At 45.1% G+C, this 72,089-nt stretch overlaps 1 protein-coding gene across 1 annotated transcript; it reads left to right on the top strand.

Moving 5' to 3' along the window:
* The first annotated feature begins 24,222 nt into the window (after positions 1-24,222).
* Positions 24,223-70,742, top strand: GPX7 (glutathione peroxidase 7). The gene is made up of 3 exons (XM_031969110.1): positions 24,223-24,460; positions 67,114-67,375; positions 68,270-70,742. Exons 1-3 carry the CDS (start codon positions 24,290-24,292, stop codon positions 68,431-68,433), a joined length of 597 nt encoding a protein of 198 aa, XP_031824970.1. The 5' UTR covers positions 24,223-24,289; the 3' UTR covers positions 68,434-70,742.
* The last annotated feature ends 1,347 nt before the right edge of the window (positions 70,743-72,089 follow it).

Below are 72,089 nucleotides of genomic sequence, written 5' to 3'. Positions count from 1 at the left end.
AGGTTCAGCTCATGTGACATCTACTCAAAATCTTTCCTGATCTCCCTAGCTACTAGTGGTTTTCTTCCCTTCTCAAACAATCTTGGTTAACCAACGGCCAGGGTCATCTTGCCACCTTTTCTGCCACCATTTTATTCCTCCTGAATGGAAGCCTATCTGTTATGGGTAAGAACTTGAAACAAGGTACCAAGTGGAATTGAGGAGATAATGGTTAAATCTAGTTTAGCATTGATTTAATCCTACAACAAATAATGGTTCCCTAGTGATATAATGACTGGTTTGTACTCATTGTAGAGCATATAAGCTAGGAGCCTTAGCCAGGATTTATTTGGAGAGAAGGCAAAGGATTGGTGGCAGGAGCTCAAGCTCTCGGAACCAAGGAGAGAGACAGGCCTCTAAGAAAGCTAACCAGCCCCAGGAAAGGAGACAAGACTTTGAAAGAGATAATAAGGGATTTGGACTTTAACACCTGGCTCTACTCGTGCAGAACTCGTATCCTCTGAATGTGACCTCCAAAGCCCATGCCTCTAGTCCCTGGGTAGTCTATTCAGCTTTGGAATACTCTCTTAAACCTCAGCTGTTCTGACTCTTGATTGATTCACTGAAAACTCACCTAACCCACTCTAGCCATCCAAGGCCACACACATCCCATCTAGTCCACCAAGGCCATCTTGTACTTTCCTTGCTGCCATATGTCCTACCCAACCCTCTTGATCACTCAATTGTCCTGTGACTCCATTTATCATCTTTTGGACTCTCCAAACTGATATTCTTCCCCAGTCACTAATTTCTTTGTAATCTTGTAGGTAATCAATCAATCAATCAATTAACATTTATTAATTGTCTATCATGTGCCAAGAACCATTCCTCTTTTTTTTTTTTATCCCCTACACTTACCACATATTAAGAACATAATAAAGTCTTTTCATTCACTCATCTATTAAGTGTTGTATCTCCCTAATAGAACATAAGCTTCTTGTGGGTAGGGACTATTTTTTCATTTTATCTTTGTATCCCCAATGCTTAGCGCAGTCCCTGCTATGTCACAGATAGTGAAAATTGATGTAGAATTGAATTAAATTACAAATTCATACCTGTTTGACCAAACTGTATTATTTAAACCTTATCAATAGGTATCATCTGACTCTCTGCATAACTTTCTCTCCCACTTCCTGGGGTGCACCACACATCAGCCTGGTCAGCGGCTGAGTAGTATTGACACTCTTGAAGTGACTCACTGCTGATGTTATCTTTATAGTCCCTGAAGGCCTCCTCAAGCCCACTGGAAATCTGGCTCACGTTCTAGTCCCTAGTGAGTAAGTTCTATAGTTCCCTAGGGCCTTTATTGTGGAAACATTAGGCAAGCCCTGGTAAGCCTCTCTGTCTTTCTACAATTTGGAAGAAGTTCTGGTCAGTATAAGTCTTAAGAAGCTTTACCAACCCCCAAGAGGGTACCAGCCTGCAGTTTCCTCTGCATCTGGATCCTTTCCATGTGGACCCAACGCCACCTGTCTATCTGCGACTGGTGAATAAGCTCATTTTTGGACACAATTTCTCCAACTCTCTGTTGCTCCTATACTACTGATCTCCAGAGAATCCAATAAATCCCCTCTGGGCAACAGGTGGCTCTGAGTATTTCGTAACGTGACAGATGACCCAATCTTTTAATGATTTGGGCAGGGGACACTCCTCACTAATTTGCCATCTTGCATTTTCCCCAAGCATCAGGATTTTTTGACAAGCCATTCTTCTCGGACTGGAGTTGGTAGGATCATAGGATCAGAGGTTTAGCCAGTGGGCAAACATTTATAAAGTGAGACTCTGTGCTAAGCAATGGAGATGCAAAAAAAGAGACAAAAACAAAACCTGCCCTCAGGAAGCTCACAGTTTAATGAGGGAGACATCACATAAACAAGTAGGAATAGGAAATCTGAGAGGGCAGGACATTCAGAGCTGAGGGACAGTTAGACCTCAGAGAACAGTGAGTTTTACAGATGAGGAAACTGAGGATACAAAGTGGTTTGCACATGTAGTAAATGGCAGGGTCAGAATTTGAATCATGGACTTTCGCTACCACTTCTAGCATCCCTTCTACTGTGGGATGGAGTTCTAAGCTCCTCAATTCCTGCTAAGGCAAATATCCCCTATGATCCTACCCCAAAGACAACATCCCCTGCCACATTGGGCCAGTGGAATCTGTTTGTCTCACACTTTCTTTGTGCCAAAGGGTAAATAAATTCATCATGGAGGGCTTTCCAGATAGCCTTGAGAACCCCAAGCATGTCCTCCTTCCTCTTGGAGATGGGGCCACAGCCTGGTTCAGGATCCCATTTGCAATTACTAGTACTCCAAGCTGCCACCTTTGTTGATCCCTTATTAGCAAGAAGGGAACCTTCTGGGGATGGGGCTCAAGCTCCCACCCACCCAAGGGTGACGTCCCTCAAGGGTCTGCCATTTACTATCTTTAGGACCTTGGGTCTATTACCTCACTTCTGTGGACCTCAGTTTTCCCACTGCAAAATTATGGGGTTGACTAGATGATCTCTGAGATAGATTTTTCCAGTTTTATATCTCTGATCCTAATCCCTTATTTACAGGTTGCATGATCGTGGGCAAGTCCCTTCTTTGGGAGTCTCGGTTTCCTTCTCTGTAAAACAATCATGTTGAACTTCATGACCACTAAGTTTCCCTCAGTTCAGTATCTGAGATCTTGTGCCCCCTCTTCTTGGCAAGTATCACTTTTAGTCATTTACCCTGCAGCTGCGCTCACTGCCAATCACCCAAGGACAACTGGGGCAGGGGGCCCTGGTAGAGGGCTAAAGATCTACCCCCACCAATGGCACTCTCATTGGCAGGAGGCCCAGGCCCTCAGCTGTACTTTCTTGGGTGAGTGGCCCAGCTGGCTCAACTTTGGCCCTTACATGGTCATCACGAAGCCTTCCTATGCGTGCGCACAGGGCGTCTACAAGGTATAGGGCTTCTGCACGAGTGCTTGACCTCTCTGGACAGTAATATACACTGAACTCATAGTTGGCTGGTACCGCTACCCAGCTCTGATTGGCGGCTTGAAACAGCACATGTCAAAAAATAAATCAGGAGAGGAGCGCCCAGCCATATTTGGAAATGAGCTTTATGCCGAGCTTTGGAACTTAGGTGACAATGTCCACCAAGGCTAAGATCTCCAATTGGAGGATAGAATAACTCAACTAGAAGCTTGAGTCCCTGTCAGTAGGAACAAGCGATAGCCCCCGACTGGCTGCCCATCACCCCTTGCTCCTGCCAGCCTGCCAGCAGCAGGCAACACAAAGGGCTTACATGGACCTGCCCCTGGTGCCCAAGTGAGACCAACCGGGTCCTCACAGACCTCCTCCTATTTCTTATCCCAACAATTTCCAAATGGTGCCAGAGGGTCTGGGCTGGATCTCCCTTTCGTGACTCTGCTCAATTACATGCTCACGGGGAAGAGGAATTGTTCGTAGATTGCCAAGAGGAGCCATTGCATGGCATGGTAGGGAGGCACTATAGAGAGTGTGCTGGTTTTGCATCCTGCCTCTGTGACCCTGGCCAAACCCTTTCACCTTTCCTTCCTTCCCCCACTCCGTGGGCCTCAGCTTCCTAATCTGCAAAATGAGATGGGGTTGGGTTCAATAGCCTCCAGGGCTCTTTCCAGGTCTAGCTCTTGGATCCTGCCTCAGACATGGCGGAGGGATGAGAGCGAGCTGGATCTTGCAGAGCCAGAGCTTGCTCTCTGCTGCTCTCTGTTCCAGGTACCAGACAGAGCCTGTGCAGACCTGGTACTTGTCAGTTGACAGCAGGAGACCAGAGGCTGTGGACTGATCTAATTCCTTCAGCCGTCTTTCTCTGTGTTCTTCCAGCATCTTTCCAAACACAGTGAGATCACCATGAAACCGTTCCCATCACCAGCCGTTTTTTCCATGAGTGGCTGGACAGTGGAGGGTTGTGGGGGAGGGGATCCCATGTGGCCCATGAAGGCTGCCTTCCCCCTTTTTTCCTTTGCCACCAGGATTCAAGAATGTCCACTGAAAGGCCTTGGTCCTGAAAAACAGTGGCTGGTCGGGGGAAGTGCAGGGCATTTCGGACTCCTGACCTGGGCTACGTCCCCTGCAGTTCTCTGATTCAAAGTCTGATACCCCATAAATATCTGGGTCTCCCCAGCCTTCTTCTGGACCCTTCATCCATCTTCCTCATGTAGGGAGAGCACGGGGGCTCCCACTCAGTTGTTTCCCTGGCTGATCCCTTTAGGGCTGAGCCTCTTGATTCATACTCGGGTCCTTTTGGGAGGCCCTTTGGCAACCCAACACTGGCCATCATCTTCCCACGAGCTAGAAGATGGAGGTGTAGTTGAAGTCCCTTTCAGCTCTGAGATTCCTTCATTCTATGAAGCACTACGTAGGAGGTCCAGCTTGACAGAAACTGGGTTCCTCTCTCCCTTCTCCTAACTCCATGGCTCTGCGTGGGTCATTCCTCATGCCTGGAAGGCTCTCTCAGCCTTTCAGCCCAAGCATAGGCTCAATAAGAGGCATTTCCTGATCAGGCCAGAGGTTAGTGCCCTCCTTCCCCAAACCACCCGCCATTAATTTAGCAAATGCTTTGTGTAGACCTCCATTGGTACATGTTGTTGTCTCTATGCCCCCAGCACCTAAAGAACATCAAGAGGAAGGACAGCATCAGTTTTGTCCCTAGAGCCTAATGCAATGACTGGCCGATCAGTGCCAATAATTGCTTGAATCAATCACAGCACTCTGACACACTTTGAGGAGGCCAGAGCTGACCCTGACCAGCGTTGGAACTCCAGAGATGTCTGCTGGGTCTGGGTGGGCCAAAGCCAGAGTACCCTCCTTCTTTCTGATACCCCCAACTTAGACCCACTCTACCATGACACATTATGGGGAATCTCTCATTCAGTCCATGGAGGCCAACACCCATTCAGGCTCTAAAGGTAAAGTCAAGTCATATCTAGCCTAGACGACTAGGTGGATCCAGAGCACCAGCTCTTGAGGCAGAAAGATTGGAATTCAAAACTGGCCTCAGACATTTACTAGTCGGGTGATCCTGGGCAAGGCCCTTAATCCCTATCTGCCTCAGTTCCTCATCTTTAAAATAGGGACACAGTGGAGAAGGAAATGGCAAATCATTGCAGTATCTTTGTCAAGAAAATCAAATGTACTTTTCCATGGAGCCCTGTAGAGTCAGACATGACTGAACAACAACAGTGTGCCAAACCCTATGATAACTGCCAGGGATAGAGAGGAAAAAAAGTAGTTCTTGCTCTCAATAAGCTGACATTCTATTGGGAAAACATTTGTGCAACTATAAGATGTACACATTCTGTGTGACTACAAGATGTACACATTGTAAATGGTAAATGATCTCAGTGGTGGAGAGAAGAGAAGGAAAGATCTCCTCTGGAAGGTGGGGATTAAGTCGTGAAGAAAGCCTTGAAAGCCAAGAGGGAGAGACCTGGAGAACCATTAGCACAGAGCAGGGAAATCCACTGATAGAAGGTCATGTGTGACAAGGTCAGTCGTAGAGAGCACGGAGAGGAATAAAGGGGAGGAGTGCTGGAAAGGTAGCAGAGAGCCAGGTAACAAGGGGCTTTAAAGGCCCCCAAAGCATTTTACACTTGACTCTGGAAGTAAAGGGGAGTCTCCAGAATTTGTTGAGTAGATCTGTGCTTTATAAAGGAAGCTGACTGCTGCCAAGTGAAAGATGGACCAGAGTCCATCCAGGGGAGAGATACAAGACAGGAAGACCAATTAGGACAGTGGCCCAGGTAACTGGGGCCTGTCCCCGGGTGCTGGCTCCCAGAATGCAGAGAAGGGGTTGCCTTTGGAAGACGTTATGAATGTAGTAACTATGAGATTTGATGATCTGGATGTGTGGGGTGAGACCAGAGAGGAATCCAGGATGGTACAGAGCTTGTGAACAAGCTTCCTTCACGAATGGACTGGAATACAGCCATCCCTTGGAATTCAGTGGACACACTAAGTCTTTCATCCATACTTTCCCAGCTAATCTGAATCCTATAATCCAATGGATCAATAAATCATCAAGAAATTATTAATCACCTACTACGTTCCAGGCTCTGGGCTAAGACTGGGGATAGAAGGAAGAGTCAAAATACTGATTTGTGCTCTCAAGTTCCTCACAATGCCCCTAATGGGGCATGTAAGTTAAAAAATGTACAAACAAGATAATAGCATATACAGTTATCCAATACAGGATGGGTTGGAAGCAACCTCAGGAAACAAAAAGATCACTTATGACTGTTGCCATAGTCTAGATGAGAGGTGAATATGGCCAAATGAAGGCTGTGGCTCCATGAATGGAGACAAGAGACACTGGATCTAGAAAAACAAGACTGAGCTAGTGATTAGACATATGAATATTAATATTAGATATAGACATGATATAGATATTAGACACCATCTCATACTAGCTATATGATCCAGAGTCAGAAGTCAAGGATGACATTGAGGGTGTGAGCCTGAGTGATTGGGGAGGAGGAGTTTCTTCAACAGAATAGGAAGAAATAGAAAATTGAGGAGAAAAATAACACAATCTGTTTTGGACACCAAAAAATTCGGAAAGCACGCTAGACAAGAGCCCTACCCTAATCCCTTCTCTGTTTCCTGAAACAAGTCCAGGGAAATTCAGCTTTTGGCAATGCCATCCTGAATTCTTCTGTCAAGCGCTTTCAGAATGTATATGTTTATGTCAACCCCACTTGTTAGAGAATACAGCTCGGACTCTTTCTGTTATTGTTTGCTTGCATTTTTGTTTTTCTTCCCAGGTTATTTTTACCTTCTTTCTAAACCCGATTTTTCTTGTGCAACAAGATAACTGTGAAAATATGTACGCATATATTGTATTTAACATATACTTTAACATGTTTACCATGTATTGGACTACTTGCCATCTGAGAAAAGGGGTGGGGGAAGGAGGGAAAAGTTGGAACAGAAGTGTTTGCAAGGGTCAATGTTGAAAAATTACCAAATATTTTGTCAATAAAAAGCGATAATAATAATAAAAAAGAAAACTCCTACCAATATAAATAAAAGAGAGAGAGAGAGAGAGAGAGAGAGAGAGAGAGAAAGAGAGAGAGAGAGAGAGAGAGAGAGAGAGAGAGAATACAGCTCAGGCCACTTTGCACTTCTGGAGAGAATTCATCTTGGTCTCTCTCTCCCAGTCCTTTCCACCCGAGATGACGCTCCACTTAGGTATCTTATAGGAAGTGCCTGGTTCTTTACATGTTGTGTCTCCCATAGAATGTCAACTCCCTGTAGGGAGAAACTGCTTTTATCTTTCATTGCATATTCTGGGAAGAGGGGATTGCCGGGAGCAAAGCACAAAAATGGGAGATGCTAGGCCATGTGTGAGGAAAGAGAGGAGGTGAACTTAACTGGATCATAGATGACAGGAGGGGGAATAATATACGACAAGGCTGGGAAAATAGAAAGAGGCCAGGTTGTGAAGAGCTTTAAAAAGTCAAACAGAGGAGACGGTGTTTTATACTAGAGCAACAGGGCATTATGGGAATTTATTGAGTCAGGGAATGGTACGGCAGACCTGCACTTCAGGAAAATCACTTTGGTAGCTGAGTCAGGATGGATGGGAGCCAAGAAAGACTTGAGGCAAAGACACCAATTAGGAGGCTCTTTGAAAAGTCCAGATGAAAAGGGATGTGGACAGGAATCAGAATCGTGGCTGTGGGAGTGGAGGGGATGGCTTGAATTTGAGAGGGGCCATAAAAACAATGAGTGTCGGCAACTGAGTCAACATAGTGTGAGGGAGACTTCTTAAGGATAATAGCAGACCTATGAACCTAGGAGGCTGAATGAACAGTCATGTCCCTTATAGAAACAGGAGTTTGGTAGAAAGGAAGATTCCAGGGTAGGGGTGAGATAAGAGAATGAATTCTGGTTTTGATATGGCTTCTGGAATCAAAAATGTCCAATGAGGACTTGATGAGGAGCTCGAGAAAAGGCCAGGGGTAGATATACAGAATCAATGATTTAGAGCTAGAGGAACTTTGAAGGCCATTGATTCTAATCCCCTTATTTTCCAAAGGTAGCTGGGTATTGGATAGAGCATATATTGGATAGAGAATATATTGGATAGAGCATTAAGCTTGGAAATCAGGAAGATTCACCTTCCTGAGCTTAAATCCAGGCTCAGATGCTTTCTAGCTGTGGGATTTACCTGTTTACCTCAGTTTCCTTATTTGTAAAATGGACTGGAGAAGGAAATGGCAAACCACTCCAGTACTTTGCCAAGAAAACCCCAAATGGGGTCACAAAGAATCTGAAATAACTAACCTGTCTTTACACACGAGGAAATTGAAGTTTCTTCCTGATTCAGAGCCATGACGCTAATAAGTTTCTATAGTCTCTATTCTATAACCCAGTTACCTACAGTTTGAGGGTCAGTCGCATGATGATGGTAGTTGAACTGGTGGGAGTTGAGGAAATCATTCAATGAGAGTCAGAAGAAAGCCCATGGCAGATTGTAGGGGGAGGCTCACGGCATGGGGACATCACCTGGAGAATCGGCAGAAGATATGGAAAAGCAGCAGCTAGACAAAAAGGAGAAGTGAGCGAAGCATTATGGAAACCAAGAAAGAAGGAGAGACCCTGGGAGGAGAGAATGGCTAAATTAGGGCCACTCATTACAGCAACTGAAATGAAGTCTCCTTGAGTTCAAGGAGTTTAAAAATGAGGAGGAGACTTAATCGGTTCCTCCAACCCATTTCTATTCTTTCATTTGGCAGCTTATACGAGCCTCTCCAAATGAGTGATTATGTGGTAACCTTGTGTCTGCATTCAGGAGGGGAAAAGGAAACCCACACATAAGACTTAAGTGTCCAAAGGAGATTTATTAAAGGATATTCTTTACAGCCGACTGGAGACGGGAATGGAATGCTACAGGCTCCAAATCTTCATCCAGATTGGGGTGGTGGTGTGGCAGGTCCCCAGATGGGGTCACGTGGAGGCTCCCTCTCAGAGGCCTTCCCAGCTTTTGCTCTCTCTACAGGAAGGCCCATCTCGTATGTATTAGAGATGCTCCTTCCTTTTCCGGGGTTCTAGGAGGCTGTCTGGTAGGGAGCAAGACATTATCTAACTAACTTTGTTTCTAGATAGAGATTTTGAAATCGTTGAGCACAGTAAATGGTCGAAGGGAATGAGAATATGGGTCTCAATGTTCTCATGGTGAACTAATAAAGGGGACATGGAGGGTCTTAGGCTTGACACCATGTGCAAAAGGGTTTTCCGAGCTCTATTCCGAGCTCTATGAATATTTTATCTGTGGGTTATTATTGGGAAAAGAGGGAGAGACTTTCTCAGCCAGTTTTAGGATGAAATTTTTAAAAAAGAAGCAAAGGGATATTTAAGACAAGATGCATCTCAATTAACTGGCAACAGCCGCTAGGAGAACGGCTTTTGGTTGTTCTTTCAAGTGAAGAATCAAAGGCCTCCTAGAGATGCCAATATTTCCCCCACTTTGGCTTCTTCATATGAATGATTAAGTGGCTTCTGTGGGGTGGGAGTGGGAAATGGCCTTCCACTATACAAAGATCTTAACAGGAATGAAAGCCTTACTTTTTAATATAGCTGGATATAAATGTGTGCTCACATTATTGATTCATTTGTATTCCTCAGAGTGAAGAGGAAGAGCACTTATTGTGACAAAATTCTAAGAAGACAAACCAAATCCTCAGGCACACAGAGCGCAAACATCGTTGAAAACATGGAAACAGGTAAAGCTTCTTGGCCCAGCCAGTGTCAGATGCAGAGGAAAGCCTGAGAAGCATAAGGATGGAGAGAAGACCATCAAGTACCAAGAACTTTGAGGAGAAGGGAGAATGCTAAGGCCTGGAAGATCAGAACGAGGCTTCCTGGAGGAGCTGGAGAGTTCAGAAGGCAGCGATGGAGTCTTCAAGGAGGAGGGAGGATATTCCAGGCTATATAAAAGCTGGGCACAAAATGCTATGTACAGTGTGCAGGTCAGGGTGCATGGGTGCAGACTTGTTGAGTATCCCCAATATGTAATTGGAATGGGTCTAAAAGGAGAGGCTGGAACCAGTAGAAGGGTTTGAATTTTGTGCCACATAATTGCTTTCTAAATTGTCAGGGCCACCACACTGGGTGTCCAGCCTCTGCAAACACTTCTAGAAACCACGGCTGTGAGGTATCTTTAAGAAGCACATAAGGTTATAGGCTAGTTTCTGAAAGGTCTCCATTGGCCTTTTGTACTTCTCTGCCCTCAGATTCCTGTTATTCCTACTCCCTTTATTCTGTGTTCCAGCTAGGACCCAAAGAGTTCTTCTCTGACAAACTCAGGGATCATCTCTCTGAAAAATACTGTACTAAGACCCTTGTAACTGGACTGGTTGTCGGACAGCGTGTCCCGCTCCTCTGGAACTAAGCTCTGCCACCATTTGCTTTAATCAGCCTGTGTTTATTGAGTGCCTACTATGTGTCAAGTATTGTGCTAAGCCTAAGGGTACAAAGAAGGACCAGAAAACAGTCCTTATTCTCAAGGAGTGAGTAATTCTCAAGGAGTAATAGGGGGAGGCCATTAGATACAAATGAAATATAACAAGAATAAATTGGAGATGATCAACAGAGAGAATTCCCTAAGAACGGGAAAGGTGTTTTGGCAGAAGCCCTTAGTCCTTGGCTGTGGAGAATGATTTCCTTGTCCAAAATCATTGGTGTCATCTTTGGTCTAGTCTGTTCTCCCCATGAAGGAATCAAGCTCTTTCATAGGCTCTTCGTCAACTGGACCACATGGTAGGACAGAAGGAAGTAGTCAGTTTCATAGAATCACAAATGGCCCCTTTGGGACCATTGATAGAAGTTCTTCCCAATTGTAAGCCTGAATTGGCTTCGTGGTTGCTTCCCTTCATTCATCCCAGTCCTAACCTCCGTTTAATTCCTTTCCCATAGAACAGATCTTGGGATACTTGAAGACATCCCCTGTTCCTCCTGAATTTTCTTGTTCATAACAGATCCTCCTGGTTGTCAAGTGGTCTTCATATGGCATAGACTCCTATCCTTCTGCAGGCTCTCCTGAATACTCTCCAGATGATCTAAGCTGTTGTACCTAGAACCAGACAGATTCCATATGCGATCTAAGAAATTACTTATTCCTGGAGACTGTACCCCTCTTAATGAAGCTCGAGATCTTATTAGCATTTTTTTTAGTTGTCACATCACGCTGCTGACTCATCTAGAGCTTGCAGGCCACAAAAAGCCAAGGATCTATTTCAGAACATCCAATATCTAACTATACCTCCCCCATCTTGTCTTTGGGGAGTTCATTTTTCTTATCTAAGTAAAAGACTTTACATTTATTCCTACTGAATTATATCCTTTGGGATCTTGGTTCTGTCATTCAATAGGTTAGTTCTCCATTCCAGCTTGGTGCCGTCTTTAGATTTGGCGATAATTCCATCTATGTCTTTTTGTATCATGTTCCTGATTAAAATATGTACATATATTTTTACTGAAATGTCTATTTATTTATTTTATTGGAGTTTTTTAATTTCTAAAACATATGTATGGATAATTTTTCAACAATCACCCTTGCAAAACCTTGTGTTCCAATTTCCCTCCCTTCCCACTCCTTCCCCTAGATGGCAAGTAATCCAATATATATTAAACATGGTAAAAATATATGTTAAATCCAATATATGCATACATATTTATACAATTATTATGCTGCACAAGAAAAATCAAATCAAAAAAATGAGAAAGAAAATAAAATGCAAACAACAACAAAAAGAGTGAAAATGCTATGTTGTGATCCACGCTCAGTTTCCACTGGCCTTTCTCTGGGTACAGATGGTTTTCTCCATCACAAGATCATTGGAACTGGCCTAGATCATCTCACTGTTGAAAAGAGCCAAATCCATCAGAATTGATCATTGCTCCTCATATAGTATTGTTGTTGAAGTATATGATGACCTCCTGGTTCTGCTCATTTCACTCAGCATCATTTCATGTAAGTCTCTCCAGGCCTCTCTGGAATCATCCTGCTGATCATTTCTTATAGAACAATATCCCATAACATTCATATACCATAACTTATTTAGCTATTCTCCAATTGATGGGCATCCACTCAGTTTCCAGTTTCCTGCCACTACAAAAAGGGCTGCCACAAACATTTTTGTGGGTCCCTTTCCCTCCTTTGAGATCTCTTTGGGATATAAGCCCAGTAGAAATACTGCTGGATCATCAAAAGGTATGCACATTTTGATAGTCCTTTGGATATAGATCCAAATTGCTCTCCAGAATGGTTGAATCAATTCACAACTCCACCAACAATGTATCAGTGTCCCAGTTTTCCCACTTCCTCTCCGACATTTGTCATGATCTTTTCCTGTCATCTTAGCCAACCTGAGAGGTGTGTAGTGGTATCTCAGAATTGTCTTAATTTGCATTTCTTTGATCAATAGTGATACCTTCTCATATGACTCAGCCAGTTTTAGGATGAAATTTTAAAAAAAGAAGCAAAGGGATATTTAAGACAAGATGCATCTCAATTAACTGGCAACAGCCGCTAGGAGAACGGCTTTTGGTTGTTCTTTCAAGTGAAGAATCAAAGGCCTCCTAGAGATGCCAATATTTCCCCCACTTTGGCTTCTTCATATGAATGATTAAGTGGCTTCTGTGGGGTGGGAGTGGGAAATGGCCTTCCACTATACAAAGATCTTAACTGATATTCATCTGAAATATTCATCTGAAAATTGTCTGTTCATAACCTTTGACCATTCCCTGATAAAAATATGTAGCTCATGACTATGCAAAGATCCCTGGGACATTTCCCTAGAGACCTCCCATCAAATGGACATAGAGCAGTTAACAATGGCTTTTTGAATCCAGCCATCTAACCATCTCTGAATCCATTGGATTGTCTTATTGTCTAATCTATATGTCTCCATCTTCTCCTCGAGAATAGCAAGAGATTTCATCAAAAGTTTTGCAAATCTAGGTAAACTATGTACACAGGATACCCTTCATTTACTAAGAAATGAAGTTGATAAAGTTCTTGATGAAATCACATGGGTACTTTGTAATCACTCTTTCTCTTTTTAGATGAAATAGACCAACTATCTCTTTAATGATGTTTTCTAAAAAATTTCCCAGAAATCAAAGTCAATGACTTAAAGTTTTCAGACTTGATCTTTTTCTTTGTTCCTCAAGTCTCCTTCTTGATCTTTGTGGTCTCTCTTCCATTGCCCCTGATCTTTCAAATATTGCTGAGAGTGGCTCAGCAGTCACACCTGGAAGTTTCTTCAGGACCCAAAGACGTCATTTATCTGGGTCATCAATGGCAAACTAGACTCTTACATTTATTTATTTTGGTTATCAACTCCCTGTCATTTTTGTTCTGTTGTTTTTGGCACAAAGATCATCCTCATTAAACAAAGTACTTAGGTCTTCTTTAATTCTCCTATTTCTTCCAATAGAGCTACAAAAAAGGTCATTTTTGGAAAAGCCTTTGCTTCTGTCAGCATTCTTAGATGATTCTGAACTTTTAATTCCTTAAACTATTACAGAATTGTACCATCCTTTTCTATGGATTGCCTATTCCCTAGCCTCACTTCCATTTTCCTTACATTTCTTTTAAAAATTTAGGATGATTGGTGAGTTTCCAGTGCGTTCACACCCATATCTTTAAACAAATCTCATTTTCCTCCTTATTGGAATTATTTCCATTGGTGTCTTCAGAATTTCAACTTTAAGCATCTTTCATTCTTCTTGACTAATAATGTTATTATAGAATTTGAAAATGTGGGATTTTATCTATTTTTTTCTCTGAAATTTTTCCTGGTCCCCCTCATACTCCTTTGCTCTGTTGATTATGTCCAATTTATCTGCTCCATATCTTGTTAGTTCATAGTTTTTTGTATGTTGTCTTCTCCATTAGATTGTGGATTTTTTAAAGATAGGGATGATGCTTTTTGCTTTTTCTTTGTATCCCTGACCTCAAAATGGCATAAATATACACAAGATGCATTTGTAGTGGGGAAGTAGCCAGCTATACCCAGTCTTTCTGAACATGTGCAGAGTACTTGGTTGATGTAATCCTCACATGTACTTTGGAATACGCACAGACCTCCTATAACTGGTTTCAGTGTGCTAGCCATATGAAGAGGAGCCTTTGTGATTGGCCCTGTAGCTGCAATTGGGAGGAAGGGGGGAATTGAGAAGGCGCTAGTCCATCGAAACTGCTCCTTCTTTGGCTTACTCCCTCCTAACTGGAGAAGGGAAAGGCTTCGGGATGGCAGGTGGCCCATGACTAGGGACCTCACTTCTTTGTCTCAGTGTTTATTCTTTCCATTTTAGGTGAAGTTTATTAGAGATGACTATGACCTGATGAGCTTCTAGAGGTTGGGAGAGTGACCTCCTTGCCTAAGGTTCAGGGACACGATGGATTTTGCTGCCAGTCTAGCATAGGACACTAAAATGAGGAATGCCCATGGGGACCCAGCCTATTGATGGCGGACACATGGATTCAGCCAACGGCGATGGATGCCATATTGGTTCATGCTGTTGGAAGGACCAATGCCACGCAAAAACTATTCCCCTCAGAGACTAGGGGTGTCACCCGCTGAGGATGGTAGGCAGAACAAAACTAGAAGCAAGCATTTATTATGTGAAAGGCACTATGCTAAGAACAGAGGATAAACAAAATAGATATAGATGTAAGGCCCCAAGAAGCTTATGCTCTAATGAGGTAAGATTACACACCAAAGGGAGCTTAAAAGGGAGAAGGAGGGGAGTGGGATCAAAGTTCAGAACCAGGAGGGGAATGAGGTTGGTCTAAATGGGGACCCGAGAAAGAAACCACCTGTAGGAGAAGGGGGTCGGTATGGTGGAGGGATGTTCCAGGGTGAGAGAGCAGCTGAAGCACTGGGGTGGCAAGATTCAGAAAGTCAGAAACAGAGCTGGAAGGCGAATCCATCCATCAATCAACTCACATCATCAGGCAGCTGACAGGATTGAAAGATCACACAGGAGAAGCTGGTGGGGTGTGTCTTGCAGATGTTGTGCAGAAGGATGGCACAGGGGGTGGGTAAGTTTCTCTGCAACAAAGATATGGAATACGCCCTGCATGTACTGAATGATTCCAAATTCCATTCTCATGAGGATGAAGCCTCTTTAATCAGAGTTTATGCAGAAAAAAAAAAAAACACCACCAGTTATGGTTATTCCTGCTTTAGGTCAGGATCAAGGGGCCATGATTCTTCATACCGGAGCAGTAGCTCCCCAAACTACAGTTCTCCCTTTACATCCTACTGAAATCACTGGGGATTTGTGTTTTTAACTTGGAATCTATAATCCAAATTGACTTAGTGTTTTAGGAAATTTTAAAAATAACTTTTTAAAAGAAAAAACTACATACCATGAATGATGTAGAGCAGAGTGTGACCTCTCACTCATCTGGGGAGGAAAAATAGTTGTTATTCTATTTTTGTAGAGTAAACATCTTTCTGTAAAAGATAATTGATGTTAATTGGCTAAATGGAATCAGGGAATCAGGGAATCAGTCACTGGTAGCCAAAAATTGGCTGAGGAGGAGAGATACACTAAAATGAGTCCTCAAGTCAATCACATGAGAGAAAAGTATCTACCACCCTCCAGGCAGTACTCTTAGGACCTTGAGGGGAAGATCTAGCTGGTCTCAATCCGAGGCAGAGTAATAGTTACACATATGAGAAATCTTAAAGTTTTTAAATAAATGTTAGATTTTACTGTTATATGTGCCCAAAATACAGGGAGAAGGCAGGTAACCCTAGAGAAGAAGACTCCAGCAGTTGGGGTTATTGTAGCAGAATTCCTATGATATTCTCCTCACCAAAGTACCAGTGGGTGATCCCTCTCTACCCCCAATCCACAGTCCTTGATGAGGGTCCAAGGCCCAGTTCTACGATAGCAGACTAGGCAAAGTGGTTATTCACCCCGACACACTGCGGACCTTCTACAAAATACACCATGACCTCTCCCAAAATCAGCAACAGGACTTCAACAAAATATGCAGGGTCACTTTAAAACAAGCATAGACTGCTTTCCTGAATCAAAGGGCCTGAATTGCCAGTATGATTTACACTGGAAAAAAAAGCTGCTGCCAAATTACTGGAGACTCCGAGGGGAAAAAATTCTCAATGCTACCAGTATAAGGAACTTAAGCAATATAATTTACTGCTACTTGTTTTTTGCAGTAGAAAAAAAAAAGAAAAGAAAACAAAGTGGGTGTTTATTGATTGATGAATGGCTGAGTAAACGGTGGCATTTTACTGTTCTGTCTATCATTCCATAAGAAATGAGGAATTCAGAGAAACATGGGAAGATAGGCATGAACTGATGTAATCTGAGATAAGCAGAACTAGAAGAATAAATCATACTAAAAAGTAGCTAAACTGATGATTTGGTCCGAAGAGACAAATGGTGAAACAGGTTCCCGACTTATTTATGATTACAAAGGAGAATTCAGCGGGGGTCTATCAGGGAAGGATTGGCTTAAAAATAGTCGTTAATTTAAAAAAATAAGGAAAAAAAAAAGATTGCTACTCGTATCAACAATTTACAATTTAAATTTTGTAGCCAAACTCTCATGCCCTTTCCTCTCCTTTTCGGTGCCTCCTGGCATATGCCCTGTGCAATACAACGCGTTGGATCTTCACAAATAACATGAGCTCCCACCGCGAGAAGGAGTCTCCCACTCAACCCTACAATCTCTGCATCACTTTGGTTCCACGTTCTTGCTTCTATTCACCGGGTTCTTTCCCAACCCCCCCTCCCCCCTCCCCGAGCAATCACTTTAACCAGGTGGCAAAACACTTCACAGGAACAGGTTGCACAGTAAATAGCAGACAGAGAAAAGCAAGCGCTTTCAGTCCCTAAATGAGGTCCCGGCTTGGAGGCTCCCTTCGGGCTCTTCTAGAAGCCTGCAGGAAGGAGACAATTGCTCCTGAGGGGGGCGCCCCCGGGGAAATCCCAGCTCTCGGGACCCCGGGACCCTGGCTCCTGCCTCGACGCTGCCAAGGGCGCCTGGCGGAGCCCGTCCCGCCTCGTCCTGGACCTCCCCAGGCCGCGCTGGGGCTGGGAACGCCACGGCAGGCTCGCTCCACGTGGTCCCACCGCGCAAACTTTGCCCGGGACTCCCGGGGCCCTCCTGCGGTTGGCTGGCCCACCTTTTAAACCTCCCATTTCCCCCTGAGCCTTCCCTCCAATCAGAGTATGGGAGTCAGGGGGAAACCACCTGCACCCAGACGTACGGCCCCCTGGGAAATGGAGTCCCGGGAACCTCTCCCAATGAGAGTTAGGCTCCGGGCCCCTGGCATTGTGGGGGATGTAGTCACATGGGTCTGTCCCATCTGCGACTGAGCCCTGACGGGGGATCCCAGCACCTGGGACGGATAAAGCGGAAACGAGGGGGCTTGGGGGAGGGGCTGGCTACGGGAGGAACGTTCTGCGGCCTGCAGAGGCCTTTGGGGGGGGGGGCTTTACCCCGACTCCTCCCCAGGGGGAGGAAACAGCCGAGTCCCAGTTGGAGCAGATCCAACGAGTGTTCAGGAGTGAGGGGGAAAGAGCCCCTTCCCCTCAGAGAACTTCCAGTCGGGCTCAGATTCAGCGCCTGCCGGGACGGAGGGGAGAGGGGAGCGTTACGGGCGGGGGGCGAGTCTGGAACGGCTGCCTAAGGAATGGGTCAGGGGGCCCAAGAACCAAAGGATGGTCGCTGGGCCGTGGGGAGCCCGCCGAGGTCGGAGAGCCCGGGTTCTCAGGGGACCCCGGCCGGGCGCACGCGCGACTTCCCGCTTTAGTCAGTGTGGAAGCGATGTTCTTTCCCTTCTTACACATCTTCCCCCCGGCTCCCCTCCTCCCTTCCCCTCCCCCACCAAAGAGCTCTGCCGCGGGCAGAGCATCACCAGCAAAATAAATCCACACAATCCCGCCCAGACCAGAAACGCCACACGGCGTCCGAGGGACCGAGGCGCGCTCCCAGTCAGCTCTGCGGGCCGCGCCCGGCCGGGGCCTTGCTCAGCATCCTCCGGGCTGTGCTTCCCCCCGCTTCAGGGCGGTCGCTGTGTAAATCGTCCCGGCTCAGCCTTCCTTGCTCCGGATCAGCCCGGCCAGCTCTTCCCGGGCTTTCGGAACCTTCACGCGAGCCTTTCCTCGCGGCCGGGAGACCCCGTTATGTGCTCGCGCTTCCCAAATCACTTTCCTTCTCGTCTTTGCTGCTACCCAAACCGCCCTGACGTCCGCGGTCGGACTGCAAAGGTTAATTACAGAGCCATAGTCGAGAGGGAAACTGGAATGGAAGAAGAGGAATTGGCCGGTCGATAAATCGACCGAAATCGATTTAAAATCCACCCAAATCACTAGAAAATCAGTCCCTAGTTGGGCGCTAGAAATAGAGAGACAAAGGGAAGCAGTCCGTACCCTCGAGAAGTTTACTTTCTATAGGAGAGTTAATCTACAGCCACACGAGGATAGAATGCACTACAGACAGATGTAGGGGTACTCTAGGGGGTCAAAGGCTCTGGCAAAAAAAGCAAGGTCCAGTGGAATGAGATCGTGCAAGAGAGAAAGAAGGACTGGGGAGATTGGCATCACACCCATGGATTTCAGGACTCAGGACCCTGGAAGCTCCTTCAAGGTGGAAAACGTTTTTATTTTGAGTTTTGTATCTCCCATCACACTGGTGGCACATAGGAGGTGCTTAGGGAATGTTTGGTGGATTAAATCAGTCAGTGATGAAGCAATTTCAGTTGATGGTGAAGTCCAAGATGTGAGCATCCCCGTGGGAAGCTGAGGTGGAGCGGAGAAAGAGGTTCTAGGGTTTAAAGAGGCTGAGGAGCTGAGGGCATGCGGTCAGGGCGGAGAGGCAGCAGGGGACAGCAGAAATGGCGTTGGATTTGGGATCAGAGGACTTGAGTTCAAAATCTGTTTGACCCTAGACCCATTTCATCTCTCTCTGAGTCTGGTTTCTTGTCTATAAAATGAAATCAGATCTAGGATCCTATTCGAGAAGGCTCATCATAGTGTAACATCGTTACAATGATTAGCTCTTTGAAGCCTACTGAGCAATAAAACGACCCCTAAAATCCTCCTGATTTCCTTCTCTTTGCCTTTCCGGAGTCTATTTTAGAAGAAAAACTCTGAGTTCCGCTGCAATCACTCCAAGCCCCTGGTTTGGAAATTTTCTAACACCTAGACAGAGGTTAGATTCTCTGCTTACCCTTATTTTTATCTCTCTATTTAACTCCTGACTACTTTGTAGTTGAAGCAAAACAGAAACTACTGGAAATATCTGGATAACAAAACAGCAGGTTTGTCTGTGGATAACAGGCATCGGGGTGGAATATTGGGGAAAGAACCGAGCTTTTCTCAGGACCGGCTTCAACGTAGATTCCTCTCTTTGGGCTCCCCATAGAGCCAAGAAGTCTCCATATAATCCCTCTCTGACTCAGCCTTTCCTTTGCTCCATGAGATGCTCATAATCTCTTCTTCCCTGATTCGGAAACAGCTTCTCCCTTTAACACAAAGGCTTCTGGGTAGAACCTCGCCATTCACACAGTGGCTTTGATTGATGGAAAAGGCGTACAAGCCAGTTGACACTCTCCTGATTATTTGATTCCATTTTTTAAAAAAATGTTTACAACTGGTCAAGGCACTAAAACCAGAACCGGCAGTTTTGACCCTCCTCTTACAATAAGGCCCCAGATTGAGAGCTGGAAGGAATGTTAGGCACCCTCATAATATAAAGGAGTTAAGTGTTTTGCATAGGGTCACGTGCTCATAAATGACTGAGGAGCAATTGAATCCAGGTCTTCCTGACTCCAGGTTTAGGATTCTATTCCCAGTATGAATACTGAAGTCATCAAGCTGACGGGGTGGAGATCACTTCACTGCCAGATGTGGAAGGCAATGAGCAGCGTGGGAGAGGGACCAGGAGGTCAGCAATACTAGCAACAAGCATTTCCACAGGGCAACACGATCGGAGGCAATTAACTTCAAGGTTAAAAATGGCAGTAAAGAAGAAAATCTGTCAGCCTTTCTCTGCCTACTTCTTCCCCACCCTGACAAATGCGAGATAGTAGGCGAGAAGTCGCAGGGGAGCAGAGGGTAGCAGGAGATGTGCAGTCTCTGGGAGAGAAAACCAGGTTTCCACCCAGGTCGGGATGTGAGGAATGGTGGGAGGGAGGGCTCCAGGATGAAGGAGACAATGGGCACAGTCCGGGCATCTCCCTGACCCAGTGGGAGCCATGTCTGACCATGTCTGATCAGGGCAGAGAGCCTGATGATGAGCCCCACACACACACTAACCATTAGAATCAGATGTCCCCGTGGCCAGAGGAAGAAAAAGACTGGGGCTGAGTCGCTTGGCTTTAGGGAGAATTTATCAGGAAAGGGACTTTTGCCTAGACAGGTGGCTTTTCTGAATGGCAGGGTCAGGATTTGCCAGCTCTCGGGAGGGGGGGGGTACGAAGGAGTTAATGAACTACAAGATACCAGACAGAATACGGACAGGGGGAGGCTTCTGGCCAGAGGGGTCTTCCCCTCCCTTAGGTGAACAGAATGGGAGAGGGTCAGATAAATGGGAGCCCTGTTCTAAACTTTTCAAGAGTTGGGCCTGTCTCAGTCTCTGTAGGTGCATTTGCAGGCCCTAACAAAGCCTGGGACATGGCAAGTTCTTAATAGATGTTTGTCAATTGATTGTATGGATTCAAATATTCTGGCTCTTCTAGCAGGGGGCTCAGTGAACACATCCTGGGCTGGATGAGTTCCAAGAAGGGCCGCAGCTAAGCCATCCTTTGCCCTGTTTCCCCCACCTTGGGAGAAGTCAGAGGAAGGGCGGGAAATGTCCTCTTCACTCTTCCCAGAGACAGAGGAAGCAACGGACCTGCCAATCTGGCCTAATTAAGCAGAGTCCCAGAGACCCCAGAGCCATGCTGAGTTCAGAAACACAACAAAAATTGGAAGGAAACTTCTCTGAAAAGACAGTGCAAAGCAAAGCAGAATAAATACTCTCTATTACAGAAGAGGATGGAGCTCAACTGCCAGGAACAGAGCTTGGCTTTGGGGACAGCAGGACAAAGATACCTCAGCTCCTGTCCTCAGGGAGCTTACATTCTATTGGGGAGGGAGAGAATAGCACGTACACACCCAGGTCGTACAGAAAACAGGATCCATGGCAGTCGAGGGATCAATTGGAATCCAAAAAAGGTCAGCTTAGAAGGGATCCCAGAGATCTCAATTACTCAGATGAGGAAACCGGAACGGAGGAACCGGGGAAATGGCTTGTCCAGGGTCACACAGCAAGTTAATTCTCTTGACTCTCCAGGGGGAGTCTCTTTCTATTAAGGCTTTGACTTAGGTGAAAACTGAAAGGAAAAAGCCTTTGGGACTGAGTGGTGTTAATCAAGAAATGCTTCTGTATGCAATATTTCCTGTGGGATTTGAATCAGGTTCAGTGTCTCAAGGGAGGCAAAGATAAATCAGGCAGTGATGAGTGAATAAGATCTCGAGGGGTTCTGGGATGAGTTGGGGAAATAAGAACCTCTGAGTTCCAGGGCCCTCATAGGTCAGCTAGTACTGTCCCCAGCAATACCTCAATTTCTCCAAGTGCGGCCCTGAAAGACCCCAGTGATGGGGATCCCAGGACCTCTGGAGGCATTCCATTTTGAGACAACTCTCATTGTTGTGGGAAGTTTTTTTCCTTACATTGAGCCAAAATTCTCTTCTCTGTAACTTCCCCCCATTGTTCCCAGTCTGCCCTCTGGGGCCAAGCAGGAGACTGATTCCCCTTCCACATGACCAGCCTTCAGATACTTAAAGAGAGCATGTCCCGCCTACCTCTTTTCCCCAACCCCCAGTCTTCCCATTCCCAGATTAAATTTTCCCAGCTCCTCCAGGCAAATGACAAGGTCTTTGGCTAACCCAGTGGCCCTTTGACCAACCTAGTCACTTTTGTCCCGATATGCTCCATTTTATCACCATCTTTGCAGAAATATAGCACCCTGAACTCGATAGAACACTCCAACCAGGGTCTGATTAGGGTAGAGTACAAGGAAATCACAGCTTCTCTGATTCTGGACACTACAGGCTAGGATTAAATGAGCTGCCTTGTCGCCATATCACACTTGAGCTTGCTGTCCATTAAAACTCCTGGATTGTTTTCCAGGTAGACTGCGATCCAGCTGTGCTTCTGAACTCCAAGTCCATGATAAGAAACCATCCTTTTAACCAGTTGTTTCTTTCTGAAAACTTCCCTTTGCTTTGCATCAGCTTTGGTCACGAAAAGACCAGGTTTTATGGTTCTCACGCATCCTTCCGGATGAGTTCTAGATCACAGAATGTGAGAATCGGAGGAACCTCAGCAGCCACCTAGAACAACCCATACTTTCAAGAAGCATTCAGTGTCCTCCAGAAGTGAGTAGATTATGGCCATCCTTTCAGCAAACATTTATCATTCACGTATATTTATTAGGCACTGAGAAAGAAAGAGAGCTTATATAACACATGGGCCCTGGAGCTTATAACCCTGTGGTCATTGAATGCAGCTAACCCAACTTTTTTTTTTTTTTCTTACAAATGAGTAAACAGAAGCCTGGAAAGGAGAACAATGTTCCCAGATGAAGAAACTGAGGCTGAGCAAAGGGAATTGACTTGGGTGGGTTTGTGGAATGAATGGATGAATGTAATTTGGCTAAAGCACACAGTTATTACGGCAACATCCGTAAAGCAAAGGAAAACCGGAAGACTAGAGAGAGGTCTGATTTCTGATCCTGGACCACTAGCTCTAATCTTTTGTGGCCTTGAGCAAATAATTTCTCTGGGGCTTAAATTCAATTTCCTTTCTCTGTGGTTCAGCTTTCTCCCTTGTAGAATGAAGACATCAAACTGGACCTTTAAGATACCTACTAGTCCCAATATTCTATATTCTATGCTCTGTCAGTTCTGATGTTCCATATTCTATATTCTAGCATTTCATGTTCTAAAGTGTCTGCCAGCTCTGAGGTTCCACATTCTATGTTCTAGTACTTCATGTTCTGAAGTATCTGCCAGCTCTGATGTTCCATATTCTAAAGTCCTGGAGATGTTTGGAAACTGAAGAAACTTAGCCCTGGAATTCTTTTCTAAGGTCCTTTCAAACTCTGACATTCATGTGGAAAAGAAAAAACTCACTATTGTAAACTGGCTCTGTGAAAAACCCAATTCGTGCACACAACCTTGTGGGAACTGCAAAGAGACCGGTAGGAGCAGCCACTACCTTGCAGTCAAAATAGCGGAGCGAATTAATTGATTGATTCTCCTAGACCCGAGGCTTCTTAGCCACAAGACCATAGGCCAGTTAGATCCGGCCTGGGGCTCTTAGGAAGCCCTTCAGAAGACAACTTCACTCTTGCTGGGAGGTTGCTTTGAGTTCTCACAGCTCTCATCATTACAACGCCAACTCCTTCGAATATTTCCACGATGGAAGTCTGAAAGGGACCCAGGGGTCCTCTTGTCCCAGACTTTCCTTTGCCAGTGGAGGGAGGGAACGGAAAACCAGAAAGGGAAAGTGCCCTACCCCGGACCCCACAGGGATAAGCGTCAGAGCCGTTTGTTGGGACTGAGTCCGGTTGTTCCACCACCAGACTCCTTTAGAGTAGACGAGGACCGAAGCCCCTAAGCCACGGCGCCTCGTGGATGGGCAGGGGAGGGGGCGGGGGCTGGCCGGGGCTCCGGCGTGGGGAGGCTCCACAGCTGGAATGGCTGCTTGTGAAGTGTCACGGAGGAAATCCCTTGGAAAGGGACCTAGAGGGACGTGGCAAGCCACCAGCCCCTGATCAGTGGCAGTACTCGGGCTTCGCGGCAGCGGGATGGACGCCTGGGAAAATTCAGGTTTACGGGATTAGAGCTTTGACATTTTTTCTCTTTGTAAACTGGGTCAAGTTAGCTCTCCCGTGTGAGCCTCAGTTTCCTCATTTGTACAGTGGGACGCGGCGGCACCTCCAAGTCTGCGATCAGCCTGGGGCTCTCGGCCCCGTCCCCCACCAGGCCCCGGCCAGCCCAAGCGGCTGCCCCGGGACCCGGACTTGGTGCTGGGGCCCCGCAGGCGGCCCGTTGCCCCGAGCGCTCGGGGGATGGAGGGGGGAGGGGGGCAGCGCCACGCAGCCCAGCCCGAGCCGCCGCCTCCTGCGCTCCTCCTCCTCCTCCCCGGCCCGGCCCGGCCCGCCATGCCTCCCTGCTACAGCGCCCCGAACTGAGCCATGCTCGGCCGCCGGCCTCCCTGCCGCCCCCTCCCCCTCGCCCCCCTCGCCGTCGTCGTCCTCTTCCTGGCCTCCCCCGCCACTCCGGGGCCCAAGGAGAGCGACTTCTACAACTTCAAGGTGGTCAATATTAGGGGCAAGTGGGTGTCCCTGGAGAAGTACCGCGGCTCGGTAAGTGCTCGGGGCACCGGAGCGTTCACCGAGCGCCCCCACCCCCCCCTCCCGCCCACTCCGAGCTGGCCCCGGCCCCCGGCTTCAGGCCCCAATCCGAGGGGCCCAGGCCCGCTCTGCGGCAGGGGCATGACTCCGTAGGACTCGGGCCGGCCCCAGGATCCAGACAGGATGGAGGGGGCTGGAGGAAGGCGGCGGGGCCGTTTGGAGGTGGCGGGGGAGGGGGAGGGGCGCGCCTCTCGAGCCGCTGGAATCCGGCTCGGATTTCCCCCCAAAGCGGTAGAGCTGCTCAGAGCCCTGGCCTCCTGAACTCCTCTCCGCTAACTGCCCGGCCCTCTCCCACCGGCCTCCCTTGGCCGGCCCGCAGCCTGGAGTCTACGTGGCACGCCCCCGCCCCGGGAAGGGACTCGGCCCCGTTCCCACCCCCGGAGTTTCCGAGGGGGTCAGAGGCAGAGGAGGGAAAGGGCCCACAAGCCTCTGCTCGCTCGGCCCCCCAGGCAGGGCTGGATGCTGTCCCCTCTCCCAACCTCGGGCTCTGCATCTGTCAAACGGAGGGGCTGCGGCGTCCCCCCTCTCCTGGGACAGTGCGGAGGGGACCCGTTTGGGCCGAGGCGGCAGCGTCCCGGTTAGTGGGCAGACCACCGGGCGGAAACCCAGGAGCCCGACTTCGGCAGAGTCCCAGCTGCTCCACCGGGTCCGGTCGTTTCCCGTCTCCCAGCCTAAAGTCCTCGTTTGTACAACAGGAAAAACCTCACTGAGCTGTCCTGGGGGCAGATAGACTCCCCTGGGGAGCCACTGGGGAGGCGTGAGGGGGCCTTCTCTGGCTCTCCCAGTGTTCCTGACACTCAGGGCTGCAGGGCCTCTCCAAGCCCAGCTGGTCAGCCCTGCTAGGGAACTCCCACACCCTGGAGAACAACTAGTCATCCAGCCTCTCCTTGAGGGCCTCCCATGAAGGGAAAGGCCCTGGAAGCATGAGGGGCCTGGGCCACATAGGGACAGCTCGCAGTGGAAGGAAGTCTGTCCCCATATCTGTCCCTCGCCAGCTCCCTTCGTGGCTCTGGGGCCCAGCGAACAAGTCCAGTCCCCCAGATATGGGAAAGGAAGGCCGGGCTTGGAGTCAGAAAGAACTTGGCCTTGAAATCCTGGCTTGGATGCTTAATAGGCTGTGTGACCTTCTAACCTGGTCTGGTTTAAATCAATCTAATTTGACAAACAATGTAAGCAGGCGCGCAGCTCGGTGCTGAATGTAGAAAGACAAAACTAATCGTTCCCTGCCCTCACCAAGCTTACATTCTGCTCAGCTCCTGGGATGTGGGGACAGAACATGTAGCCAGACCTTCAACTAGAATGAGCGGGGGCTTGGAGAGGGCCCGGTCAGTCACTGGACTGGGAGCTTGGCAGAAACCACCTGCCTTCAAGGAGCACGCGTGCACAAATAAATATGAAATATAAACAAAGTAAATACATATCATTGGGGAGTAGCAGATGAGATCAGGAGGAGCCTTGCATCAGACGCGGGGTGGAAAGACACAAGTCTAAGAATCTGAGTTCAGATCCCTTCTCTAACATTTCTCTGGGACTCAGGCAAAGCAAGTAACCTCCCTGGGTCTCCATCTGCCAAATGAAGGGGTTGTGTGGGGGGCCATCTGGGGCTTTTTAAAGAAGGGCTCAGCTTCCAGGAATAAGGAGGACAGTGGGAGATCACTTGTCCTTCCCTTAGTCACACACCACGTTGGGAGTATCACGTTCAGTTCTGAACACTATAGTTTTAGGATGTTGATAAGCTTAGGGAGTGGAGAAGTATCCTAAGTCTGTTATATTTAAGTAAAGTGAAGGAACGTGGTGTGCTTAGCTTGGGGGAAAAAAAAAAAAAGACTGGGAAATCATGATGCCTTTTTCCAGAGTTCCCAGGGAGGTTGTCTGGAGGAAGGGTTAGATGTGTTCTAAATAGCCCCAGAAAGCAGAACCTGAAAGCAGAAAGCCTGAGGCAGATAGAACTTCCAAACAGAACTGCCCCAAAGGGCATGTGCTGCCCTCTGCTCAACTCGTAATTCTAAATGGCCACCAAGGTCCCATCTAACTCTCAACTTTTGTGACTCTCTAAGAAGGAGTATTGAGGCCCCAGTGGACCCTGGATACCACCTCTCTCAGCCTTCTCAGGCTGACAGAGTTAGAAGCTGGGGTCCAGAAGGCGATGGACTTTGCTCAGGTCATACAGCAAATTGATGGCAGACTTGAACCTGGGCCAACCAGAATCTGGCTTGGAGGCCAGTGGTCCTTCCAAAATGCTGTGATAGGTTAGTTCAAGGCAACTTAAAACTGGTTTCCAACATCCTTACCAGATCAGTCCTACTTTTGCTACCGGATGGGGTCATCTTGCATCAGGCATCCCATCTTCCACCCCTGTTTCTCTGCAAGGGTTGTTTTCCCCACGCCTTGACTCCATTCCCTCCTCAGCTGGGTCTAGGCTGTGAGTTTCTGGAAGACAGACACTGTTTGGCTTTGAGATTTAGATTCTGAGGGCCCAGCATGGTACCTGACACAGAGTAGGTGCTTAAACAATACTTTTTCTCGCATTCATTCTTTCAAGTGCCTACTGTGTGCTAGGAAGCCCAGGAGGACAGTGAGCAGAGCAGCCACCATCTTGCCCAGCCATCTTGCCCAGCAGTTCCCACCTGGATGCTATAATCCCCTCCTGCCCGTTTAGGTTACTGTCCAGGAGGGCCCTGTGGTCACTGCCCTAGTCCTGGGCAGAAGCCGAAGGGGCAGAGTTGGTCTAGCACCCCACCTGTATTGTTCTCCTTTGCTCTCTCCCCCGTTTCAGAGGCTCAGAGCATCTCAAAGTTAGAAGAGACCCCAGTGATCATCGAGGGAAGCAGGAGAAGGAGGGAAGAAAGGATGCTGGTTTGGGATTCAGGGGACCTGGTTCAAATCTTGACTCTGCCATTATACTTCCTCTGTAACTTTGGCTAAATCCCTTCCTTCAGTGGACCTCAGTTTTTTCATCTGTAAATGAGAGGACTGGAATAGATGGCTTCTGGGCTTCCCTCCAGCTCCAGAACTAGGAACCTAGTCCAACCCCCGCTTTGCTAAAAATCCTCTCCATGACATCTCCAGTCAACTAACAAGCATTTATTAATTAATTAATAATTAAACTAACTATATGAGTGCCAGGCAGTGTGCTAGCACTGGTGATAGAAACAGCAAGAACGAAACAATCCCTGTTCTCAGAGTTACATTTTAATGGGCCAGACGAGGACATTTATAGCTACATGCAGAATAAATGTAGAGAGAATAAATACAGAGTTAGAAAGTAATTAAGTGCAAGATCATTTGGGAGGCAAAGCACTAAAAGTCCATCAACAAACATTTAGCTAAGTGCTGGGGAGGTAGAGAAAAACAACAACATAGCCCCTACAAGTTCACCTAATGGAAGGGATAGTAGGTAACTAGCTGGGTACATAGAAGATACAGTCAGTGTAAATGGAACTTAATCACAGAAGATAACCACTTTGAGTTGAGTTTTGTAGGAAGCTAAATGGGGAAAGTGATGGGGAAGAGCACTAACGGCATAGAGGGCAGCCAGTAAAAAGCTAAGGCTGGAAATGGAGTGTCCTGTGTGAGGAACAGCAAGGAAGTCAGTGTGATTGGATGGCAGAATACAGTAGAGGGGACATGTAAGGGTAAGGAAAATTTTAAATGCCAAACAGAGAGCTGTACATTTTGATCAGGGAGGTAATAGGGAGCCATGAGAGTTTGTTGAGTATGGAGGAGTGATTTTGGCAGCTTCTTGGAGGATGGATTTTAGGAGGGAGAGACTTGGAAACAGGAAATGGGTTGGAAGGCTATTAATAATAATAATTCAGGGAAGAGGAGATAAGGATCTGAGTTAAGGAGGTGGTTGTGGGAGTGGAGACAAGATGTATATGAGAGATGCTGTGAATATAGAAAGGAAAACACTGGGATTGGATCCAAAAGACTGACTGCAAGTAAGGAGATGATGATGGTGGTGAAGATGCAAGCCTGGGTGCCTGGGAAGATGGTGGTATCTTCAATAATAATAAAAAAGCTGGGAGAGAAAGATGGCAATTTGTGTTTTGAATATATTGAATTTGAGATGTCTATATAACATTCAGTTTGAGGAAAACCTTGGGTGAACATGGTCCCCAAGGATGGTTGTCAGCATCAAAAGGCTGTGGAAAAGCCTAGAGTGATAGGAACTGAGAAAAGGCCATGGAATCTGGCAGTTGAGGGATCATTGGTAATCTTGGAGAGGACATTTTCAGCTTGCAGGAGATGTAGAGGAGAGTGAGAGAAGAGGAAGTAGAGGAATCAAGTATAGACCCCTTTCTCCAAGAGTTTCACTTCTGAAGACAGTGATGATGATAAAATAGGCCAGGGCCAGTCTGTGCTGGGCTTTAAAACTAAACAGAGGAGCTTATATTTTATTCTCCAGTCACTAGACTACCTGATGAGAGTACCATGGTCAGATCTGCATGGGAGAGAATTTCTTTATCCACAGTGCATAGGATGTCCTGGAGGGGAGAGACCCGAGGCAGACAAAGCTGTGGCAAAAATCCAGGGGAGAGGTTCTGGGGACCTGAATTAACACGGTAGCTAAAGAAGAGTCTAGATGTGAGAGTGGAAGCTTGAAATGCAGCCCACCACGTGCTCCAAGAGAAGGACCCCAGGCCTCTTGAGGTGGCCTGTTCTATGTTTGGACAGTTCTGTTACGGAGTCTTACTTTACTCTTCTATTCCTCTACTTCCTGCCCAGCCTCCTTCATCTCCCTTATGTATTCTCCTAGGATTCACCTGATCATTTCAGTGTTTGAATTTGACAAGGGGATCCTAGGGGATAGAGAAAAGAATGAATATCTAAAAGTAAACTTTAAGACGTAACAGCATCTGGATCATGGAGATGATCTGGAAGATTAACAGAGCTTCCCAGTGCTTCTCTAATCATACTAGGTTTTTAAAAACTCTATTTAAGTGCTCCTCCTTCCAGATACTCAGTGATTAAAGATAACTCTCTGGGCTAAAGATGGTCATATTTTTGTCTTCTTGAGAACAGGTAGCTTTCAAATTCCAGTCCCAATCAAGGAGATGCATAAATTGGACATTGCAACTCATTGGGACTGGAAATGTAGAGCCTGTGAAACTTCCCAAGCCTTTATAATTGGAAATGGACCTCAGGACTCACTAAATCCAACTCATATCTAAAGCATCTGTAACATCCCCAAGTGGTCATCCAGCTTCTGCTTGAAGACCTTCAATAAGAAGGATCTTCACCTCACAGGGCCCGTTACAGTTTTGAAAGGTTTTCCTGTTATTAAATTTAAATTTAAATTTGATTCTTTGCAATTTCCACCCTCTGTTCCTGTTGTGCTTTTGAGACCACGCAGACTAAATCTCATCTATTCTCCTTTCATACACCAGCCCTTCAAATATTTGAAGAGAGCTATTATATTCCCCCTGAGCCTTCCCCGGGCTAAAGCCCCAATTCCTTCAAGTCATCCCAAAATGGCTGTAGGATCCTACCTATCCTTTCTCTGAACTCTTTGAAATCTGCTCTTCTATGATAAAATCCATGTACATGTCAACTCTACCCAGCTTTCCCCTTCAATTGTATCGCAAATTCTAAGATGAAATAGTCACTTCCCAACATCTCCCACATAGTCCCCATCATTTTTTCTCCTGCAACCAGTTCCCTCTTGTTGAGAATCGGAATTCGAATAGAATTTTCCTTTACTAATTTCTGTGCTTTTGAAGAATGAAATTATTAAAGTCAGGAAATTATTAACTTATTTGCTTTTGTAAAAAAAAAAAAAGAAAAAAAGAGCTCCAGTAGATGTCTAGGAAATGAAGTTGTACATCATATATTATATATATTATGCATTATTATGCATATATACATTATAATGCATTATATATTATTACATTATATATGTATAGCCATATCATGCCTTTATGCCAGATTTATGAACTGTTTCCCAAAGACCTCAGCTATTTTTTTCTGCTGGTGGTCCATAATATAGTCAACTGATCATAGAATCTCTCTTTCTCACTTTGTTGATCTCTCCCAAATATTTTCAACCATGTTTTTCTTTTCTATTCCTAGAGATAAGTACCTCTTCTTAATATATATATATGGATATACATATATGCATTCATGACATATTACTATATAATATTGCATCTTCTTAATATATGTTAGAAAAGGCTTCTTATTTATTCTGTTGGTTTTTAATAAGATATACCCATAGTCTAGTGATGGGTCCCATTTAGCCAAATCTCAATGATACTAGTGATCCTGATCATATGATACTAGTGATACTGATCATTTATGCTGCTTTGTGGCACTTTTGCATATAGATATTGGAGGCTCTTGCTGGCGCTTTTAAAAAAAAACTTAGAACTTGCGGCTGGTGTCTCTACTGCTATTCCTTTAGCTACTTGGCACTGATATCGATTTTGGTGGATGTGCTCTCCTTCCTCTGTCCTTTTCACCTTAAGCAGAATTCTAAGACTCCAGGCAAATAGATTTTTATCAGTCCTTGGTAGATCTACTTCATCCCTGACCAGGAGCCTGCCACTTTTGTGTTTTAAGCTGTGGTCCGGAATTCTAAATCTTTTTCTCAGAGACCAGATTTTGAACCACTTTTTATGTTTCGAAGATGACTTTTTCATCTGAAGCCCTTGCCTTCTATCAGAGCAGGAGTGATGAAGATACCACCTATCCTTCTAAAATCTTGTTTCTTGCCTGGGATTTCATCATTTTTAGCAATGTTTTCAAGGCTCCTTCTGAAAGTATCATTTGTGCCAGCAAAAATCACCAGACACGAAGGATAGTCCTCTGCTTTGACAAGCCTTCTAAAATTCTCTGTCGCATCATACCAAGGAAAGGGAGCAGACCTCTCTATTTTTGTGATTGAGTTTTGTGATTGCCTTTGTACCCCTCAACAGGAAGTCACTAGCCCCCCATTTCTCCTCTGACTGGTGGTAGCTGGGCTATTACATGGACGATGGTCTCCAGTTCAGAAGGTCCCGCTTTTTTTTCTCTTCAGGAAATGCCTCATACCTGTTACTGAACTCCAGTGTCCACTGGTTATTATTCTTCCCTTTCTGCACCCTACCCTCCAACCTCCTGACACAGATCAGGATACTTATCTACCTCTTCAAAGAGACAACAGTCACTTGGCCATGGTAGAAACAGAACTACCAGTCCCTGCAAATTACAACTTGTTCTCCATGCTTGCTGAAAGTGAGCTCCCCAGTTCTTGGTTTTTCTTATTGATAGATCCCCTGAAAGATTTAATTTTTTTTTGCAAAAACAAAAATCTTTGGGGGAATCTTTTGTATTAGCTTCATCTACTCTGTTTATAGCTCTTTTGTACCTCGTTATTTACATGCCATCTCTCCCATTAGAATGTGACTTTCTTGAGGATGGGGACTGTTTCTGTCTTTTTTTGGTATCCGTAACTCTCAGCACATGGCTTGGCATATTGTAAACAAGAAATGCTTGTTGACTGACTGTGTTCAGACTTTTTTACCTCTATAGCATGTTTCTGCCTTGTTACATCTTGAGCCTCCTCTTAACTTTCTTGCCTCATTTAACTAACTTGTCTTCCTTGTTTCTGTAAGCTACTTCTTTGGTCTTAGCTCTTCTCTTCCCTTTCAATTTCATCTTCAGCTTGAGTTCTCAGATTCGCAGAATCTCGGTGTCAGAAAGGACCTCAAAGGCCATTCGATCCAGCTCATACCTGCCCAAGTATCCCCTTTACACCACATGTGACAAATCATCCTTCAATGTTCACTTGACGACCTTCTGTGAGAAATTCACGATCTCCTGAGGCAGCCCACTTCACCGTCCACTCTCATTGATAGTTCCCTGATGTCTAACCTAGCTATGTCTCTACAGTGTATGCGGTTGTTCCTGAATTTGCCCACTGGTGCCAGGGAGAACACATCTGATCCATAGAAACCCTTCAGGTAGCTGAAGTCCTCTTCTACCACATTCCTTTTGAAACTCCTCTTCTCCAATCTAAACATTCTCAGTTCTTTCAGACATTCCTTGAAAGCATATTCTTGATTTTTCTGCCCACTCTGTGTGCCCTAACATACTACAACTTGTCAAATATGGTGTCTAGAACTGAACACGGTGCTCTGTAAGCAGTCTACTCTCTGGTCCTTCTCCTTTAAATTCCATTTATTTTGCTCTTTCTCAGATCTTGTTGCTTGAAGTTTTTTTTTTCCTTTAGCTCAAGGTCAGGTTCTTCCCAGTTTAAGGTCAAGTTCATTTCCTTCAGCTCTTCTCCTCTAGCTCTTATCCTTCTTCAACTCAAGCATCGTCATCTCAGCTTGAGTCGTACCTTCTTCTTATCCTCCTTTGACTTATCACGTCCTCCCAAATCTGCCTTTCCCCTTTTCACAATTCTCACTCAGCCACAAGACAGACTACCCGGGCATTTTGGCATCTGTCCTGTCACTGACCCTCTTCATCCCCCTAGGAACAATTACCTTTGGGCCATGGACTCCTGAGACCGTGCTCTAACTCCGCATCAGGACTCTGTCCCAAGGCTGAGCTGTTCCGATTGTTGAATGACTGACTGAGTGCAAACTCACCAAACTCTATCCAGCTCAAACTGGGCTCCACATTCCACCTGGCCACAGGAAACTAAGACCTGCCCAAGAATCTTGCTATCATCTGCCCAGGAACTAGACTAAACGTAATCCTGTTTCTTGCCCTCACTCCTGGATTTCTATGTCTTCCTCAGAAGATATACTGGCGCAGTAGAAAAGAGCACCGAATTTGCAATCAGAGAATGAAGGTGAAATTCTGCCTTCATGACTTGTTTGATCTTGGGCAAAGAACGTCACCTTTCTGGATCTCAGTTTTCCCATCTATTAAATGAGGTGATTGGACCCGATGGTTTTGAGGCCCCCTTTTAGCCTGAGATCCATGGTCTGATCCTGGGCACAGGAATCAAATCAGTATCCCAACTGCTTAGGGAAGGGGCAGGACAGAGAGTTTCCTAGACTCTCCTGATCATCCAGTGGTCCCCAGACCACAGCTCCTTTCTAGCTATCACTCCCTTAGAGGAATTGTTCCCCACTAATAGATGCTTAATGAGGGCAGGGACTGCCTTGATTTTGTCTCTGCCTTCCCAACATGTAGCTCAGAGCTCATAATAATCACTTAATGAATCCTCATCCATCCATCCATCCATTCATCTAGTCCCTCTTCCCTCCAAGTCTCCTTCTCTCTTTTCTTTCCTTCAGATCAAATCTTTCTTTTGTCCTCTCTCCTATAGAATCTTCTCCCACAAAAGCCAGAAGTGGGAAGCTCTTCTTCACATGGAGCTAAAAATCTGCTTTTCTCTAATTCTCCTCCCCTCCCCCTTGCTCCTAGTTCTGTTCTCTGGGGCCAAGCAGAATAAGTCAAATCCCTTTTCCACGTGACAGCCTTCCAGATACTTGCAAGCAATGACCATGCCCTTCCCCCATCCCCACCCCGTCCAGCCTTAAGACTTCTCCAGGCTAAACATCCCCCCATATTTTCATCTTATTCTGACATGGCAGAGTTTCTAGTCCCCAAACCATGCTGGTTGCCCTCTTCTAGACATTCCAGCTTATTAATGATCCCTTCGAAATTGCAGCTCTCAGAATTGTACACAATATGCCAAATGTGGTCTGACCAGGTCAGGGAATTGAAGGCCTATCAACTCCCTCACTCTAGATACTGTACTTCAATGAATGTAGCCGAAAATCCCCTAAGCTGCCTTGGCTGCTGTGTCTCATCGATGACTCATCTGGAGCTTGCAATCCAGGAAACCTTTAGGTCTTATTCGCATGAATTGCTTTCTAGCCATGTCTTCTCTCTACCCAGGCAGTTGCTTTCTTTAATTCAAGGATAAGATTTTATATTCACTCTGCCCTCTCAGAGTTGGACAGGACCTCCCTTGGACAACCAGTACCAAAACACTGTGTAGATAATTCTTGCCTTTCCCAGCATCTTCTGTCTCTTTGTTTATCTTTTAACTAGAGAATACTTCCAGTGACAAGGAATTCATGAACCGACCTGTCGAGAAGCTTTGATTAAATACCTGTGATGTGCCAGATCCCCTGCTAAGTGCTGGGAACAAAGACAAAAAACATTGTTCCTGCCCTCATAGAGCTTATTTTCTAATGGGGGAAACAACGTGAAGTAATTATGTTTATACAGCACATACGTTTGTATACATATATATTCTGTGAATATGTATATACCCACATGTATGTATGTCTACATACACTGTATCTAGATACATCAATGTAAGATATAGATCAATGTAAATGAAAGGGAATCTCAGAGAAGACACTAGCAATGGATGGGGGGAACTACCAAAGATTTCCTGTCAAAGGTGGACTTTAAGCTGAGTTTTAGAGGAAGTCAGGAAAGTGAAAAGACAGAGTTAAGGAGAGTGAGCATTGCTGAGAGACAAACAGTACAAAGGTACAGAGGCAGGAGACGTTGGGTCTTGTGGGCGTAATGTCAGTTAGATCAGTATGACCGGAGTGAAGTAGAATATTAAGAAAATTGGAAAGTGGGAGAAGATGTGCAGAGCTTTAAATGCCAAATAGACAAGTTGGCTTGGGAGCCACTGGAGTTTCTTGAGTAAGGAGAGAGGATTGACATGGTCACAGCTACAGTTTAGAAAATGACTCTGGCTGCTGAATTGAGGGGGGAAGGGCAGCAATTTGAAGCAGGTGGACAAATAATAAGGTTATTGTAATAGTCTGGTCATGAAGTGATGAAGACCTGACCTTAAATTGGTGGTTGCGTGAGTTGAGAGAAGAGAATATCTTTGAAGAACGTGAAAATAGAAATGCTAAAACCTGGAAACAGGTTGACTGTGTGAATTGAGTATAAGGGGGGAGTTAAGGGTAACACTGAGGTGACTGGATGACTGGTGGTGCCACAGATAGTAACGGGGAAGTTGAGAAGGGGGAAGGGTATTGGGGAAAAGATAATGAATTCTGTTTTAGATGTATTGGATTTCTGACATCCAGAAATGTATCTAGTTGGAGATTTTGGAAACAAAAACACTATTGTTGGTGTGGGGTTATAGCATAGGAGACAGACTAGGATGAAATATTAATTTAAATAAAAATAAATTAAAATTTTAAAAGCTGGTATTTGCACAGAGATGATAATTGAGCCTATGGGACTTGATGAGATCACCCAGAGAGATAATATGGTGGGAGAAGAGAAAATGGCCTAAGACAAATCCATGGATTAACCCATGGTTAGTGGGCATGACCTGCCCAGAGATCTGGCGAGGAAGCTGAGGAATGAGCAGTCTGTCAAGTAGAAGAGCTAGCCCTGATGCAGACAGTTTTCATAAGTAGCACATCTGAGAAAGTGAGGAGGAATATGGGATGATAACTTGTGGGGATGGTTGGATCATGTTAGAGTTTCTTAAAGCTAGGGGCAGCAGGGTGAAGGAGATACATGGACAAATTGAACAAGGAGAGATAGAAGATAAGTGAGAGAGTGAGGGTGAGGAAAAGGACCATCCTCTGGAGAAGATGGAATGGAACAGGATCATCTGTGCATGAAGAGGAATTTGCCTTGGCCAAGAGAAGGGCCGCCTCCTCCTGAGAGAAAAGGTGGAAGAAAGAGTAAATGGCAGAAGGATCTAAGTGATGTGAGATGAGGAGGAGGGGAAAGGGGGGAATTCTCAAGAACAGGCCCCAATTTTTTGAATTTTAATCTTTAGTTGAGATACTGACTCACTGGAGCCCAAGGCTAAATCTGAAGATGGTGAAATCAAATGGGGATAAATGGAAAGTCTTATGCTTGGGTTTAAAATTTTTATTTTACACATACAAGAGGAGGGAGGTATTGTTAGACAACTTTAAAAAAAAAAGATTTAGGGTTTTAGTGGACTACAAGCTCAAAATGAATCAGCAACATGGCGTATGTGTATGTCTATATATATATATATACATATATATGTATGTGTATGTGTGTATATATGTCTATATGTGTGTACATAGGTGTATGTGTGCATATGCATGTGTATGTATGTACATATGTTTGTATATTCTCAGCAGCATTGAGTAAGGAAGCAATGGCCCTTCTACTTCCTGTCTCATGTCTCATGTGGAACGTTGGGTTGGGTTCTGAGCATCAGATCTCGGGCTGGGTATTGATAAGGTAGAAAGTGTCCCGAAGAGAGTGGAGAAGGCCTTTGGGAGCTCTCAGATGTGGAACAGGTAAAAAAAATGGGCCCATGGGGTTTGGAGAGGGCCCATTCTCCAGGCCCAGGCCCTGGGAAGCCCGGGTCCGGCCCAGGATTCCGCGTGCCCTCTTTTGCTTCAGAAGGGGTCCAGTTCCTGGGAACATTTTGGGACCAGTCATTGGGGGGGAGGGGAGAGAAGGAGAGAGCGGTCCCAGAGAGCCAGTGTGGCTCCAGCCAGAACAGACCCCTTCCCTTGTGCTTTTGACAGGATTCTTCCACTGGGAAGGAGGGAAGGCAGTGACTGTAGCCTGGAGCAAAGCCTCTGGTAAAGATCTCGGGCTGTTCTGGGGAAATACAGCCACGTGTGCTGTGTTCTTGGAGAGCAGAACCAGTAGCAATGGGGGAGGGGAGGGAAGAAGAAGCAGGTTTAGCTCCCGGGGAGGACAAGCCTTCCCAGTGAGGAGCCCGGGACCCGGCCCCTCCCCCTCCGTGGAGGTCTTCGAGCGGCTTCTCTGGCTCCGGGAGACCGCTTTGGGGTGTGGGTTGGGTTTCATGGCCATGGAGAGCCTGTCCAACTTGGAAATTCTGTGAATGGCTTTCACTCAGAGAGGCTTCTTTCTCCCCATTCAGCTCCGTGCTGGGCTCCCACTCTTTCCCAGCCCCCCCCCCCCCTTACTTTGAGCATCCTGGTCTTCCTGTTTCTCAGCCTCTTCGGCTCCCATGGCCTCGGTCTGCCCAGGATCATTCTCACCTTAGACAGCCTCCCCGCCCCCACCCCATCCCCACCCCCCCAGCTCCTCGGAGTGCGCTCCAGGTGCCAGAATTTTCCACTTGGAGCCGGGGTCCCTGGAGGGGGGGCGGCGAGCCCCCAGCAGCTGCTCCCCTCGGGTCCCATGCAGGCGCATCTCCGACACCTCCTTTCCCTCCCAGCCCCCCAAAAGGAGGGGGGAGGGCGTTCGCAGGACTCCGAGGAGAGCCAGCGAAGCCGTGCTCTGCCTAACATCTCTATTCCTTGTTGGAACAGGAAAATAAACAGCATGTTAATGAAATCTGCAGATGTTGCTAAGTTGGGAATAGTTACAGACATCCCTGAGGATAGAACAGGAATGCAAATGGACCTTGAGAGGTTAGTCCCAGGCAGAGCGAGCTTTCTTAGCTGCAGATGGAGCAGAAAGGACCAGCCCTGGGAGACCAGAGCCCGGGTCCTGCTCCCCACGCTGCCTCGGGCTCGGCCTGGGGACGTGGGCAAATCACCTGCCTCTCCCTGGCATCTTCTGTAGAAAGACCGACAGGATGGGTGGATGGTGGGTAAACAGAAAGACAGACACAAAGATAGATACGTAGATATACAGAAAGACACAAAGATACATGGACACAGATAAATAGAAAGACAGACACAATGGTAGGTACATAGATAGACAGACACAGACACAGATAAAGAGAAAGACACAAAGACAGATAGATAGATAGACATAGAAAAATAGAAAGACACACATAAAGACAGATACATAGAAGCAGACAGATAAATAGAAAGACACAAAGACAGATAGATGCATAGATAGACAAATAAATAGAAAGACATATAGATAGACACAGACAGATAAATAGACATAAAGCTTCATAGATACATAGACAGATAAATAGAAAGACATAATGATAGATAGAAAGACAGGCACAATATAGATAGATAGGTAGGTAGACACAAATATAGATTCATAGATACATAGGTAGAGAAATAGAAGACACAATAATGATAGAAAGACAGACACAAAGATAGATACATAGACACAGATAAATAGAAAGATACAATGATAGAAGACACAAAGATAGATACATAGATAGATACAGATAAATAGAAAGACACAAAGATGGATACATAGATAGACATAAATAGAAAGACAAACACAAAGATAGATACATAGATATATAGACACAGATAAACAGAAAGACACAATGATAGATTGATAGAAAGATAGACACAAAGATAGGTAGAGACGTGGATACATAGACACAGATAAGCAGAAAGACAATGATAGATCAGTAGCTAGAAAGACAGACACAATGGTAGATAGATAGACACAGACATAAATAGAAAGACAACACAAAGATAGGCAGATCTATTTTTCAGAAGAAAATTACAGAACTAGAGCTAGAAGGAGATTTAATGATTAATAAAACTCCATAATTTTACAGATAAAGAAACTGAGATTCAGAATGACTGACTTGCTCATGATTGGTCACATATAAGTTAATAAGTGTCAAAAACAGCCTTTGAAGCAGATAAATAGAAAGACAGAAACAAAGATCAATAGATACATAGATAGACAGACAGACAGATAAATAGAAAGACAGATACATAGATAGAGGTAGATAAATAAAAAAGACAGACACAAAGATAGATACATAGAATCACAGAGAAACAGAAAGATAGATAGACACAGACATAAGCAGAGAGATGGATGGGTGGATGAAGATCAATGAATCAATAGAACATTTAATAAGTGATTACCTTGTGCTAAGTCCTGGGGCTACAAATACAAGCAAGCAAGACAATCCTTGTCCTCAAGAAGCTTGCATTTTAGTGAGAAAAAAAAAACAACAAAAAGGAGAGCTGGAAAATAAGGAGAGGAAGGAAAAATATCTATGGCAGTTGAAGAAGGAATCTAGGGAGTCCAGAGCAAGTGATATGAACTTGGCTGAGGTTCTTCCTAACATGGTTGTTCTTGAAGAGAATCGTCAATCAGGAGAGGAGAGGCTCCAAGGACCCTGTCTTAGCTTGCCCTCAGGGTCAGTGAGGGAGGTGAGGAAGAGAAGGAGAAGTCTAGAGAAAGCAAGTCCAGGAGTATTGACTCTCAGCAGAGAAGTATCAGACCTGAGATTTAGAAGACCTTGCTTCAAATGCTGCTTTTGACACTTATTAATTTATATGTGACCAACCATGAGCAAGTTAGTTATTCTGAACCTCAGTTTCTTTATCTGTAAAATTATGGAGTTTTGTTAGATAGTCATTAAATCTCCTTCTAATTCAAGTTCTGTAATCCTCTTCTGAAAACGAGGGCAGAGAGAGATGGACTACATGTTATTAAAAAAAAAAAAAAAAAAAAACAGAGCTGGAAGATGCTTTAGAAAAGAAGGGAACAAAGATTTATTTAGCACTGACTTTGTGCCAGACATTGTGCTAAGTGCTTTACATTATCATCCCATTTGCTCCTCACAATAACCCTTGGAGGTAAGATATTATTATAATCCACATTTTCCAGTTGAGGAAACTGAGGCAGACAGAGCTAAATGATGCACAAGGTCACACAGTGAGTTTCTGAAGCAGGACTTGAAGGAAGGTCCTCCTGACCCAAGGACTAGCGTTCTCTTCATCTAGCTGCCCCATCCACTATGCTGCTCTACTTCTAAATGTGGTGTGGAGTTTAATTTGGCATTTGATCTTATGTTGCCTTGTGTCTTCTCTTGTAGTGATATTGCTATTTAACCTCTCCTGTGTGAAGGCCTTGTCTCTGACCAGATTGGAGGCTCTTTTGAGTCAGGAGGCATGTCATTTCTGTTTATCTGTCTCCTTCCTCACCCACCTCTATGTATAGAAGAGGCGCTCACTCCATAAATTATGAATGAAGGCAGCATCTGAGAGGCTGTTTCCCTGTGAAGGGACAGAGTCCCATTCTTTTCCCCTCCATCTGTTCAGGATCCATCCACCCTGAGTATTAAAATGCCAGCTGTGCCTCCAAGTTGCTTCCTTTTGGACACGTTTATCCTCTGTAAGCACTACAGCTCACAAACAGGGAGGTCACGGGCCTGTCCCCAAGGGGTTTACAATCTAATAGCAGAGAAAGACATCATTGTGCTAGGGGAGAGTAAGAGACAAGCGTGAAGAGGGTTGAGATGGTGAAATCGGGATTGGGTGAAGAGAGAATCAAAGACTCCATGAAGAAAGCTGCATCTGAATTGGGTAGTGAACTCTTTGAAATCTACTTTACAGTTTTCTTTTTCTCCTTTATGACATTGAGAGAAAGCATCAAGTTTGGTGTCCCAGAACCGGATTCAAATCCCAGGGCATGCTACTTTGATGTGTGACTTGTTAGGTGTGTGGGAAATCTACTTTCTCTCCCTAGGCCTCAGTTTCCTGATCTGTCAAATACAGTATGACTAGATGACAATGGAGGTCCCGCCAAGCTCAAAAACAAAGATTCTTTGCCCTAAGTCCCCATCAATTTGTCTCTTTCTTGACCACTTTGTCTATAGACCTTTCTGCAACTTCTCCTACTCACATTGACGCCCTTGAGCAAAAATAAGTTAAGTTTCATTGCTCAGTGTCATAGGATGCAGGACTGGAAGAGATCTTCACTGCCATCTTGTCCAGTTCCATTTTACAGATGACTAAACTGAAGTCCCCAAAAGGGAAGGTTACAACAGTAGCAAAATAGTCATGTTGGCCTTGTACCCAAGGCCACTAACTCCAAAGCCTGTGTACTTTCTTCTACGCCATAGTTTCATGATTAGAATATAAGCTTCTTGAGGGCAGGAACTGTAGCTTCCCCTTTTTCCTTATTTTCCACAGTCTCAAGGACAAGCTGGGCCCAGAGTGGTCATCCAATGAAGACTTAGAGAAACACAAAATATTTTCAGAGAAATAGTTGCTGAGAAATCAAAATATTTTCCCCTGAAAAATAAGATGTTTCAGATAGTCACATATCACAGTGATTAGAGAGTGCTGGGCCTGGAATCAAGAAGACTTCAGACACTTAGTGTATAACCTTTGGCAAGTCACTTTACCCTCAGCCTCATTTTCCTCATCTGTAAAACGATAATTTTTTTCCCAGTTCAAGATAAATGATACAATGAATCTATAAATTCAGAGGAAGGAGAAGTCAGTAAAGGCAGAGGGAAGGGGATCTAGGAAGGCTTCATGTAGGAGGTGCTTTATGAATCATTCCTTGACAGATAAGCAGGATTTGAATGGGTAGAGAGGAGAAAGCAGTTGTGGGTCTCCCACTATAGCTTGGGGGTTAACAGGAAATTAACAGTTTGAGTAAGAATCAGCCCACCAAGTAGAGGGATGGGAGAGGGTATGATCCCAGCATCTCTTCCCACTCCCAAGAGCAAAAGAAAGATTATTCCGTTGTTCCAGAAATCCACCAAGTTAATGGATGTTTTGGGTTAGACAGGAGACGATGACCAGAGTCTAAAAGCATCCCGTCTCAAGGTAGAGGGTGATGGGACATTTACAAAGGGTAAGGCACAGATAGTCGTGATTGGAGAGTTGTCCCGGGTAAAGAATCAGCACTAGGCAGGCTCTTTCCATGTTTTCAGCATGATCCCCAAGCTTCCCTCCTCATCCAAATGATAATCTTTGAGTTGTATATTCCTCCCCCAAGCTCAAGGCATATTGGGGTTTTATTGGTGGAAGGTTTTGTTGTTGTTGTTTTAATCAGCATCAGGATGTAAGTTCTTGTTTCTTCCTTGGGGCCAACCAGGTAAGAGTTCCATCCATTGTTTTTATGAATCCAAGATGACAAATTCTTCTTGCCCATCGGTGATTCATGGGACGCCGCCAAGAACTTGATGGATGCACGTCAGGATAGAGAAGAACCTTTCGCAGCAAAGTCTGCTGGGAAGTGGGAAAGCAGGCAAGCTAATCTTGGTTACTTGGCCATGAGGTCATTAGCCATTGACTGTGGAGGACCTAGGTCATCCTAGTCCATGAGTTGTGTGAAGGGTCCATCAATATGCAGGCTTCAGGTAGCTACTCACAAGATCTCCCGAGGGGTGTAACGTCCATTGGCTCCCTCATCAATGTGTCCCCTCATTGTCCTGGGTGACATCCAACACCCCAAAGCCTCTGGGACTGAGGCAACTGGGACACAACTCAATGAGGAAGGATTGTGGCTTTCCTATGGCCTGCCATGAGAAAGCAATATTTCTGACAAGTGATGTGAAAGTGAAAGCCGCCATCATGATAATACCTACTTGTTTCTCTGTCTTTACTGACCCTCTGACTCTGGACCATTATTTACACCTCTTGTCTTGCCCTGGGACTGTATTACCCCGTGATCTCTGATGTGGATCACCTGGAGGAAAAAAGAAATTGTTTGAAAGCTCAGGATTTGGGACTATTTGGCATTTCGTACTCAGAATGGAGCTCTCTGCCTCCCAAGGCAGCCTGTCCCATTTTTTGGATGGCCCTTGTGGAAGGAATTTTTCCCTTATATTGATCCTAATTCTGCCTCTGTACAACTTTCATTCTCTCTTGGCTCACAACTTGGATGAGGCTCTCCTGCCTTGAGGATTCATTCTCTGGGCCCTGGCTAATTAGTCTCTAATCACCCATATTTGACTAGATCGATGTCATGCCCAAACTAAAACAAGTTACCTTAGGTTGGGGGGGATAGAACCACTTGCCCTCCACCAGCTCTTTATCTAGGGGTTCCAGGGAAATCGATCTTTCCGCACTAGCTGGCGCAGACCTCCGAAGAACTGGCGAGGCTCCGGGGGAGATTTTTGTAGCCTTGTAGGAAGCAGAGAGTGGTTCCGGAAGCGGGTGGAGACAGCTGCCCTGCCTCCCAGACGCACAATGAGTCCCCCAGATCTTTTTACCGGGTGAGCAGAGGACCTCCCAGTCTTTCTGGCCCAGTTGAAGCTGTTTATAGATCTCCATCCCTGGGGACGCCCCACAGCTGGGGCCAAGGTGGCCTTTCTTATATCCCGGCTGGCAAAGCAGGCTGCCCAGTGGGCCAACCCCAAGCTCATGGGAAAAAGCCCCTGATTGGCCCATGTGCTGAGGCTCCCCAAGGAGCCCAAGGCAATTCTTGACCCCTCCCATCTATCCAAAATTGGCAACTACCAGATTTTCTGGCTCATACGATGTAGGCACTTCCAGCTCCTTCTGGACCCTCAATCAGGACTTGTCCTGGAATACTCATTCCCTGGAAGATGGGTTTTTGAAAGGCTTGGCCCTGCCCGTCGACACTGTACGATCCCAGGGCAGGTAGCCACAAACCTACCCATGCTCAGCTGGCAATGTGGCCGCATCCTATCCTGTCTTTGGTCATGGCCAAGCTATGAGGATTCCGCCTGTGTTCCCTTGGCTCACCTTCTGAGAATTCCATGTGCTCCGCAGGGGAGACGGCCCAACTCCTGCCACCCAGGCTCGAGCACTGCTCCAGTCCAAGGCTCACCCTGCCTCCCTGTTCTCAGCACGCTCCAAGCTTCTCCTAAATGTCTCTTCCCTTGGTCATCAGAGGCAGGATGGGGCAGTGGAAAAAAAAAACTGGTTCTGTAGTAGAGAACCTGGGTCATATTCTACTACTTGAATCCCTTCACCTCCCTGGGCCCATTTCCTCAAGTGTAAAATGAGGGTCTTTGTCTAGAAGATCTCAGAGGTCCCTTCCTGCTCTAGATCTAGGATTCTATGCTGATATTCCTTACCATGGAAATTCAGCTTCCAAACCACTGGATTTTGGAAGCCAAAAAAGCTAGTGTGACCTTGGACTGCATTAAGAGAGGCAGGGTTTCCAGGAATAAGGAGGAGAAAGTCCTACTGTCTGGGTTGCTGACTAAGATTCTAACTTGATCTGCTCTGGTGGAAGGCGATTTCTCACCAGGAGTCCCCCACGTCAGTAACATCACAGGCCTGGGACCCCCACTTCCTCCTCCTTCTCTTTCTTCTCCCCTTGCTGGAGTCTCTCCATTAGACCCAGTTTGGTTCCGTTCTGGGCACCAGAGTTTAGGAGAGCCATCAACGAGCTGCTAACTGTTCAGAACAGAATGACTTGATGGTGAAGAGTCCCTGAGGTTTTGCCAGTCAGGAGCTTGTGAAGGTGCTGGGGGATGTTTAGCCCAGAGAAGAAGACGCTGGAGGCGGGGGAAGGGAGAACAACACATTATCGATGACACAAGTATTTGAAGGACTGTCTGTCATATTAAAACAGAATTAGCCTTGCTCTGCTTGGCCCCAGGGAACAAAACCAGACGTAATGTGCAGGGGGGAGGGGAGAGTGGCAACGAGGCTAATTCAGATTTAATAGAAGGAGAGACTAATTGACAAGGAGAGCTGTTCCAGAGTGGGGCGGATGGCCTCTGGGTGCAGGAAGCTCCCCTCGCCGAGACCTGTGGTCCCAGGCCAGTTGATCATGATTGTGCATGTTGGGTTGGAGAAGGAGTCTTGGGGGGGGAGGTGATGGCATTGGACCCCATGTCCTTGAAGACTCTGCCTCTGTGAATTTCCAGCCAATCCCGGAGTCTAATAACCCAACCCGTTCAGTCCCCCTAGGACGCCCTCTCCGCCAACCATGATTTCCATCCCCAGTTCCTCCCTGTTCTCCCCTGACACCCTGCAGTCCCTGGGCGAATCAGACTGCAGTTTACAGCGTGCCTTGCGGCCAGCCAAAGGTTTATACAAACGGGAGGCCAACTGCCATCTCACCCCGTCAGCCTTAGGTGTTAGGGATCGGGTCTGGCTGCTTTCCTGAACCGTATGTACCAATAAATCTTCCTAGAAACAGCCAGGTTATTGTGGCTGAGGCAGAACGCTGCCAGGCCGGCCTCTCGGGGGGAGGGATGCACAACGTTGCCAGGAAAGGCTCGGGAGCTGGTTGGAGGTTGACCCTCCTTCAGATACAGGAGCGGTGCCAGCTTGGAGCCGAGACAACTGGGCTTGGGTGGAGGCATCCTTGGCCCGCTGCTCCAGGAGCAGATCTGGTGGGTCCGCCTGGAGCTGAGGGGCTGCTTGGTGGCGGGGGAAGCTGCGGGAGGCTCCTCAGAGCTCGGGCTTGGTGTCCTCGACAGCCCACTGGCCCCAGGGTGGTGATGTTCCAGAAGGTTGAAGGCAGTCAAATTGTCTCTGCTCAAAAAGAGCAGCTGGAGCAATCTGCTGCTGGTGGGCAGGATGGGCCGTTGGGGTCCTGCCTCCATCTCTGGGTGTCCATTCTTCAATCTACCTATCTTTAGATGGACGGTATTGTCCCTCTCGACAGAATATAAGCTCCTTGAGGACAGGAGTGTTTTAGTTTTGTCTTTGTACTCCCCACCTACCACAAAACCTGGCAAATAGTAGGCACTTAATAAATGCTTGTGGACGAGTGGTCAACGTGGATGACGTTGGAGTGCTCAATGTTCATTGGCTGCTTGCCGTAACGGTGCCCTTGCCCATGAGTAGCTCCTTGTCTCGCAGAGTCTAGTTTTTCTCCCCAAAGATCAGTTTGTGTGGGACTTATGGGAGGAGGCGATAGGTGTACAGAGGTAGTGACCCTGGAGCCTCAACATTTACTATGAGTTGCTCATTAGGGTCCAGGTAGATTAGGACAGGGGCCAAGATGAGACAGGAGGCAGTTCTGCTGGAGACATGAAGATCTGGCTTCAGGTCCAGCCTTGGCGAGCCTTGGGACCTGGGGACTTCTCGGGGGCTTCATTTCCTCACCTCTAAATGAGGGGTCTGGACTCAGCGACTTCTTGGGTCTTTTCCCACTCCCTCCAATTATAAGTGCACAGAAAATCCCCTCCCCTTTGGCATCCCACAGAATGCCTTAGGACATTTCACCGGTGGGCCACAAACTTTCAGAGTTGGGAGTTTAGGGGTAAAGTAATGGCAATGCTCTGAAAAGCCATGGTGTCCACGGAGCTGGCATTCATGTGGGAGTCCTGACCTCCCCCCTCCCCTCCCTCCCGTGGATCTGCTCATCCTCCCCAAGGAAATGTATTTTCCTTCTCTCCATCCGGCCCATCTCCAGATTGGCTTCCCATCAGCACTGGCAGCTGTGCTGGGGGATGGCCCAGACCAATTTGTTGAGCTAGGTGGGGTCCTGGGAGTAGATTTAACAGTAACAAAGTTTTATTATGTGTCTTCTATCTGTTAAAAAAAAAAAAAAGGAAGATGAAGAACTTCCTGACCCTTGTCTTCAAGAAACTTGTATTTTGTGGGGGGAGAGGAAAAAAAATACACAAATACAGCACAGGGCACATTGTGATGAGGAAAAGGGAGCTTGCACAAGGGTTTCTAGAAACATTTGAGAAGGGAGAGGAAACTATTCCCCCTTTGGGCCATCAGATCCCAAGAGTCATTTCCCCCAAGGCAGCCCGTGGCACCTTGAGATGAGCTGAGGTTGGCTTTGACATTGAGCCTGCTGGTCCATCCCCTCCATGGCTTCTGCTTCTGCCCCTTGGGGCCAAACAATAAGGCTTCCTACACAGCAGCACTTGCAGTACTTGCAGATGACTACTATGTTCCCTCTGAGCCATCTCTCCCCCAGACTAATACAGTTGCTTTAGCCAATTATGATGAAGGTGGAGGGGGAGTCAGCACTAGATCCACAACCAGTGGGTTTTTGTGTGTGTCAGAGGCAAGCTTCCCAAAAGAAACCAAGCACAAAGAGCATGAAAAACAATCTCAAAATAACTTAAAAAGTTAAATTGGGATAGGGAGACAAAGCCCCCGGGACTCCTGAATACAGATCCGGGAGCACATGAGGCAATTCTAGTGGCGACAAGGATGGATAGAGCTCATCTCGGGCTCTTCAGCTGAGTCACGGTCACTTCCTAGTGTAATGTAAGATTCTTGCTGGCTATATACTCATCAGTAATTTCTACAGATCTTGAAGAACTATAAATGCTGTCAGTGCCTTATCAATTTTGACACCGTAGGAAAACACTCCAATCATTCCACCCAAATTACAGCTTCAGTTTCACATATGGTGTTCAGGGTACTAATGGGGATAGAATTGTAACTTCATAGAGTAAGGGGCAAGGACAACTTGCAAGGGCAACAAACAGTTCTGTCATTGTCCGAGATAAGGAGTGAGTTTGTTTGTAATTGGGGCATAAGACAAGATTTTCTTGTCCCACTCAATCTAGACTGAAGCTGCCAAAGTGTGTCAGGAATTTGTAAGAGAAGGAAGGGAGAGTGGATCAACAGCTTGACAGTTATGAAGATGGTTGTTCTGACTGAGAATAAGGTAGAAAAATATAGTACAAAGGAATTAAAGGCAGAGCATGAGAAGAAAGCATTAATGAAATGCTCCCCCCTCCAAAGATCATTGTTACATTTTAAAAGTGCACAAAAGAGAATGGAAGGAAGCACAGATCAGCAGGACAGTTTTGAAAGTTAAGTGTAAAATCTGGTGGACTTGGCTCTTTTCAACAATGAGGTTGATTCCAATAGACTTGTGATGGAGAGAGCAATCTATACCCAGAGAGAGGACTGAATGTGGATCCCAACATAATATTTTCACTTTTTTGTTGTTGTTTGCTTGCGCTTTTTTTCTCATTTTCTTTCCTTTTGGATCTGATTTTTCTTGTGTAGCATGATCAGTGTGGAAATATGTTTAGGAGAATCGCATATGTTTAATCTATATTGGATTACTTGCTGCCTAAGGGATGGGGTGGAAGAGAGGGAGAAAGATTTAGAAGTCAAATTTTGCAAAGATGAATGTTGAAAACTTATCTTTGCATGTATTTTGAAAATAAAAGAACTATTATTAAAAAAAAAAATTCTGCAAGCAGAATGACCTGCTGAATTCAGAGAGCAAGAAAACGGGTCATTAGCTCTTCTTTAAGTTAACGCAGAAATCTATGATAGAGGGACAAGGAAGTATGGGCTGAGTGCAGAGCAAGAGCAGAAAAATCATCTCACAACAAATCAGCCTTAGGCAGCTCCCGGCATCTTCATTCCATCCTTGCCTTCTCTCCAGCCAGGAGAGGAGAAAGCACAGAACTAAAGGCTCCCACAGGGACAAAGTTGGATACTAGTGTGAGCAAAGGTTCAGAGGTCAGAGTGGATCCCATCTGTTGGAACGTGTTCATTGGTTCCATGGTCATTGTGCTTCTTTGTTCCCTGTCCTTACCAGGGAGCCTCATTTGTGCCTCCATCTTCACACTAATGAAACACAGTGGCTGCCTCAGTCTGGTTCAATTCATTTTGACAAATATGTGTTTATCAAGTACAAGGCACTGGAGATTCAAAGACAAAAACGAGGCTGTCTCTGCCCTCCAGATGCTTACAGCCCCCTAGAAGAATAGGATGTCCTCACAGATAAATAGATATAAAGGATATCCAAAGAAATATAAAGTAACTGGACACTAGGGAGCCACAATAAATCACAAAGAGAAGCTATTTGATGAGGTTGGCACTTGAGCTGAGCTTTGAAGGAAGCAATTAGTTTTTCAGGGGTAGAGGTGAGGAAGGAAGGTATTCTGAGCATGGGGGTACAGCCTGGGCAAATGCATGGAGGTGGGAATGCCATGGATGGGGAACAGATGGGTAATGAAGAATGTGTGAAGGGGGCGGGTAGGTCAGGAGGCCACAGAGAACATTTCTTTTTGCATTGAAAAGTATTTGTTGCATTCTGTTCCATTTAAGTCCTTCTCTATTGCCTTATAATAGCACGAATGTGGCCCTGGGTACTGGGAGGCTCAGTTATTGGCGCACCAGCTCTTGTGGGTTCAAATATAGCCCTAATGACGGAGAGCGTGCTTCTGGCACTGAGTACCAGTCTTGCTAAGTGCTGAGAGCCTAATTACCCGACTGGCCTCGGGCAGAGAAATCTTTCAACCACAGTTACTTTCAAAAACCATCTCTCAAGTCTACAATGGATTTATATGCAACTGTAGTAGGAATATCAGTACAGAAGAAATCATAGGGTCACAGATCTGGAGCTGGGAGGGACCTCAGGGGTCACGGGGTCCAACACCCTGCCGCATACAGATGAAAAAGTGAAAGCCCAAGGTGCTGGATTCAGACCAGTCTTCTGATTACAAATCCAGCCAGTGAGGACACAAAGCCCTTTCAGGTCAGAGCATCCCAAGGGCCATACCCTAGAGGTCATATAGTTTGACAGATGAAGAAACTGAGTTGCAAACAGTGCAAATTCACAAGGTAGTGGCAGGTCCTCAGATGCCAAAAGTGATGCTCTCCCCATTGCACTACACTGTTCGAGACTCCAGTTCTTGGCTCCTGCTGATCCAAAGCTGATTCCCTCTCGTGGTTCAGCAGAGGTCAATCTCATACAATAGAACTAGTGACCTCTGTGAAACTCTCTGTACACAGTCGGCACTTAACAAATGTTTTTTTGCCTTGTATTTGAACACTTGCAGAATTCTAGAATATCAGAGCTTCCATGAAAAATATGTGCAACTTATTAAAAATCATATGCAAAGTGTACCCTGTTTGCTCCAAACCAGGGGATAGCCTGTCCCCGCTGCCTCCCGATCCTCCTTTGTCTCCTGGGTGGCTTGCTGGAGGGGGATGAGCGAAAGCAGGCTATCTCAGCCAGCAACTCCGGAGTTGTCGGTTCCGTGTTGGGTTCCCGCCAGTTTGGCCCCAAGTGAATCTGATTGCTAAACTCAACTTCCTAAGAACCAACCTTCTATTTATGGGTTTGCACAGTCCCCCCAAATTGTGAAGGCCTGCAAAAGGGGGAGGGTTGTTTTCTTTCTCCCAGGATGACCCCGTTCACAGAGAAGCGAGCTGGGTGAAGCAGGAATGAGGTGACCAAGCATCATTTCCATCCATTTCCTCAATAAGAAGTCAACGATTCTTTATGGAGCCCTGGCCGCAAGCCCAGCTCTGTGCGAGTTGCTATGGGCAAGACAGGAGATGGAAAAATCAGAGCACGCCAGAGCTGGATGGGACCTTAGACTATAGAACATAGAATGTTGGGGCCAGGAGGGCCCTCGGGACCTAGGGGGTCAGGGCCGAAAGAAACTTCAGAGCAGAGCCTACCACAGCTAAAAGCGAACACCAAGCACAGAATGTTGTTAGGACAGGAGACACGGAACTCTAGGACGTGGCTGGAAGAGCACTGAAACCGTGGGGGGACCTTGATGGTCTGTGAGTCGCCCGCCTCCCTCATTTTAAAGAGCAAGAAATTGAGGTCCACGGAAGTTAAATGGCTTGTACAGAGTTGCAGAGTATAAAGAGTTCAGATCTCTGTATTCCCTACCAGGCTTGGTCATTCTTTCAACAAGTCTTTTATGTGTGTAAGTCCCGTGCTGGGTACTCTGAGGGGAAATCAAGGTAAGATGTGGTCCTTCCTCTCTGTGAGTGCTCAGAGCAGTTAAGTTGGTCAAGAGTGCAAGTCACAGTAAAGTGATGGGAGAAGGGAACCATTCATGCAAATGTATGAAGTCAGGAAAGGTCTAGGCAAGGAGAGACAGACTCGGTTGGAACAAAGACTAAGAAGAAGAATTAATTACAGGGGAGCCGGGGAAATCGGGCTGGGAAGGAGAGATTGTCCACACCTATAAAACAAAGAGGCTGATTTCCAAAGTTCCATCCAGATCTAAGGCTGTGAGACATGCCATGGCCCTTGGAGGTTACGACCATCCAGTTTGTCTGCTCTCAACGGCCAGCCTGCTTGGGAAGGATCAGAGAACTCCATTGAGATGCAGCAAATAACTCCAGAGTACATAGAAGGATGGAACGTGAACCTGGACTGGAAATGTCTCGCTCCCCTACTAGACAGTAAGCTCCAGGATGGTAGAAAACTCTCCCAGGACTAAATGCATAAGCATGCAATCAATCCGACCCAATAAATCCAATAAACATTTATTAAGTACCTAGCTAAACATAGGGGATATGCTTAATAAAAATACAGTCCCTGTCTTGAAGGACCTTACAATATAAAGTGGGGACAACCTATAAAAGAAGACATAAAAACAGATGGGGAAGAGATGGGACATCAGGAGGTACTCAACACCAGGGCATCTTCTTCAGTATAGTTGAAGCCAGGCTGAGTAGCAGATGCAAAGTGGAGTGAGCTGAAAGTCCATTTAATGCTCTCTATAAAAGAAGACATTGGGAGGAGTTTATTAAGTGCTTACCATATTCACCAGCCCTCCAAAAAGAGGGAAGAGAAGGCTGAGGGAGGTAGATCCATCAAGGCTGGAGTTAGCAGCATGGCGAAGTTAGAAGTGCCTTCTGGTAGAGGCACCTTGCTCTGTGGAGTTGGAATCAGGAAGAGCAGCAGATGCAAAGGAGTGTAATTTTGGGTAAATTAATGAGTGGATGACTGGGTCAATTAGGATATGATCAATGAACGGGTTAAGAGGGTGCTCCAGAAATGAAAGCTGACATGAGCAAAGGTGCAGAAAGGACATCCACACATACAGAATGATAAAGGGATGATGATGCACCGAAGGAAACTGAAGAATCAGTCAAATCGGTAAGAGCAGAAAGCAGTGGCCCAGAATCCAAGAGCAGGTGATAGTAAATAGTGTCAAAAGTTGTAGAGAGGTAAAGGTGGATGGGCTAGGATAGAGTCAGGAAGATTCATCTTTGTGAGTTTAAATCTAAACACTTCCTAGCTGGGTGACCATGAGCTAGTCACTTCACTTTCTTTGCCTCAGTTTCCTCATCTGTAAGATGAGATGGAGAAAGAAATGGCCAACCATTCCAGCACCTCTGCCAAGAAAACCCTAAATAGAGTCAGAAATGCTTGAAAAAACTGAACCACAAAAAGGAAGATGAAGACTGAAAAAAAAAACATTTTGGCATGGGAGAGATCACCAGTAAAGACCTCACAGAGGCATAGTTGGACGAGATCGATGATCCCTGAGATCCCTTCTAATTCTGAGGTCCTATCAGTCTAGTTTCAGCCAAGTACAAGTTGGAAGCCTGATCTTAGGTGGTTAGGAAGTGAGATGTCTATCTATCTGGTTACTTATCTATATCTATATATGTATATCAGCACTCTTTGTGGTAGCAAATAATTGGGAACAAGGTGGGTGTCCAATATTGCAGATGTGGCAAAGCAGATTGCATTACATTTAGCATACCTAGAATACAGCAAGCATTTCATAAGTGGTTCTCAACTCATGACGGAAGATAATGCAATAATATGATACCACAAGAAATGATGGATCTGGGGATCTTAGAAAGATGAGAAGACTTGTATGAAGTGGTACAGAGCAAAGAAAGTAGATCAAGGGGACATTATATCCCCAGTGACTCCAGTAAAGTAAATGCAACAATACAATTCTAAAAAGCAGGTGAATTGATCCTGGAGAAAAGAAGATAAAATACATCCTTCTTTTTGGTAGGGAGGTGGGGTAACATAGGTGTGGAATGTTGTATCTACTGGCAGATACGGTGCCTTTGTTGATTGTTTTTGTTTAAATGTATTTCTTTTGTTAAGTAGCAAGATTTGATAATGGGAAAGGAAGTTTACAGGGAACATGTTGAGGAACTGCAAATGATGGGGAAAAAAATCACCATGAAGTGATTATTAAGCGCTTATCATATACGCCAGCCCTCCAAAAAGAGGGAAGAGGAGGCTGAGGGAGGTAGAATCCATCAAGGCTTGAGTTAACAACATGGAGAAATTAGATGATGAGTTTATCCTGTTAGAGGCACCTTGCTCTGTGCAGTTGGAATCAGGAAGATCAGCAGATGCAAAGGAAAGAACTTGAGGAACTTGATGAAGACAAGATAAGGCAACCAGCATTTATTAGGCACTTCCTTAAGGGGGAGGCACAGTGAAGTTACAAATGCAAACAAAAATAGTTAAGTCCCTGCCTTCAACTAGGGCTTTCTGTTGAGGAGGGGACAAAATATAGAAGATAACAGTTTCAGGTGATCTCCCTCAAGGATCAAGGAAAGGTCTGGGTGTTTGTACATAGCAGGGAAGGAGGAATCAATCACAAGTATTTATTAAGTGCTTAGTCTGTGGCCAGGCACTTGGCTAAGCTTTGGGAAGTCAGTAGAATGAGAGATTGAAAAAAAAGGAAAAGGAGAGAATGGTTGAGTGAAGTGGCCTGGAGTCAGAGAGATCCAGTTCAAATCTGGCTTTTCTAGTTTGTGACCCTGGGCAAATTACTTAATTACGATCTTCTTCAGTTTTCTCAAATGTAAAATTAAGAAAATAACTCTCCTCAGAGTTGTTGTGAGGATCAACCGAGATAATATTTGTAAAGCACTTTACAAATTTATTGTTTTTGTTATTAATGCTGCGACAAAGTCCTGGAAGACACTAAAAAGAATGGGATTGAATGCCCAAGGAAAGTGGTTGACCTTGATGAAAAAATTGGAGATTGTTCATGTGGAAAAGTTTTGAAGTGTAGAGTAAGGGGAGATGAGAGGGCTCATAACAGGTGGCCCTTTGATTTTCTCAGCACAGTAGATGAGGTCAAATAATTTGAGAAGGATTTGGGAGTGATGTAGGGAGTCTGCAAGAAAAATATTAGAATAACTGCAGGAAAGGGACCATGGGTGGGGGATCATGGAAGGAAAAACAAGACTGCCATGGAGCAACAGATTTGTGGTAGATGCAATAATATCCCCCCAAAAGGCTGGTTGAATCAAATTAAATGGCTTTAAATTTCTGGGCACAAATAAATATAATATCAGTAATCAGCAAAATGAAAAAAAAAACTACTATGAGTGGGTACCTAGTCATGACTTGAGAAAACTTGATGGATTCTACTTGGGTCCTCAATCTCATGCGCTCCTGTATCCTCCAGGAGTATGTCCTATTTATCATATCGTACTCTTCTCTCCTCTTCAATCTCTCTCATTATATTGTCTTCTTCCCTGCCACTGTAAACATAAACAGATTTCCCTCAGTCTTGATATATCTTTCCTACCTCCCAACAAAGAGATGATGAGGAATGTGTACAAAATGAGGCACACATTTTTTGACATGGTAAACGTGTTGATTTAGTTTATTTGATTGTACTGTCACCAGCTCTAAATCATCCCACTGTGTCAATACCTCCTCCTTCCAGCCCCCATTTATCTACTATCTTTCACTACAATGTAAGCTTTCTGAAGGAAGGAAGTGTCCTGCTTACTTGTATTTGTATCCCAATGCTTGTCCCAGTGCCTGGCGTATAATATGTATTTAATAAACGCTCCTTCTATCTGTCTGTCTGCCACAAACAAGTGAATTATTGTGTATGCAGTTCAGGTCATTAGAAAATAATAGTGATTATAAGAAGAATCTCAAAACTTTAAAAAGGAAAAGAGATACTAACTCCCAGAGACAAATTTAACTTTATAGGTCTCACTGAGACTTGGTAGGATAGCACCCTGGATTAGAATATCATTCTGGAAGGATATAAATTATCCAAAAAGAGTAAGATAGATGAAAGGGAAGAGGAGTAATATTGTTTATTAACAAGATAAGCTCATTTTGGTTCTCCAGGATCCAAAGGAGAAGATCATTAGGGCCAAGATCAAGAGAGGAATAAACAGAAGGAATACTATCATTTAGATTTTCTGCAGATCACAAAGAAAGAAGGTGGAAAGAGAAGAGAGTTTGGGGACACACCTGATGTGAAGGCATGCTATTGCAGTGATAGGGCTTGTGATTATTCAGTTATGGGTTGTCTCTCTTTATCACACAAAGGCAGAACAGCTAAGAACACTTTACTTTGCCTTCATGCTAATGTCATCCATCCTTCAAAAGGTAAAGAAAATGCCTAGAGGAATTGCTATTTTGGATTTTATTGTGAGCAACAAGGAGCAACTGATTGCTGGGGAGGGAAGGAAGGGAAATGATGGGAAAGTTGGAGGCTCTAAAGAGATTGATGTGGATGCACAGGCTGCTCACTAACCAACCCGGATGAATAAAGGGGGAATACAGGAGAAGAAAGTAAGAACAGAAGGCAGGTACATGACACTCCTGTAAGAATCATTCCAATCTCTCCAGCTCCTCAGAAGGAGCTGAGGCTGGTAAGGTTTACTAAGGATAGTGTCTCCTTTTATAATGCTTCCATGGAGCTATGATCTCATCGGTGTATCTCTTTTCAACCTCCTATATTATAATCCATCCAGATCTTCTTGTCTCATGTCAATTGATATTTCCTAGGTGATTGCTGTGTTCTAAGTACTGTGCTAAGCTTTGGGGCTCTTGTCTCTATGTCTTCCCTTAAATGCTCTGTACAGAATCCATCCAATGTTCTGGAGGCCTTCTCTTAGGTTTTCATCATTATTCGGATATTTATAAAAAACTTGGGCTACACTTGGGGAAGTTAGATCTCAGTAGATCGGAGTGCTGGGCCTGGAATCAGAAAGAGGAATCCAAATACAGGCTGAGATGCTTCCTTTTTATGTAAACTGGGTGAATGACTTAATCCCTTAATTGGAAATTACTTTATTACAATTACAATTATAAATGACTTAATGTCCCATAAAATGAGGATACTAATAGTATGTACCTCCCAGGATCATTGTGAGTATGAAATAATGTATGTGCAAAGTGCTTAGTGCAGTGCCTGGCACACAGTAGGTGCTATATAAATGTTAACTGTATATTATCATCACCATTATTATTGTTACTTGGGCTTTCTTTTCTTCACCAAGTACTCATTAAGGATGGGAGGTGACTAAGAATTCTCACAGGCTATGCCAGCAAGGTGCAAGCTCTGTCAGGTTCTACCATGTTGGAAAGGCCCCAAGTATGATCCTAGCAATAGACTGTATCTACTTTCTAAGGACCAGTCCAGCTAAGTACAGAAAGCCTTTTGTCCAGTAAGCTGGAAAGAGCAAGCTGTGACCAAAGAAAAATACAAAATGGCGTAGATTCTACTATTTCTGTAATAATGGTATCAGAGATGTAGAAAAGGGGATATAGGGTATATGAATCCCACAAATTTTAAACCATCAATAGTGAATAACTTAGATATTCCCTAAATAATGACTTAAATATTCCCTGCACACAATGTCCAATGACCTGCATGTTATTCTATTGAAAGGAACCAAATTACGTGCTCCTTGATACTTTTTCTGCAAATAGAAAAACACAGGCAACTAAAACTAGCTCAAGGGAAGGACACAGGCTTTTCACAAAGAGGCAAAGAAAGGAGTGAGCAGGGTTGGTTCTATCCCATATCCAAAGGGAACAAAAACCATCATTTCATGAGATATTTGGTCATCCCATATTGTAGTGCTCATGATGGATATTTGCAATGAGACCACTTTGAAGGTATTTATAGCTTACATTCCAACATCTGTTGCAGAGAATAAGGAGGTAGATAAATTCTACAAAGAACGCAGTAGGACCCTCCTGATATACTCTAATATTTGAAGATTTCATTGTCACGGTAGGCATAGAAGGGACAATACAAAAAAAAGTGTCAGAGGACGTAGTTCAGGAGCAAGAAATGAGAAGGGCAAATCACTGATTATTAATATTTTCTCAAGAAGAGAGTTGAAAGGTGCAGGATATGGTGGATCCTAATTAGAATCACAGATTTTGAGCCAAAAGAGACCTGAGAAGCCATCAGTCTCCTTTAACATATGAGGAACCTGAAAATGAGAAAAAAATATTAAGTGACTTGCTCAGGGTCATATAGCTAGTAATTGTGCAAAGTAGAAATCCTCCCCCATTCTTTCATCTGGATCCATTTTAAATGCTGGTTCCTTGTTGCCTTTGTCTCAGAAAATCTTTCCTTGATTTCCCCAGCTGGAAAGACCTGAACCCTGAATTGTATAGTTAGAGTCACTAACTGTACAATCTTGGACAATTTGCTTAACCCCTGTTTACCTCAGTTATTTTTTCATCTGTAAGACAAGGATAAAAATAGCACTCACCTCTCGGTGTTGTTGTGAGGATCAAATGAGATTATATTTGTAAAGCATTTAACATAGTGCTTGGTACATAGTAGGTGCTGCAAAAATGGAAGCTATTCTCATTATTATTTATTCAGCATACTACACTGCTTCTCATGGAAGCTGAAAGTGTTAAATGCTTATAGACAGGAAATGACTGGTTACCAAGGTGAGAGCCTTTTCCAAATCAGCTGCGCGTATAGTTCAATCCATAGATTTGTCATAGTAAAATGAACACACCAAAATCAAAATTAACAACAAATTATAAGAAAAGGGGAAGAAGATATTGAGGCAAAAAACAACCTAATCTATGTAAATAAGCTGTCCCCGAATGAGACATGGATAAAAGAAATGGCATTAACCCAGATTATTACCATTTCTTAATGATGCTTAGAATATAAACTAAATATTCCAATGAGGATACCAGAAGATCCTAGAAACTGGCTTTACCAGTCAATACTTGATCTTCTTGTTAAGGGTAAAGGTTTGATAGTCAAGGGCAACAAAGAATATATTTGTACAATCCTACAGAAGAGGATGATGGAAGAAATAGAGTATTATTGCCTAATAAAATAGTAAGGTGAGAAAAACAAATTTAAGGAGACAAACTGTATGCCCATCAACTGGGGAATGATAGATTATGGTACACAAATACAGGGAATATTGTATTTTTTAAATTATGAGTACAAAGAATTCAGAAAAACATGGGAAGATTTGCATGAGCTGATTCAGAGCAAAGATGAAACCGAAGAAGATGGATGCTGAGATCCTCCACATGTCTTTGTTTGCAGATGATATTATGCTGATTGCATCTAGCTCTGGGAGTTCTGAGCTTCTTTGCAGATATTCATAATAGCACAAAATACCTTAGCCTAACTATTCACAAAGTAGTAAACCAGGTGAAGATATCTATCATCTAAAATAAGATATGAGATCGCATGGACAATCAACCGTTCAACCGAGATGGTGCATCAATAATACATAAATCTTGGACAGACACTTCAGATAGACAATAAACTGGGACCAGAAATTTACAGGAGGAAGAGTGGGCTGGGTTGACTTTGGAAAATTGTGCAACACTTTTAATATCCTCAAGCTTTCTCATGAAACAAAAGCCCACCTTTTTTACATCAATATTCTTCCATGATGCTAAATGGCCATGAATCATAGTGTACCACAGTCTCTAAAGAATTAAAATTGTGGGTCACCTAAGACGCAATGGAGAGGACCGTGGGGGACATGAGCATAATGCAATATGTTCACAATGAAGACTTGCACAGAAGAAATGGCATAAAGGATGTCATCAGAGAGAAGGGCCACTCATGCAGGCAAAAGGGAAACCAATGGCTGTTAGTATTTGTGTTCTATTGCTATATGTGGAATGTCTAGCACAACTACTTCATGCTTTAAGGGTCTGTGATTTCGTCAGTGAGCAATCCTAACCTGCAGTGGCCCAGATTGTAACCCCCTGTGACTTACTGTGCTTCAGGAACTACTACGTCTGAGACTGAGTCAGACATAGGCTGAGTCTTTCTGCTTTAGCTACACTGGTTCGTAGGAGTCAGTGCAGTCCATCATTAACCCCTCCAACTCCACTGACTTAGCCTTTGAGAACTGAGGGTTAGCTCTATGCCTTGAAGAAGCCTTGGGAAAAGACTTCAAGGAAAGATCAATGGCAAGGCACTTGAATGTCAAATACTAAAAAGGAATCCTCCCCACCTTTTCTTCTGGGTCCATCATAAATGCTGGCTCCCTGTCTCCCTCCTCCAGGAAAACCTTTCCTGGTTCCCTCCCCCCCCCCCCCCCCCCCCCCCCCGCTGGAAAAATTCTCCCCTGATTGTACCACTTTATGCCCTCACTATGTAGTTTTCATCTTTCCTTTTGAGTTATGGTCATTTATATACATGTCATGTCTTCTGAGTCAGCTTGAACCTCCTTGAGAGCAGGGACAGAGTTTTATTTGATTCTGCTTCTCTCCCAGTACCTAGCACCAGGTTGAGTACATAATAAGGTTTGTAGGGGTTGAATGAGTGAAAAAAAAATTCTCTCCTATGGGTCGGGCTTTTAATTTAACACCCGTCTATTTCAGGACCACCATGTACAAAGGCAATCCGAGGTAGGAGCAGTATGGGTTTTGGAGTCAAAGGACCTGGACTCCCCAATGTAAGACAAGGTAGTTCATGCCCCTCACTGAGCTTTATTTTCCCCAATATGTAAAATGAATTGAACTCTAAAGTCCTCCCCATCTTTGACATCAGATATTCTCAGATTTCACCCAACTCCGATGGTTCTTGTGCTCAAGTGTATCCTAGGTGCTTCTGTGCTTATCACAATGCTTAATAAATGTTTCTCGTCTAAAAGGGCCCACCCAGTTCTGAAATTCTGTTTGAATATTCTTTATTCTTCCCAGCTTGATGTTCTAAAGCTCCTTTTGGCTTGAACACTCTCTTCCTTGTACCTTGACATCTATGTTCTAAGATCCTTTCCAACTCTGACAATATATTTTCTGAGGTCCCTCCCAGTTCTGATGACTCATGCATGCATCTCCTTTCCCATTCCAACGGTCCCCGATTCCCACTCTGTGATGGTCCCTGCAGCCCTGGGCTTCTGGGTTCTAAAGTCCCCACCAACTCCAAAGTCTGGGCTTCTGAGGTCTCCTGTAGTCTGAAGGCTCCGTAGACCCCAGGGGGCCTACGTTCTGGGTGCGGAAGCCCCTCCCAAGCCCGACACTGCGTGCTCCAGCTCCCTCCCAGCTGTGCTAGTCCATCTTCTTGGTTCTAATGCCCTTTGTTCTTCAGCCCCTGCCAGGCCTCCAGCCTCCCATCCTATGATGTGGTGCCTGACATTCTTTCCCTGGAAATCCATCCCCCTCTGGGCTAGGCTAAGTCAGCCCCCTGCTTGAAAGCGGAGGCCCCTACCCACCCTGCCCGCCACAGTGACCAGGGCCCCCGGCGGGCAGCTCCCTCCCTCCCTCCCTCCTTCCCTCTAAACCCCGGGAACCAGGAGACCCTTCCAGCTCCCAGGCTGGGCCCCTGCCGCCATCAGAGGGTGCCAGGCCCATAAAGGCTGGGGAGGCCACCAGCGAGGGCTGGGAATGGGGCCCGCCGCGGACCCTAGCACAGAAAAGGGCTTCAGAGCTGAAAGCCGCAGCTGTTGGGGCCTCCCGGCCTGGCTGCCCCGCCCTGGCGGGAAGACAGTCTCCACCCGGGGATGGGAGGGAGGGAGGGCGGCTGGGCAGCCTGCCAGGCTCCCCAAGCGCGTAGGCTGGGGAGGCCCCGGCGGGGAGGCGCTGGCTGGGGCCCTCCCGGCCAGCCCGGCCCCGCCAGACGTTTGCAGAGGCCCCGCGCCAAGGCCGCTGCCGCCCCCGCCCCCGCCCCCGCCCCCAAACCCCGGCCCCTCGCCTGAGATGGCTGGGCGGGGAGCCAGGCTCAGCCGCTCCCATAAGGCACCGCGGCACTGCGGCATGGGCACGGCCGAGGGGGGGGTGCACTGCGGCAACTGCAGCTGCTGTTGCTATTCCGCTGCCGGCAGGGTCCGCCACGCCCAAACGCATCATCCCCCTCCCGGCCCAGAGCCGAGAACAGCCGGGCTCGGGTCCGCAACAGCTGCCTTGGGGTCCCCTGAGCAGCCGGGCTAAGGGCTGGGGGTGGAGAGAGGGTGTGGGAGGTGGGGTCCGCAGGGCTAGGGGGCAGGCGGTGGGGTTTGTGGATCGGGGTACGCCACACCTCCAGACCCGGTATGCCGCCGCCGCCGCGGACCACGGAGGCGGGGTCCGCGGTCCCCCTGCAAAGCCTCTTTGGGCCAAATATCGGCAATGAGTTTATCAAATTAGCTCGTCACCCTAGTGCCCCCCACCCTGGCCGGGGCCTTCAGGCCCCCGGGGCGGGCCCAGCTGGTCCGCTCCGTCACAACGCCCTGATTGGCAGCTGCGGCCAACCGCAGGTGGCGCGCTCCAGGCGTCCTGACGTCAGTGCGGGACCCAGCAGCCCAGGGGCTCTCTTTTATTAATAATTAATAACAGCCCTCCCCCACCCCCTGGCGCTTCCCGGCCCCAAGCGTTATTTTTGCCAGCATTCTTTCATTTGAGCCTCCCTCCAGCCATGTGACTGGGGCGGGCGCCAAGGCCAGCGGGCCAGGGCTCCTGCGCATGCGCACTGGGCAGGGCCAGCGTGGCAGCTGCTGCCACGGTGGCGGCTGCTGCGGGTAGGCGGCGGCCACTTCCGGGGAAGCTGTCTTCCGGGGGGCGGGGGGGCGGGCCCAGTGCAGATGCTGCTGTCACTCTGCGGCCAAGGCCGAGGCCAAGGACGGATGCGCACGCAGCTTTGCTACATTGACACCTGCTGTCTGAGCTAGACAAGCAGGCAGGCCCTAAATGGGATAATGCGGGCCTGCAGAAAGCCACAGTGGACCAGGCCTAGAGCCACCAGTCACCCCGCGGCGGCGGGTCAGCCCCCCACCTCAGACAAAGGGGCCGAGCCCAGGGAGGGCCTCGTGCTTGCAGCCCAGAGCTGGGGCCATAAAATGATGCAGAGAGAAGCCAGTCCATTTTATACGTGAGGAAGCACATGCTGGAGGGAGGCTACGGCCCCCTCAAAACAAGGGGCAGAGGCAGAATTGGAACTCGGGCCTTCTGACTGCAGGCCCAGCGCAGGCCTGGGGCTTTGTGCAGCAGGGCCAGTGACCCCTTAGAGGCCAGTCACCCTAAGCTAGCCTCCTCTTCTGCCGCTGGTGGCTCCCCTCTGAGGCACAGGTTCTTCCTCTGCCAAGTGGGTGACCTGAACGCTGCCAGCCTCAGGAAGTCTTGGGAATAAAAGGAGAGAACCATCTCACATATCCTTAGCTCCTAGTGAAGTTCCCCCTCATAGAAATCCTTAATAAATGTTTGTTCATTGGTGGTTAATTAAGCTGAAGAGTAATATACTCTTTTTTCAAAAATATGTTGTTTATTATAATATCCCGGAATAATAAAGTTAGGAAAGACCTGAGGAGCACATTCATTTAATCCAGGGGGGTTTAATCTAGTATACACATATGAAGAGATTCAGGGAGGTCTATGGACTCGGATAGGAAAATTTCGCTGTATTTTCATTAACTTTAGCATTTATATATACATACATATTGTTATTATTATTATTTTAAAACCCACAATTCTGTGAAATGTTCACTTTCTTTGCCAAGTCATCAAGGGCATACAGAACTCTAGGAAGGTGAGGAATCCCTGCTCTGGTCCAACCTATCTGAACCTCTAAAAAGTGGTCATCCAGGTGATACTTGAAGATCAAGAAAGGAAATCCAGGACCTTCCTCCAGGGGTCACCCAAGCCACTTCTCAAAGAGTTTGGAAGGTTTTGTAGTCTTCTTGTTTAAATTTGCATCTTGGCACCTTCCAGTCCTTCCTGGTTCTGCCCTGTGGGCTCAATTGAACCAGGCAATGGATCTTCTGGGCTTTGACCCGAGCTCTCCCATTCCCCTTGGCTCTCCACAGATCCTCATGTGGGGTGACCCTCACGTGGAATGAACTCAAGGCTCTTCACCAGCCTAGCCATGTATGGTCATGTAGTTGGATAATATTAGCATCCAAATGGCCACTTACATACCCTAAGCCTTACCTCCTAAGTTATAGACAGGTCGCCATGTGCAGCTGTCGGACAAAATCACGAGGTCCTGCTCTATGGACACCCTTTCTCTCCTTATAAGGTAAAGTCGAGAAGTTCCCATGACATAGGATAGGGGAAGCAATTTAAAACCAACTGCGCCTGAATGTGCGCTATTATTATTCCTTTCTGACAGATAAGGAAAGCAAAGCCAAACTTAAAAAAAGAAGGGAGCACCACCAATGCCATCTTTGTGATTGGGTGGAGGTCAGATTTTGGCTCTGCCCCAGAAGTCTGACCTTTTTCTCCCTTCCTTCTTGGAAGAGTAACACATGGAGAAGACTTCCCAACCCTGAAGGATGTTCCTGAGAATGAAGGATTTCTTTCTTTCTTTTTTTAATGGAAGATACTAGAAACAGAAAGATACTAACATGGTTGGTCTAGAGGCTTGGACTGGACTAGAGGTTCTCACTTATTCCTCCCCAGCTGATTCGGGAGGTAACCTGAGGGTCCACAAGCAGGCAGATTCTGTGGATAGTCCAGATGTTCTGTGGATGTTTGTCCCATATACAGGACTGGGAACATGTTTATGTACTTTTACAGGCATGTTCTAAGAATGTGGACATCTGTGCTTGTATAAGTGTGGTCATGTTCCCACACATGGTTCTCTGTTTATAGGTGTCTGTGTACGGCATGAGAGGCAGTGTGACGTGGTGGACAGAGAGCTCTCCTTGGAGAGTCTGGAGGTCCTGGATTCTAGTTAAGCCTCTGATTCACCTAGGCAACGCCTCCAACAAAGTGTTGATCTGCATTGGAAGAGGGAGTTTCTTCATGGAGAGTATTCTTCACCAATGAAATCAGGGCTGGACTACCTTGGGGTGTGAATCATTCACACAGATAATAAGCAGTTCTCCCAATGAGGAAAATCTAAGTTCAAGAGGTGTTTCTAACATACCCTAGCTGTGGGAGTCTGGGCAGGTCTTTTCTCAGGCTGCCATCCCAGGTCTAATCCAAAAAATAAAATTGGTTTATGGGAAAGGGAAAGAAACAACAGTTTAGTGAGTGGTTACCATGTGGCAAGCACGATCCTCAGTGTTTTACAAATTTTCTCATTTGATTCTCACCACAACCTTTTGAGATAGATACTATTATCGGCCCCGTTTTACCATTGAGAAAACTAAGGTAGAGGTGAAAGTCACTTGCCCAGAGTCACTCAGCTTGTAAGCATCTGAGTTTGGATTTGAACTCAGGTCTTCTTGATTACAGGCCCAGGACTCTAAACATTGTGTTGGGGTTCAAAGAAGATCCCAAAAGTTTAGGGTTGCAGACCAGTGTCGGGAGCTATCTCAAAAGAATTTGCAGGCTTGAACCTGTCTCCAGGTCAAGGGGCAAAACGTTTATTATAATTGAAATGCCAATTGAAGCCGGCTAAGTTCCAAAAGAATTTAGTAAAGAATCAGAAGCAAGGAGCTAAATTTATATAAAAGTTAGAGAGAGCAGGAGCTAAATATTATTTATTTGCTCATTTTATGGTTTACTGTAGGTTTGAGGGGTGGTCTATTCACTTTTGTCTCAGGAACTTTGTTATCATTGATCAATAGATTGTTTATCTGACAATCAGCAATGTCTGTAGGATTATAGTACTCCTAAAGTCAGAGGACCTCAAGGTTATCACTACATCTTCTCTAAAAGTTAGGGGAAAATATATATATAACTATATTACTGCCAAGGTTAACCTTAGGGTTATCGACAGATTGTTTATCTGACAATTACTAATATTTGTCCTAGGGTCAGGGCCCCAGGATTATTGTGACATTTCCCTAGAAGTTGTACCCCATCAATTGCACCACTTAATTGACAGTATACTGGCACAGATCCAGTTCAATGTCAGCCAATCAAAAAGCATTTATCAAGTACATACTATGCTCCAGTCCCTCTGCTAGACCTCCAAACCATCCCATCTTTCTAACTTCCTCCTTGATGTCAAAAACACTCTCACCCTTCCAGGTGCCCAGGCTCATAACCTTCTTAACCAAGATGCTCCATTTCCCAACTCTGCATTTTCATGGGTTGTCCATCATGCCTGGAATTCTTTACCCTTTACTGACTCCTAACTTTCTCAAATTTTTTCTAAATTCTCTCCTTCTGCAGAAAGCCTTTTCTTATTTCCCTAGATATTGGTGTCTTTTTCCCTCTGAGATTATCTCCAGTTTCTCAAATGTAGATTTTGTTTACAGTAACCGAACACTTATTATGTATCAGACTTTGTGCTAAACTATAGGTATACAAAGAAAGGCAAAAATAGTTCCTGTCCTCAATGTACATACAATTTAATTCAGGGAGATGATAAGCAAACTATTTCCACACAAGAAAAATATATATAAATTGGAGATAATCTCAGAGGGAAGGCCCTAACATTTAACTAGGAATTAAGAAAGACTTCTTGCAGAAGGTAAGTTTTTTTTCTCAAGGCAATCTGGGGTTAAGTGACTTATTCAAGACCACATAGCTTTGTGCCTGAGGCTAATTTTCCAGCCTCCTAATTCTATCCACTTTGCCCCTAATTGCTCTACCCTATATTTTTTAGGTGAAACTTAAAGGAAATCATGGAAGGCAGGAAGTAGAGATGAGTATTCCAGGCACTCGGGACAGCCAGGAAAAACATTCAGAGTACAGAGACGAGACCTTGTTTGAGAAACAGTAAAGAGACCAATGTCGCTGGAACTTAGAGTACAGAGAAAAAGCAAGGTATAAGAAAATTGGAAAGATAGGGCTGGGTTATAAAAGTCTATGAAACCCAATCAGAAGATTTGATCCTGGAGACAACAAGGAGTCACTGGATTTTAATAGTGAGTTACAAGTAAGACCTGTACTTTAGGATGATCACTCAGATGGCTGAGTAGGATAGAGATGAATGGAGAGAAGCTGGAGGGAGGAAAGCCAATGAAAAAGCTTTTGAAATATTCTAAGCATGAGGTGATAAAGGACTGCACCACGTTGATGGCAATGTCAAAGGAAGGGTGGGGTGTAGGAAAGATGCTGAGAAAGTTAGAATCAAAAGGACTTGTAAACTGATTGGAGGCTTGAGAGAGAGTGGAGGAGAGAGAGAGAGTGGGGTTATCCTCAGTCAAGGATAACCCCAGGTTGTGAGTCTGAATGACTGGGAGTATAGTATCCTTAACAGTGATAGGGAAATTCAGATATAAGGGGAGCATTTGGAGTAAAAGGTGAATCCTGTTTTAGACATGTTGAATTTAGAGTGTCTATGAGACATCTGATTGGAAATATCCACTAGGTCACTTGTGAAATGGTATAGATGTTCAGAAGAGAAACTAGGGTTAAGGGTTATTTGCAGAGAGATGATAAATTACATATAGATATACATACATATAATTGGATCTGTGATATATAATGAGATAATACATAAAATGAGAAGATATTTAATAAAGCACGAATTTAGGGTTTGAACCCTAACCCTAACCCTAAATTAATATATACTTATAATTGGATCTATGATATATATAATGAGATAATGCATAAAATTAAATGATATTTATAAAGCATTTTATAAAATTTAAAACTATATAAATGTCAATGTATAATTGCATTTATGATATAATGGTATAAAATATGTATAATTTTCAACTACATGTGTATGGAAAAATACCATACCTACATCTGTGTGTCCACCTACATGTTTTAATTAGTAAATTATCATTTCATATTGTATCTCATCCTTGGATGTATTTGCGTCTTATTAACCACCTAGATATTGTATTTCATAAAAATAGGATCTGAATCTTAGTTAATATATACTTATGACTGGATCTGTGACATATATAATGATACATAAAATACATAATATAAATCATTTTATAAAACTTAAAACCTCATATAAATAATAATGATTATACATATATTCATGTATATGTGTATGGATAAATACCATACCTACATCTGTGTGTCTACCTACATGCTTTTATTAGTAAATTATCATTTGATATTGTCTCATTCTTAGATGTATCTGTGTCTTATTAACCTACTAAATGTTGTGTTCCATAAAAATTGGGCCTGAATCTTAGTTAAATTATGTATCCCCCTTGATGCCCAGGAGAAGGCTCTATGACAAGAAGACCCTTTAGAAAATGTCGTTTGTCATTGCTTTCATATGTGTGTCTGTGCTTATGATTCCATGTGAAACTATAGCTGTTCTTGTATGTTTGCTTAGTCACTCGATTCTGTGAATGTGTGTCAATTAATCAACAAGAATTTCTCTCCTTCCTCAGGTGTCACTGGTTGTCAACGTGGCCAGTGAGTGTGGCTACACAGACCAGCACTACCGAGCCCTTCAGCAGCTGCAGCGGGACCTGGGCCCGCACCATTTCAACGTGCTGGCCTTTCCTTGCAACCAGTTTGGGCAGCAGGAGCCGGACACCAACAAGGAGATTGAAAACTTTGCGCGGAAGACTTATGGAGTTTCTTTCCCCATGTTCAGCAAGATCGCTGTCCGTGGTGCTGGGGCCAATGCCGCCTTCAAATATCTAATTGGTGAGCTCTGTCCCTAAGGAGCTCAGGACCCATCTAGCCATCCTAGCAAATTGTGTCTAGGGTTTCTTTAGTTCCTCTTACTCAAAACAATCCTAGGAGCATTTATAAAACCTCTGCCACATATTGGCAAGTCCCCCTCAGTGCTTTAGGCAACTTAGGGAGACAATAAATGCTTGTTGGACTGAATTGAGTTTGTTGATCTGTAAACACATGTCTAAGCTCAGATTTGAACTCATGAAGAAGAGTCTTCCAGACTACAGTCTCAGTGACACTTGGCTTTCCCAGTTCAAAGAATACCAGACTTGGAACCAGGAGACTTGAGTTCAAATCCCCAACTATGGGATCATGGACAATCCTGTCACTTCTTTAATGATAACACTTGAACTACCCACCTCAAAGGCTTGTATTGAGGAAAGCACATTATAAACTTCAGAAATTGAAGCTCATAACACTCTCTCTTACTCCCCTTTCTCACTAGCTAAAAATAAAGGAGGAAACCCCAAATCACACATTTGGAAGGAGCCTCAAAAGCCATATAATTCAATTGGTATCTGACTTGGAATCTTTTCTAAAACATCCCTTGAATGTGGCCACTCTCACTATCAAGACAATACTCTCAGGAAAGAATCAGAAAGACACTGAAGGGTCAGTGACTGGGAACAGAATGGTTTATGATATTATTCCTCTCAGGACATAGAGTACTTTTTCACAGGTTCAGAGTTAGAAGGATGAGTGCTAATGGGGAAATTTCAGAAGTGGAGGAAACAGGAAGTAAATAAAGTAAGAAGACAGAAGGTCCTGCCCATGGAAAATAGGAAACCCTTCTGTCCCTTCTTCCTCTATCTAAAGATCTACCTGATTTTATGTACTTTTCTCATCTTTCTTTTTACCCAGAATCCTCCGGGGAAGAACCAACTTGGAATTTCTGGAAGTACTTAGTCGCCCCGAATGGAAAAGTGGTGGGAACCTGGGACTCAACTGTATCAGTAGAAGAAATTCGACCCAAGATCCATGAGCTCGTGGGGAAGCTCATCGTGGGGAAGAAGGAAGAATTATAATCATTCCTGACTTCACAGTGTCAAATGTGAATGCCAAATGTGAATGCCAGATTTTTTTCTTACAGGTGCCTTTCAGGAGTAGATTATCCCTTCCTTGCTCTTCAAGCCCAGGGAGAAAAACTTGGGTTTTTAGAGATATATTCTACCTTTAATCTAGACAGAGCCAATAAGAACTTAAGACCAATAAGAATTCAGCAGCTTATAAGAATCTGTGGCTACTAATATCTCAGAATCTCTTCCAAGTAATGCTGTGGGACCAATAAATGATCAATAGCCTATAAGAAACTTATAACCAATAAGGTCTCAGCAGCCAATAAGAACTTGTGGCCAATAAAAATTCTTCATCAGTCTATAAGAAGTTGTGACTACTGAGATCTTAGTAACTAATAAGGACTCAGCAGCCTTTACAAACTTCTGGTCAATCAGAAGACAAGAGATAATAGTTACTTGCAGCCCATAAGAATTCCTCATCAGCCTATGAGAATTTGCAGTTATTAAGTTCTGAGCAATCAGTGATCCATAAAGATTCATCAGTCTATAAGAACTTGTGGCTACTAAAATCTCAGTAAACAATAAAAACTTGAGGCCAATAAGGACTCAGAAACATGAAAGAATAAGCCCCCAAGAGCCAATAATAACTCATGAACATAAGGAACTCATGAACAAAAAGAACTTATAGCCAATAAGAACTTTTTGACCAATCAAACCTCACTAGCCAATAAAAATTGTAGTCAATAGAAACTCACAATCAAAAGGAACTAACCAACTAGTCAGAATTCTCTGTCAAGAAGAAGTTACCAGTCAACTTCAAAATGCCCATATGAGCAGGTCTGGGAGTAAGTGCTAGAGAAAGTGGGGAAGAGATAATGAAAGAGCCTAGTGCCTATGGAAGGAGGAAGGAGAGGGAAAAGGAGGGGTGAAGGGTCCTGGTAAATAAATATGGAAGCCCCAGGATTATCCCTCCTGCTATTAAGACCAAAGTGGAAGTAAGGAATCCTGGTGCTAGTCCCAATTATGGGACCAACACAACGTCCCTCTCTGATCTTGCATAAATTGCTTCCTTTCTCTGGATTTCATTTTTCCCACTTGTACATGGGGCCTGGTTGAACTAGATGGTCTCTGTTGCTCCTTCTACTCTTAACATCCCAAGGGTTCTTGATGGTCTCTCCTTACCATTCTCTGCTATGAGACCATTGTGACCATGAAGCTAACCTTTCCCCCCTAGGACTTTGCTCATCGCAGATCTCTTTATATCACGGTCTAGGAAGTAGGGTAAGGAAGGAACTGGTCTGCCACAGTTGGGATCCAATTCACGATTATTGACATGTTACAGTGGAGAGAAGGGGGACCCTGGAGACCATGTAGTTTAAGCCCCGGAATCTCCTCAGATCTTCTGAATTCTAAGGACCCTCAGAGACCATCAGAAACTGAATAAAAGTCACTACCACTAAAGGGGCTCCTGTAGGCTTTTAAATATTCTTTACCTACACCCTCTCATTGGATCTGGTCCAATCTACCTGAACATGAATCCCCTCTCGTGCCTTGACCAGTCACACAGCAAATCAGGCAGAGCCAGAAGTAGCCCCCAGCCTTCCTGTTTGGGCACTTGCCCTAACCCTGCCCACCTTTTACCAGCTCAGTTCCCGAGGAGCAAAGCTGATTCATTAGCATGTTAGCAGCTCTTTTGTTGCCTTTTAGAAAAGGAAGAGCAAGAGGAAACTGGGGGGGAGAGTGGGAAAGAGATTTGGGCCAGGTCACAGTGAGTTAGGGAGGGAGAGAGAGGTCTATCAATTCCTTATCTCCCACACCGCCCTTCCTAATCCCTTAACAATAAACTAAATGCTACCTGCCCGTAGCCATGGTCACACTGACGGTGTCCAGAGCAGAGGGCATGCCTGCCTGACTGTGGGGCCCAGCTCTTCCTTGGTGCTGATTTTACCCTCAATGATGACTCACCTCATGTATGCAAACACATCCATTTTGATAATAAAGGCCTGTGGAAAACAAAACCTGCCAACAGCTCTTGAGTTCTGAGAAATACAAAGGAGCAAAACTGACCATAAACCCAGCTTTTCAGAGTGAGGTAGGACACCAGGTGAAGAGTGTCAGAATTATTAGAGACTTCCAAAAATAACCCCATCAAATGGCAGCGCTTAGAATGACCTTAGATTGTAGAGCATGGAATAATAGGACACAAAATGTTAGGATCGGGAGTGACCTAAGAATGTAAAAGTTAGAACATAGAATATGAGAATTGAGTAGTACTTTGGAGCAGTGGTTCTCAAACTTTTGTTTTCAGTATCTTTATCCTATTAAAAATGATTGAGGATCTCTCCAAGGAGTTTTTGTTTGTCTGGATTATATTTATAGACATTTCTCATATTGGAAATAAAAACTATTTTTGAATTTGTAGACCCTCTAAAAGGGTTTCAGAGATCCCCAGGATTCTCTAGACCATACTTTGAGAACCACTGGCCATTAGAACATAGGATGTTAGAACACACAATGTTACTTTAGAGGCAGTATGTAATATTAGAAGATAGAACATTACAGTTGCAAATGACCTTAAAATCTAAAACATTAGAACATAAAATATTAGGACTGGAGGTAATCTTATTACCTAGAATGTTAGAGAACATTAGTGTTATAAATGACTTCAGGACCTAGAATACTAGAACATAAGTATAAAATGTTATAACTGAAGGTAACCTTAGAATATTGAAAAGGATTTTATCATTAGGCCATGTAACATTAAAACACAGGATGGTAGGATTGGAGATAACCCTATAATATACAGAGTGTTAGAACACAGAATGTTAGAGCTGTAATAAGGCTTAAGAGACGGAACATTAAAACATGGATATTATATCATAAATTGTTAGAGCTGTAAATGACTTTAAAATATTAGACTTGGAAGGGACCTTAGAGCATAGAATGTTAGCATATACAATTTGATAGCTGGGAGGAACTTAGAATAGACTTAAAACAGAATATTAGAACGTAGAGTCCAATTCTAGCAGAGAAAACCAAGGCATATTGAGGTAAAGTGATTGCCACAGAATGTTACTGGCAGACTTGGGAGTAGTTCTTCAAGTTATGTTCTTTCTACCACATCATGCTTATGGATCCTTTCTTTCTGTCTTTCTTCTTCATCTTCCAGTAAATGAATGTCTTTTGAAATGAATGACTCTGGGAACTAGGTTGACTGAAGCAAAAAGGTGACACTTTCTGCAAAGTCCCACATTTTCCTTCTGTTTGTCATTTGTGTCTCTCCCCTTTCAGTTTCTGCTATCCATCCATAGCCCTTCTTCCCACCACCACCAAGTTCCCTATTTGCCTTTCCCCACCAGATGCCCTCCTGAAATTCCCTCCTCTTCACAGTTAAAGGTTTTCCAGTGGTCTCTTTCCCAGGAGTGTCTTTCATTTAAATGAACAGTAAAGAAGCATCTTGAGATTTTATTCCCAATTTCCTGTGTAGCCTGAGATTAAATGAGAGGATTAGCTAGATGATTTCTAAAGTTCCATCCAGGTCTGACATTCTGTGAAGTCTTCCCTAATTTTTATGGTGTCTGACTGGTGACTGAGTGGGGGACAAGTCTTTTTGTGGTGTGAGCACCACTGAAATCCAACCAGTCCTTCCCGGAAGGACTATGTTC

This window comes from Sarcophilus harrisii, chromosome 4 (assembly GCF_902635505.1).
Source record: "Sarcophilus harrisii chromosome 4, mSarHar1.11, whole genome shotgun sequence".
Classification (NCBI taxonomy): Eukaryota; Metazoa; Chordata; class Mammalia; order Dasyuromorphia; family Dasyuridae; genus Sarcophilus; species Sarcophilus harrisii.
Note: the sequence above shows the minus strand (reverse complement) of the source record. Positions and strands in the feature narration are given on the sequence as shown.

What these genes read in the sequence shown, in the direction of transcription:
- GPX7 (XM_031969110.1), top strand. Translation starts at nt 24,290, where the DNA reads ATGCTCGGCCGCCGGCCTCCCTGCCGCCCCCTCCCCCTCGCCCCCCTC. An exon ending in TGGAGAAGTACCGCGGCTCG is followed by an intron (nt 24,461 to 67,113) that starts GTAAGTGCTCGG and finishes CTCCTTCCTCAG; the next exon opens with GTGTCACTGGTTGTCAACGT. An exon ending in CGCCTTCAAATATCTAATTG is followed by an intron (nt 67,376 to 68,269) that starts GTGAGCTCTGTC and finishes CTTTTTACCCAG; the next exon opens with AATCCTCCGGGGAAGAACCA.